At 38.2% G+C, this 72,089-nt stretch overlaps 6 protein-coding genes and 1 pseudogene across 6 annotated transcripts; 3 read left to right on the top strand and 4 right to left on the bottom strand.

The window, feature by feature from the left end:
• The first annotated feature begins 9,946 nt into the window (after positions 1-9,946).
• On the top strand, positions 9,947-19,570 carry LOC131938935 (glycine receptor subunit alpha-2-like; annotated as a pseudogene).
• Positions 19,571-25,996: 6,426 nt separating this feature from the next.
• Positions 25,997-31,221, bottom strand: LOC131938364 (alpha-amylase-like). The gene is made up of 11 exons (XM_059296382.1): positions 31,070-31,221; positions 30,258-30,391; positions 29,827-29,978; positions 29,005-29,199; positions 28,644-28,815; positions 28,373-28,512; positions 27,757-27,913; positions 27,491-27,663; positions 26,898-27,060; positions 26,411-26,564; positions 25,997-26,159 (listed from the first exon to the last, which is right to left on the bottom strand). The coding sequence occupies exons 1-11, from the start codon at positions 31,110-31,112 to the stop codon at positions 26,125-26,127; spliced, it is 1,518 nt and encodes a 505-aa protein (XP_059152365.1). The 5' UTR covers positions 31,113-31,221; the 3' UTR covers positions 25,997-26,124.
• A 5,350-nt stretch (positions 31,222-36,571) lies between these two features.
• Positions 36,572-43,466, top strand: LOC131938923 (alpha-amylase). The gene is made up of 11 exons (XM_059297161.1): positions 36,572-36,632; positions 36,884-37,095; positions 37,900-38,051; positions 38,443-38,637; positions 39,196-39,367; positions 39,865-40,004; positions 40,724-40,880; positions 41,156-41,328; positions 41,808-41,970; positions 42,607-42,760; positions 43,331-43,466. Exons 1-11 carry the CDS (start codon positions 36,572-36,574, stop codon positions 43,363-43,365), a joined length of 1,614 nt encoding a protein of 537 aa, XP_059153144.1. The 3' UTR covers positions 43,366-43,466.
• A 2,372-nt stretch (positions 43,467-45,838) lies between these two features.
• Positions 45,839-52,459, top strand: LOC131938915 (alpha-amylase). Its single transcript, XM_059297149.1, has 10 exons — positions 45,839-45,933; positions 46,924-47,068; positions 47,344-47,474; positions 47,955-48,106; positions 48,449-48,643; positions 49,927-50,098; positions 50,829-50,968; positions 51,131-51,287; positions 51,412-51,584; positions 52,255-52,459. The coding sequence occupies exons 2-10, from the start codon at positions 46,987-46,989 to the stop codon at positions 52,457-52,459; spliced, it is 1,407 nt and encodes a 468-aa protein (XP_059153132.1). The 5' UTR covers positions 45,839-45,933; positions 46,924-46,986.
• Positions 52,460-54,560: 2,101 nt separating this feature from the next.
• On the bottom strand, positions 54,561-58,079 carry LOC131938908 (perivitellin-2 67 kDa subunit). The gene is made up of 2 exons (XM_059297137.1): positions 57,834-58,079; positions 54,561-56,039 (listed from the first exon to the last, which is right to left on the bottom strand). Exons 1-2 carry the CDS (start codon positions 58,074-58,076, stop codon positions 54,561-54,563), a joined length of 1,722 nt encoding a protein of 573 aa, XP_059153120.1. The 5' UTR covers positions 58,077-58,079.
• Positions 58,080-63,923: 5,844 nt separating this feature from the next.
• Positions 63,924-64,661, bottom strand: LOC131938898 (perivitellin-2 67 kDa subunit-like). The gene has a single exon (XM_059297125.1). The coding sequence runs from the start codon at positions 64,659-64,661 to the stop codon at positions 63,924-63,926; it is 738 nt and encodes a 245-aa protein (XP_059153108.1).
• LOC131936915 (perivitellin-2 67 kDa subunit) lies at positions 64,368-68,037 on the bottom strand. The gene is made up of 3 exons (XM_059294035.1): positions 67,973-68,037; positions 66,635-66,886; positions 64,368-65,411 (listed from the first exon to the last, which is right to left on the bottom strand). The coding sequence occupies exons 2-3, from the start codon at positions 66,794-66,796 to the stop codon at positions 64,731-64,733; spliced, it is 843 nt and encodes a 280-aa protein (XP_059150018.1). The 5' UTR covers positions 66,797-66,886; positions 67,973-68,037; the 3' UTR covers positions 64,368-64,730.
• Positions 68,038-72,089: the final 4,052 nt, after the last annotated feature.

The raw sequence follows: 72,089 nt of genomic DNA, 5'->3' as shown, positions 1-72,089 counted from the left end.
TTGCTAGCCGCCCAAAAGATAGAGTTGCATATTTTTACTGCATGTGAATTTCTGGAGGGAAGATGGGGACTTCCGCTGAGATACATTTCATTCTGCGCTCAATGTTCGAGTTCTGGGGGCTCGAAAACTTGGTGAATTGTTCGAGTTTCGAGGCTTGAAAAACTCGGTGAATTATTCGTAGACGGAAAATTGTAGTTAAAGAGGTATAACAAAATATTCTGGCGGTCAGTGTGGCAGGCGGAGAAAATTTCCCTCTCATGGCGGCGGCGTATGAAGAGATGGATTTAAAAAAAATTTGCCCAGCCTTCATAACTCTTCAATTATGGTGGACAAAATAACACTTTATATATCGGGGCCAACACCCAAACTTTACCACCGACAAAAAGTTGCTCACAGAGAGAGGCACTAACACACAACTTTACAACAGACCACGAAATGACCGCTGAAAGAAACCACAATTCCCAAATTGAACCACGACAATAAAATGTTCACTTGATAAGACATGAAAACACTGACCATTTATTGCTATTACTTGTCTCGTTATCTTTATCATACCCTATAACTGTCGACTTGTGATCCCCTAACACAACGTCCTCTACTCCTGTTTCCTATGTGTGAGCCATAGTTTTACCAAAGGCGTAGCGAGGAGGGGCGGGGGGTACATATGTCCCCGGGCGCCGATCCTAGGGGGGCGCCAACATGTGTTAAAAAAATCAAAAGTTCAATTTTAGCTGCAGTTTTTTATTATAAATATAAAAAATAAATGGGGGGGGGGGGGGGGGGCGCCAAATAGACAATTTGTCCCCGGGCGCCGGGAAGGTTCGCTACGCCTCTGCGTTTTACAATCCCCTGTAGAGTCCTCTATACACCCATGTATGAGAAATTCATACAATCCCCGTGGCCTTTTGTCTTTGAGTATTAGACCCTCATAGAAAATTCACCACGACGAAATTGCCACAGTAATTAACCGCCCACTTTTCGCCTCTGGGAAATATATAGACCGTTCTTAGCTGAAATAAAAATGTAAGCCCAGACTAAACCGTGAAACTTATTTTAAAATATAATATGAACTAAAGAAAAAGCTTTCAAGAGATATTAAAAAGGAACGAGTTATTTGTAAATTGTTCTAGTCCCTGTGGATTATATGAACGATGTGGCTGGTACTAAGACTAGGGGATACCAATGGAGAATTTCCTTTAGTCAATAATAGTTGCGGCTTTTGTATTTTAAATACTAATAAGAGTAAAAGTTGTCGTTATCATGTTATATGTTGTGTAAGCGTATATATGTAATAAATGATTCTTTGATCTAAATATGTTGACCTGTCGAGTTACCTTATGAGTGGCAATTTGTTCATAAGTTTTAAAAAATCATCTCTTAAAAATGTAATATCTTACTCAAGGGTCTGAATTTGGGAAATGCCAACATATTAAATAATTGTTTATTCAGTCATTAATCCAAGAAGTGCAAGCATTCACTAGAATAGTTTTTGATTTACTTGCAATTGACAAAGAATCAAACTTTATTTTTTTTACACCGAGCCAGTGCAATCCTAGCCGGAACTGTCTGTTTGTATGATATGTGTCTATGCTCTAATCTTTGTTTAGCAATACCAAAACGGTTGATATTTTTTTCAGATGAAGGGGATTCTCACCTCAGCAACCTCTATTCTTCTGCTAGCCAACCTGAGCCAGATTCGAACCCAGAACTTTTCCAGGTAGGTCAAGAAGATCATCATAGTACAGCCTCTCCCCCCCCCCCCCCCCCACCCCGAACACTAGACAACTATACCTTTACTCCACAAACTGCCCAAATGTACAGCCCCCCCCCCCCACTAGACAATTGTACCTTTACCCCACAAACTGCCCAAATGTACAACCCCCCCCCCCCCCCTAGACAACTGTACAGTTACCCCACAAATCGGCCACTGAGTGTCCAGCAACTATCGATTACCAGACACAACAAACAAAAATAGTTTGATTGATATGGTTCACTCTAAATATGAAATAGATGACATTAGCGTGGGCACACCCACGTCATAACGCGCCGGTAATTTGATGTTTTCTTTCATTTCCTTTCTTAAATGGCAGCAAATCAGACCCAACTCAGCTTATATTTCAGCATCAAGTTTCAAAAACTTGATGTAAACCAGTGGCTTGAATAAGAAATCTTTTGTTTCAATACATTATAATATGTTTCTGACGTATAGCGGGTTTCCTCTGCGTGTTTTCATGACCTGGATTAGAGTTTCATTAATTGTCTTTAACTACGTGTCTAATGACGTATTGTTATTGTACAAATTTCTTGGCTTTTAAACTGCAATGTCGGCCTTTTGAAAATTTAAAAAAAAATGTCGTATTTTTTTCAAAATTGAAAACAAAATGCACTGCCCATGACCTGTTCTGATGATCCGTTTTTGAGCTTGAAATGGCTGGGTTTTTTCTCGAGTTCAATTATTTCATCATTTGTAATAAAAAATAATACAAGATGCACGGGTTTTTACTCCATTAGAATCTATTTTATAAAGCTTGATGCATAATATAATCAAACAAACAGCGAGAGCAAAATATTTTTCTTACTTTGACATTTAAATAACGTATGTTTATGTTTTATATTCCTAAAATATTCTGAAAAGCAACAGAAAATAATAAAATATTTAATACATTCAACACGAATAGTGATGTAGTGGTGCTTTGGTGACATGTTTACAGAATAAGATGACCAAGTTAATTATTTTTTTTTATAATTAAGATTTTATTTTTTACATGATTTTCAATGACCGGAAATAGTATTTTTACGGTATTTCCGATTTCCCTTAAAAATACTTCAACCGAACCATTTGTATCAAACTTTTTCACGTAGGTCAAGACTCGATGACCACGTAAATCTGGTAAACTCAAGTCTCTAAGACGGATCTTGATGTATTAATGTTTAACATTGTAATGGTTGTAGGTTTACTGCGGTAGAAAATAAATGGGGTAAAATATATTATCTCAAATTTTCCAATTCTCAGCACATATATTTCATCTTGTCTTGTCTTTGCAATCTCAAAAACGTTTATAAAAAGTACCACAAGTCACATCCAGTAATAGAAACACTAAAATATACAGCAATTTTATAAATTGTTCCTCGTGCAAATTAAGAAAAATGAGGCGAGTTGTACTAGATATTTCACCTTCCTTCCCTCCCTTTTCCCATCCTCTCTCCCCCATCTCTCTTCGTCTTTATTTACCACAAACTATCCTGTACACCAGCAGTGCGATAAGGTTATAGGTCAAAGGTCTGTAGTTTTAAATTATCAGTCAAACAGCTGGTAAAATTACACAGCCAAAGGATCCAAAACAGACAAAAGCATTTTTTTTACCCCATAATATAGATTTATGGGGCTATCGTTGTATGTGTAAATCGGCGCTTGTCGACATATTTTCGTTAGTCTCACTGAACTCTCGGTGTATTCCCGAGACTTTAGGCTGGGCAAGATTATAAAGCTGACATTAATGGAGGATTATTTTGCTTTAAGACGCTGGGATAAGACTAGTCTGACGTAGGTCAAAAATCATAGGTCGCGCCGACCAGAATTGGATGTCTAGGTCACGGTGTATTGGTAGTTTATGGTATAGCGCTTGGTGAAACGTCAGAACAGGACAAATCAAAATGTTTGTAATTGAGGAAACTGACCCATGTGTGGCTAGAGACGCCCAGTGTGGTGACCCGTGTGTGGCTAGAGACGTCCAGTGTGGTGACCCATGCGGCTAGAGACGTCCTGTGTGGTGACCCGTGTGGCTAGAGACGTCCAGTGTGGTGACCCGTGTGTGGCTAGAGACGTCCCGTGTGGTGACCCGTGTGTGGCTAGAGACGTCCAGTGTGGTGACCCGTGTGTTTACAGGCGTCCAGTTTGGTGACCCGTGTGGCTAGAGACGTCTAGTGTGATGACCCGTCTGTGTGTGGAGAGACGTCCAGTGTTGTGACCCGTGTGGCTAGAGACGTCCCGTGTGGCTAGAGACGTCCCGTGTGGTGACCCGTGTGTGGCTAGAGACGTCCAGTGTGGTGACCCGTGTGTTTACAGGCGTCCAGTGTGGTGACCCGTGTGTTTACAGGCGTCCAGTTTGGTGACCCGTGTGGCTAGAGACGTCCCGTGTGGTGACCCGTGTGTGGCTAGAGACGTCCAGTGTGGTGACCCGTGTGTTTACAGGCGTCCAGTGTGGTGACCCGTGTGTTTACAGGCGTCCAGTTTGGTGACCCGTGTGGCTAGAGACGTCTAGTGTGATGACCCGTCTGTGTGTGGAGAGACGTCCAGTGTTGTGACCCGTGTGGCTAGAGACGTCCCGTGTGGCTAGAGACGTCCCGTGTGGCTAGAGACGTCCAGTGTGGTGACCCGTGTGGCTAGAGACCTCCAGGGTGGTGACCCGTGTGTAGTTAGAGACGTCCAGTGTGGCTAGACTCGTCCCGTGTGGTGACCCTTGTATTTACAGACGTCCAGTGTGTTTTCTGTTTATCAACTTATGCTGGGGACGTCCAATGCCCTTTTGCCAAGTTAAAAAGTTTATTGATAGACCGGTGTAACATGCGTCTTGACGTGAATTATCCCCCTTGCTTATCTAGGGGAACACAACTCAGTATACGTTAGATAACTCGGCCACCCTGTCAGTCCAAAGGGCCTGCACTCTGTTTTCCCACTTGTTAAACTACGTATTTACTTGACCAGACAGAACTAATTTGAATGAACTTTTCTTCCCACCGAAGACTTCAATTATCCTATCTTTGATGTTTCGTCTTTCGATTTCAACGGATGAAATTGGTTCTTGCGTTTCGTTCTTTAACTTTCTTTTGTAAGGCTTTATGGTGATTAAAACTGTATCAGGTTTGGAGAGATATGACAGGTTCGGTAGCGATGGGTCATCTCGATGTCAACATCATAAGCTCAACATCATTGATGTCGAGGATGTCTCGGCTACACGGGCTTCAGTGGTAAAAAGTTCATCACCCCCTCACCCCACATACAATTACATTCACTGGTCATCAAATGAAATCCCCTCCCCCACCTCCCATCGTCTTCACGTCCCATACCCCACCTACCACATCCGATTCACTAAACAGCTAGGTACAACAATTCTGGAATAAAAATTAGTCGAGAGAGAGTCTGCAGACAGTAGTACCCACGTCAATGAATTCTGATTTCGGGCTTTATTAGGCTGAACCGTTCACGAATTCCCAGATGGGTTCACTCGGGCTGATGTCAAACTAGACAAAAGTCTAAATATAGAAACATCTCCTGCCTAGACTAATCAAATCCATTGTTACGTGAGTGCGACAGTTAAGAACAGGTACATGAAGTAAATGACTGAGTTGGGACAGGATTTTACGGCTGTGAGGAAAATTTCTTGTAGAAGATTAACTAAAGTTTCGACTCATTGTTTTATTTTCTGCATTCAACTGCTTACACTCAAGTGGCTCGGCTAAAGCATGTGTTTTAAAATATCAGCCAATTAAAATCACGTGTACTGTGCCTTAAACTCATTAAATTGTTACTGTTGCAGCATACAGATATTAAGCTATAGTAGCACTGGTGGTTTAGTGGTAGATTGCACGCTTTCTAAACTGAAAGTCTCCAGTTCGTATCCTAGCCCGTATGATGTCTTTGAGTCTTTCCAGCTAAAATGGATACCTGCATCTAGAATCAAAGACAGATAAACTCTACTTCATCTGCCATTTGGACTGTAACCGTCTGGAATGGTACTTTACATGTTTGATAATTTGAACAGCCTTTACACAATATGTTATTTATTTTACTTTAACATAAACTTTAAAGAAAGTACAGATCTTAGGGCAGAAGAAGTAGAATTCATTTATTTGGATTCGTTTTGTGAAGGAAATATACGGTCATTAAAGTTACCCTGTTGACTTGAGGTCCATGGGACAGAGTGATAGCAGTTCACCTGTTTCTTTGAGCTCATCATTTGAAGGGACACTGTGGTCAGTTTTATACCCAGCCAGCTATACTTTTCCTAACGTGTCAGGTACCCATCAGAGCTGGGTGGGCTCAAGGACGCCATACTGTCTGGAGAGCGGATCCGAACTCGAAACTTCCGGGTTAGCAGTCGTGCGCTCTAGCATCCAACCACGCTGTCCCGTAAAATAAAGAGTCTAACCTGCCAACACCGTAACTATCCACAATTACAAACATCAACAACAGTCAATAACTACGGCTACTTCCTAAGGACTCGAACCCTTTTAAAGAACTCAAGCAATTCATATAATCAGTGATATTCTCTATCATCCCATACCGCCAGAAACGTATTGAAAGAGAAATTCCAAATTTTACCCCATTTTTAATATATAAATCAAAAGTCATTTTCTGAAACGCCTTGATTAGAAGTTGTCTTTGACGAAAGCCCCCAGAGAAATTCCTCGGTTCACTAAGCACGGAAGACCAGCTTAGACACGCTTGAGTGATCTTACATTACTATCAAATCAAACTTCAGATATTTAAAGACGTTTTCCTGCACAAAGATTTTAAAACTTAAGTTCCAATTTGTTTTTAAACTGGGGTTTTCCGATTTTTAAAAATTGGGTTTTTCCAATTTGTTTTAAATTTGTCCAGCAATTCTGATGTATTAAACCTAGGTTTTCCGGGTTTAATAGGACCGTTTTTTTCTTTATTTCCTGTTTTTTTTAATCATCACCGTAAAGTAGGACATTTTCTTAATGTACCTTACCTAGTGGGGCTTTAGATAATATCGCAATCAACAAAGCTTACCCAGAATAAATTTAACTGAACACAAATTCGAATTCCGAATCTCTCTCGTGAAAATAATTGTCAATGAACACAATTTCGAATTCCGAGGCTCTATGACGAAAATATATGTCACTGAATACAAATTCAATGTTTTGAATTCCGAATCCTTCTCACGCAAATAAAAATCACTAAATGATCCTTCTTGATCTCTGTTAGGTCGTTCAACAATCAATCTTGCCGAAAGGGAGGTCACCGAGTCCCTAGCAAACGTCGAATGTTTTAAAATGCCGTCATTTCCATATTTTTGGGGTAAGAATTGCTTCCTTAAGCCAACAGGAGCAAAGTGCACCGAACTAAGGGGAGTGAACTTGAGATATCGTTGGGTTGATGATCGTAGTTCACTGGTTCTCATAGCTAGAGAAACACGCAAAGAAACAATATTTTAGTAGCGCTGCACCTCACACTATCCGTTTGGTAGAGACTACATAAAGTAAGCATACCGAATATACTGAGCACACTGTCTCACACACTACACACTCAAACTGTAACAAACACAAGAGACTAATAAGCCTAACACGTAAACACACAACACACACGCACTTAAACACTGGCAAACATAGAAACATACCTAACACATAAACACACAACACAACACACGCCCAACAAACAGTCACTTAAACACTGGCATACACAATAGACTAACACACCTAACACATAAACACACAACACGCACACTAAAACAATCAGGTACAGACTAACATATATGCCATCTAACACAATAGCACACTTAACACACTACACACACAACACAGTTACCCACCAAAACACGGACATACAATACATCCTAACACAACACATTCAAAATACTGCCAACCTAAAAGAGTAAAAAACTATCACATTAATAAAAATAAGATAACACCACCGACACACTAACTCACTCTAGAAACACGTCGCCTACTTTATAATGTGTTCTGTACCAACATCATTAGTCCTCTTATTCATAGAAATATAACCCCTTCAACATCGATCTTGTAACGAAAACACAACCAACGTACGTTTTTCAATCGATACCCCTGAAAGGTGTATGCAAATTAGTCGGATCTAGCAGCGTCGAAGTGCCAGTTAGTTTCTGTCTTGGCGCCCAAACTAATGTGACGTCAGCCAGTCTGAGATTTTGGGCGGGAGACTAGTTTCTGGTAACGTCAATCAAACGTTTCAGAAAAAAAAAAAATCAAACAGACAAGAAAAATTCATAGTTCTATATTCTGTCAAACGTTTTTTTTTTCAGAACACCCTGTAAAAATATTGATTCCCGGCTCACACAGCCTGTATGCCAGGATGACTTTGAAATTCGCTGCAACGAAAAATACACTGTGTATCTAAGGAAAGATTTAAAGTTGAAAATGCATTTAACATTGGTTTACTAAATGAGATCTTCAAATGGCTAATAAGAATTAATTTTCGCGCGTTTAATACAGGAGGTAAAAAGTTACAAAGTTTTGTTATGCTAATATGTGTATCATAATCCTAACCCCAGCCCTAATCTTAGGTTGACTATAACACTAATTTTGTCCATAGCCAGACGACCTTAACTCTGATACTAATTGCGGAATCAACAAAAAAGGGAAATAAAACTAGAATCGGATATGAAAATATTAAATGAACCAAATGCCTTAGAACCATTCGATAACAAAAATCAATCGTCTGGTATGTGATATTCAATGCAAAAAATAATTTCCAATTATTTTAATGACAAAACAAAAATAGCTTTGGATAAAAAAGCTAAAAATAATTTATTTTAATTTTTGTGTAATCATTTCCTCAAGTTTCCTAATTTTTAGTAGCAGTCAGATTTTAAAACTAATCTTTGTTTGACATTGTAAACGAGAAAAAATAATCAAATTCCGAAAACATGAAAAAAAATTGGAATTCTCACAATGGATAGCCTATAGCAAGAAATATTTATTTAAAACGATCAAGTTTACATTAGAAGTCTGGTGTCGTTAGGTAAAATGTTTCCATTTAGTGTCAATCAAGGCTCGGCTTATGTCGCTGTACTAGCTTTAACTTCTATGGTCGTATCAAAATGTTATGTTCGGCTTAGTGCATAAGTCCTTGTAACTAACGATATTCTGTGGTCAAATCACAAGGTTCGGCCTAGGACATTCATCGTTTTAACCAACTTTCATCTTTGCGAGCGATTACTGACATGTGCAGTGAACGATTTGAGTTTTGCCAATGTTAGCCCTATACAATAGCGTTAACCTTTGAAGATTTGTAATCAAATCATCACCAAGCGTCTGAATATTTTATGCTTGATCTCACGTTGGAGGCGGATTCTCATCTGCAGCATATTAGTTTCGTCCGGTTTTTTTAATGTAGTATCTTGGAACAAAATTAGAAATAGTTTATTATTTAGTTGGAACACACGTGGGGTCAAATAAATTAAAAAAGTAAAAAACAACAACAAAAAAAACACAACAGTTTCCGTCCTCGGATTCTACAGAGGTGACAGGTTCCACCGTGTATAGTAGTGGCTGTAACATTAGATAACATTAGCAGTATTGGGGGGGGGGTGATTAGAAACCAACAAGCTAATGTCCAATGTGCTGCTTGATGGCGTAATTTTAGACCCATATTAAGGTGAGCTGTTACAACAAAAATCGTTTTTGCGAAATAATACTATCCCTCAGGAATCTTCCAGAAAAATTAGACATTATGACGACTGAAAACTAGCCACTAATACTCAAATATAGTTTTCAGACATGACGTTGTTAAAATATCCCCACACTTTCACTCGCTCTGGACAGGCAACCATTTGAGACTACATGGTATTTACTTTTCTATAATACAGTGGATGGACTCAATGTCTGAAATTTTTTTTGATATGTAAACTGTAGAGAGAAACATAACTTTAACTACTCAGACTTCTTATCATTTCTTGACATTTTAACAGTGGATTGACCAAACAGTTAACATTAATTTTTGTGTACCTTTGTTTTGTTTTGTAAGTGTTTACAACTTGATTCCTTTACCTACCAGTCACCGCCCCAACTGTTTGTATTTAGCGATTTCATTATCAGTGTAGAGATCAGTTAAATGTATGTGAGGCCTTGTGTCAGAATCAGATGAACTCTACTCCCTCTGCCTCATTGACTGTCAGGTTCTATAAGGTAACTTTACTTTATTTAAAAACTGTCACCTGTTTCCTGAAGTGTCCAACATCTCGTCCACAGGACAGAGTTCGTGACCCTCCTGCTAGGAGACTACGACAGCACTGTCACGCCCCTCTTTGAACATTGTGAGTACGCGCGTCACGTGACTAATACATCAGTTGGCTGTAGTGGAGTTAAAACCAATAACATACTAGATATACTTTTAGATAGAACATCACATGATAAGAACATATTCTGCCTGTAATTGAGTTAAAACCATCAACATACTAGATCTATTTTTAGATAGAACATCACATGACAAGAACACATTCTGCCTGTAGTTGAATTGAAACCATCAACACAATAGATTCTTATTTCAATAGACCATCATCTGCCTGTAGTTGAATTTTAAACCTTCGCAAGATTATATTCTTATTTCACATCATCGCTACCTTTAACTGGGCATGCAAATAGAGGCTAGCACCAGCAACTTTAGACGACTTAATAAAAATTAACAAAACATTGACGCGAAATTGTGTTAAATAAATGATAGGCGTAATTGACGTTGTTAGTTTTACAATCACTGCCTATGTACAATTTACTTTAAGCCCAGATTTTTGCATGTATTTCTTGTCTAAGATTTGACGTGTAACTAGACCCGTTTTCCCCACAGCGCTGCCAACATTTGTCAACGTCTCACTCAAGATCAACGCGGTCAACTCCATCAACGAACAGACTATGGTCAGTGTTTTATACATTTAAAAACCCCAGTCTTTCATTTATTTAACATTTAAAAAATCATCGTTGTACCTTAAGTGCGACAGTAATCACCTAAAGCAAAATAAGTAGAGTTCGTACGTTTCTTGGCCTTGACGTATGAAAGGATAGTGTACTCAGCGCTATGCACAACCATCTTTACTTTCCTTAACGCCCATTAGAACTGGGTAGATTCAAGGACGTCATATGGACTCCAACCCCCAATTCGAACTCGAGACTTTCGGGTTCGCAGTTCAGTGCTCTATCACCCTACCACACCGTCCCATATACACGTAAAATACAGTGACTTTATTAAACTGGCTTATAATTTGTAATGTAGATTTATCACTACTTACACGATATTTCATGCATGTTATCAATTGTTTAGAGGCTACAATGCAATACTACAACCCACCCTCTCCACCCCCCCCCTCCACCACCTCAGGACTTCTCCCTAAACCTGCTAGTGACCCAGTCCTGGTACGACCCCCGGCTACGGTTCCACGACCTGATAGCCGCCACCCACCTGGAGCTGGACTCGAAGCTCATCTCCAAGTTCTGGGTGCCGGACCTGTACTTCGTCAACGAGAAGAGCTCAAAGTTCCATGATGTCACGGTGCCTAACACGCTACTGCATCTCTTCAGTGATGGGAGGGTGTTATATAAGATGAGGTGAGGGTGCTATATTAGATGAGGTGAGGGTGCTATATAAGATGAGGTGAGGGTGCTATATAAGATGAGGTAAGGGTGCTATATAAGATGAGGTGAGGGTGCTATATAAGATGAGGTGAGGGTGCTATATAAGATGAGGTGAGGGTGCTATATAAGATGAGGTGAGGGTGCTATATAAGATGAGGTGAGGGTGCTATATAAGATGAGGTGAGGGTGCTATATAAGATGAGGTGAGGGTGCTATGTAGGATGAGGTGAGGGTGCTATATAAGATGAGGTGAGGTTGTTATATATGATGAGGTGAGGGTGTTATATAGGATGAGGTGAGGTTATAATAATATACTAGATGAGGTGATGTTAAATACTAGATGAGGTGAGGTTAAATACTAGATGAGGTAAGGTTATATACTAGATGAGGTAAGGTTATATACTAGACGAGGTAAGGTTATATAGAAAAATGAGGTTATGTTATATACTAGATGAGGTGAGGTTATATGCTAGATGAGGTGAGATTATATACTAGATGAGGTGAGGTTATACACTAGATTAAGTGATGTTATATACCAGATGAGATGAGGTTATATACTAGATGAGGTGGGTTATATACTAGATGAGGTAAGGTTATAATAATGCTAGATGAAGTGAGGTTATATACAAGATGAGGTAAGGTTACATATTAGATGAAGGGAGGTTATATACTGGACGAGGTGAGATTATATACTAGATGAGGTGAGGTTATATACTACATGAAGTGAGGTTATATACTAGATGAGATCAGCTACACATTGAGAAAAATAATTTGTTGGTTGGTTCGAACTCTGGAAATGGATTAGTTTGAACTTTGGAAAACCGGTCAGTTCGAACTTAGAAGACACGAGACAGACTCGTCAGAGGTCATTTTGTACAAATAACGGGTCATTTTCAGCCTGGAGAGACGGGTCAGTTTTAATTTCGCTTTTAAAAATTTGTTGAAATCCTCAAGTAATTCAAAAGAAGTCAGTAAAGATTTTCTCCACATTGTTACTAAAACAAAGATTTTAATTTATTTATTACGAATTGGGAGTTAAAAATTTAGACGCATTGATTCGCAAACCTCACACACCGATCCATCAATAATTTTACTATAATGTACTCAAGAAATGGTTTTATGAATAATAAACAACACCCTCTCTAGTTAAATATGGACATCTATGTCGTAGTGATGATTGGGAAATATAATTCTTCATGTACAAAATTGCCGAGAAAATACTGATGTTTGATGTTTGTTATGAAGTCATCAGTATGGTTGGTATAATTTGATGTCGTTTATGACTGCAGTGAGGGTTGAGGTGTTAAGGCAACAGTTTAAGCCTTGATTGAGTAATACTAACACACGTACAACTTCAATAGGCGCACAATGGTTTTTAGTCATGTAACTCTATTGTAAATTTAAAAAAAAACATGTAAAGTACTAACAATTTTTTAAATAAAAAACGTTTTAATAGCAAGCTTTTATGTAATAATGCACTAAAAAGGAGAAAATAAATTATACTCTATTATTTAAATTTCGGACACTTCTAACTGACAGAAACGGTTCGTAGTTGGTACGTGGGTCAAGACATAAAGACAATGCATCATGACATTAAAGTTGACTTAATTGGATGTCTAATTATTTTTTTATTAATTAATTAAAATTTTGACCAAATAAGTAGGCAGTCTTATCCAACTATTCCGCACTATTCGATAGGGCGTCATCACGTTCAATAGGTGCGCAATGCTTTTTAGTCATGTAACTCTATTGTAAATAAAACATGTAAAGTACTGAAAAAAACTCATAAAAAACGTTTTAATAACAAGCTTTTATGTAATAATGCACTAAAAAGTAGAACATAAATTATACTCTACTATTTAAATAACTATAAAGAAAATCGTGGGTCTCTTCTCAAATATTAGTAAAGGTATCCAATAAGTACTAAAGTGACCCACGTTTTTGTTTATAGTTATTTAAATAGTAGTCTATAATTTATTTTCTACTTTTTAGTGCATTATTACATAAAAGCTTGTTATTAAAACTTTTTTAATGAATTTTTAAATAGTTATATTAAGCGTCCTATTATTTCTTTTCTTTATCTGAGAATTAAAATAATAAATTAATCTGCAATCACGTCCTTTCGCGAGTTAAGAGGGACTAGGGAAGTCGTCCAAGTCAAGCCCGAATTATAAAGAGTGTCTATACCTTTCTGTATATTATGTTGACTATGTAAATTTAGAAAATAAATTTCTTCGATTGCTACTTTATTATGGTGAGCTGAGTTACAGAGGATTATCTTAACATAATGCTCTATGAAGAAAGTTCCTCAGTTTTATTGATGGGTTAGCCCAAAGATTAAAAACAATTTGTTTTTCCCCAGAATTTCCTTGACTGCCACGTGCCAGATGGCGCTTCACAAATTTCCCATGGACGCTCAGATTTGCTCCCTCTACATGAAGAGCTGTGAGTTACCTCCCTGTATTGTCTTTACTCTTATATCATACGGATCCAATTCTTGAGAATAAGATGAAGTTATTAAGGGATATATATATATATATATATATATATATATATATATATATATATATATATATATATATATATATATATATATATATATATATATATTAAAAATAACTTATACGGATGTGGGGAAGGTAGAAGGCGAGCCACCAACGACCTCTTCCTAGCTCTACCTTTTAGACATATTTCACCCAGAAATTCTTCTTCTTTCTTCTTCTTCGTTCTTAATTGTGAATATGGTGGAGGATTCAGAAATGTATGTTGACATTTTTTCTACACAAACTTTCTATACAGTTTATATGAATAATAATACATAGCCTGCTATAAGCAGTACGGCGTTGATATGCTATAATCTTTTTCCCAACTCCCTCAGACCGATATAGTGAGAGAGAAACCCGAAACAAATCGGTTTACTAATTACATAATTAGGGACATCTCTAGGGATCGATAGCGCTAATTTTTTAGTCTGTCTTGCGGAATGAGCTCATTATTACTCAGGTACACTTAGGTCCACTATTGACATTAATATGAAACAATGAGTACCTCGCTTATAAAATATGAATGTGTGTATCTTTACGTGACAATACGAAGTTATTTAACTAAAGGACATATTTTTGCTGAAGTAATTCTTGAGAATAAGATGAAGTTATTAAGGGATATATATATATATATATATATATATATATATATATATATATATATATATATATATATATATATATATATTAAAAATAACTTATACGGATGTGGGGAAGGTAGAAGGCGAGCCACCAACGACCTCTTCCTAGCTCTACCTTTTAGACATATTTCACCCAGAAATTCTTCTTCTTTCTTCTTCTTCGTTCTTAATTGTGAATATGGTGGAGGATTCAGAAATGTATGTTGACATTTTTTCTACACAAACTTTCTATACAGTTTATATGAATAATAATACATAGCCTGCTATAAGCAGTACGGCGTTGATATGCTATAATCTTTTTCCCAACTCCCTCAGACCGATATAGTGAGAGAGAAACCCGAAACAAATCGGTTTACTAATTACATAATTAGGGACATCTCTAGGGATCGATAGCGCTAATTTTTTAGTCTGTCTTGCGGAATGAGCTCATTATTACTCAGGTACACTTAGGTCCACTATTGACATTAATATGAAACAATGAGTACCTCGCTTATAAAATATGAATGTGTGTATCTTTACGTGACAATACGAAGTTATTTAACTAAAGGACATATTTTTGCTGAAGTAAAGTATGATCTTTTTCGGGAAACATAAAGTGTCCACTAGGTATCAACAACATACATATTGTGGTTAATGAAACGTATCTTAAGTGTGTGACGACATTTTGTCCACTTTCAATCGGCTACACCAACCAGAGCCAACAGTAGTGTGTAAAAACGACATTTTGTCCTTTTTCAGTCGTCTACACCAACCGGAGCCTGCAGTTGTGTGTAAAAACGACATTTTGTCCACTTTCAGTCGGCTACACCAACCAGAGCCTGCAGTTTTGTGTCTGACGACATTTTGTCCACTTTCAGTCGGCTATACCAACCAGAACCAACAGTTGTGTGACTGACGTGTCTAACGACATTTTGTCCATTTTCAGTCGGCTACACCAACCAGAGCCTACAGTTGCGTGTTGTGTGTTTGACGACATTTTGTCCACTTTCAGTCGGCTATACCAACCAGAGCCTACAGTTCCAGTGGAGCAAGTACAAGCCGCTGACTAGCCAGAAAAACTTGGAGATGTCACAGTTTACCCTGGTGGGGCTGGAGCACAGGAACTGCGAGGACTATTCGGAGGAGAACGGTACGTATGCATGGCAACAACGGTGGGATACCTGGCAATTACGGTACGTATCCATGGCAACAACGGTGGTAGTAAATGGAAACAACGGTACGTATCCATGGCAATACTAGTAGCGTATCCGTATCAACAACTATAATAGGTACCGGTCGATACGATACGTATATTTACAGAGGTAGGCCTACATGTGCAATTTAATAACTGCAGATAATTATGGAAATAATGGTAAGTACTAAAGGCAACAACGTTAGGTACCCACGGCAAGTAAAGTAAATGTTAACAGAAACAGCAGTGAATGTACACCTCAACAACAGTAAGAAATCTTGGAGACTGGCATTGTCGCTTTTGCAATAAATGAGTTTACTCCTACCCAGACAATCGGCAATCTACTTGGGTATTTTATACTACAATCTGCCCCCCCCCCCTTCTTCCTCTAGTGTTCTTACTCCCCCCTCCCTCCAACGTTTTCTCTCTCCGCCCCTCAGACACATTCATCTGTCTAGCAGTGGATCTCAAACTTACCCCCCCCCTCATTTCTCCCCAGACACCTTCACCTGTCTAGCAGTGGATCTCAAACTCACCCCCCCCCCCCCATCTCTCCCCAGACACCTTCACCTGTCTAGCAGTGGATCTCAAACTCACTCCACCCCCCACCCCCATTTTCTCCCCAGACACTTTCACCTGTCTAGCAGTGGATCTCAAACTCAAACTCACCCCCCCCCCCCCCATCTCTCCCCAGACACCTTCACCTGTCTAGCAGTGGATCTCAAACTCACCCCCCCCCCCATCTCTCCCCAGACACCTTCACCTGTCTAGCAGTGGATCTCAAACTCACTCCACCCCCCACCCCCATCTCTCCCCAGACACCTTCACCTGCCTAGCAGTGGATCTCAAACTCACTCCACCCCCCACCCCCATTTTCTCCCCAGACACTTTCACCTGTCTAACAGTGGATCTCAAACTTACCCCCCCCCCATCTCTCCCCCAGACACTTTCACCTGTCTAACAGTGGATCTCAAACTCACACCCCCCCATCTCTCCCCAGACACTTTCACCTGTCTAACAGTGGATCTCAAACTCACACCCCCCCATCTCTCCCCAGACACATTCACCTGTCTAACAGTGGATCTCAAACTCACACCCCCCCATCTCTCCCCAGACACTTTCACCTGTCTAACAGTGGATCTCAAACTCACACCCCCCCATCTCTCCCCAGACACCTTCACCTGTCTAACAGTGGATCTCAAACTCACTCCACCCCCCCACCCCCATCTCTCCCCAGACACCTTCACCTGCCTAGCAGTGGATCTCAAACTCACTCCACCCCCCACCCCCATTTTCTCCCCAGACACTTTCACCTGTCTAACAGTGGATCTCAAACTTACCCCCCCCCCCATCTCTCCCCCAGACACTTTCACCTGTCTAACAGTGGATCTCAAACTCACACCCCCCATCTCTCCCCAGACACTTTCACCTGTCTAACAGTGGATCTCAAACTCACACCCCCCCATCTCTCCCCAGACACCTTCACCTGTCTAGCAGTGGATCTCAAACTCACTCCACCCCCCACCCCCATCTCTCCCCAGACACCTTCACCTGCCTAGCAGTGGATCTCAAACTCCACCGTAGCGTGGGCTTCTACATGATCCAGCTGTACATCCCAAGCTCCCTGATCGTGGTCCTCTCGTGGGTCTCCTTCTGTCTCGACGTAGCGGCGGTGCCAGCCCGGATCACCCTGGGGATCCTGACCGTCCTGACCATGACCAACATGAAGACCATAGCTGTCTCGTCCCTGCCCAAGGTGAGAACCCTCGAGACATTTCTTTATCTGAGGTTTCTGGAACCTATGCTTGTGTAAGGTACAATTATTGGTATGGTTTGTTTTGTAAGCAGCAACAGGTAATAGGGATAAGAGTGGGTGTGGGGTGGGGTGGTTTAGGCTTTTGGGTGGGTGTTAAACGACTTCGTGAGTGTATGGCGAGTTGGGATGTTCGTTTTTATTAAGGTTAGGCGTAAGTTTTTTTTTTTTTTTTTTTTTTTTTTTGAGAGGGGGGGGGGTGTAATTGGGTGCTTTTTGTTTAGTGACATATTAAGTAGGCGCTGTGAAATGTCTAGTGAATGGTGTTGTGTTAAATATGTAGGAAATATGTTCTTAAATGGTTTTTTTACTTGCTGGTTACTAGATGGGTTATAATTATAAGGTTTAACCATCATCACCTGTCGTATATGGTTAACCTGACGATATCACTTTTATACCCTGCACAAACCCAAAACATCTGGTGCAGGTAACTTAAAACCCTGCACTAAACTAGTGCCTGTATTGAAGGTGTCTTAAAACCCTGCACTAAACTAGTGCCTGTAATGTAGGTGTCTTAAAACCATACACTAACCCATTGCCTGTCTTGCAGGTGTCTTACATAAAAGCCATGGACATTTGGATGGCCGTGTGTCTGGCCTTTGTGTTCTGTTCTCTCATCGAGTTCGCAGTGGTCAACGCTTTCGCTCGAAGGATGGTCCAGGTTGACCAGGGGAGGTCAGTCTCAGCAGAAACAGAACCACTGCAGGTACATAAATCTCTCACTCGCAGTTGTGTAGTTTTATCCTGTAGTTTAGGACCATTTAACTTATGTAAAGAACTAATCCATTTCATACATTAATTTTTTAAATAAATATCTGTAAGAAACTTAAACGCTTTTGACAAGTTTTTATATTTGACCCACGAAAACAAGAATTAAATATTTATTTTATTTGTGTATGTTTACATCTGTGACTGCTGATTCAACTTTCGGAAAAAAATTTTTTACAAGCGATAGATTTTGATATCAACCCACATACAGTTTATTTAATTTCAGAAAAAAATTTAGATCTTACAAAATTAAATCCCTTATCTGTGTAAAATTTGTGCAATCTTCTTTAGAAATAAAGCTGATACTTTTTTTCATTTATCTGTAAATTAATTTTGAAATCGGTTCATTGATGTGGATTTTTTAACCTTATCTGTGACCGATAATAATCACCATTGAATCAAATGAAGTTGTAATTCTGTTTGATTTCCAATGCAATTTCCGGTTTTAAAATTCCGATGAAAAAATTCCGGTGTTAAAAATAATATACTGCAAAGTGATAAACTTTAGAGCGAAATAAGGTTTTTATACCTTTCTATTTAAATATGTTTTTGTGTCGATTGTGTAAAATTAAGATGTTATGTAATTTAAAATGACTAGTAAAATGTTTAAAAGTAAATAAATAGAGGACACATGTTTTCTATTTAGAGAACAAAAAAAAAAAAAAAAACAACAACAACGTTAATTCCATGAGGTTTATATATTCAGCTAACAGTTGAATTTTTATGGATTTAGTTCAGAAATCTAATTCAAACCTACCTAATTTTTGCAGCTTCTTCCTAATTCGTGTAGCCACATAATTACAAATAAGAGTTTTCTTTCTGGATGAATATATATATATATATATATATATATATATATATATATATATATATATATATATATATATATATATATATATATATATACTTTTTTGGGGGGGTGGGAGGGTTGGTGATGGGAGCTTTCCAATCGAAAGCTGAAGTGAAACGCATTAAATTATAGACAAAGTTGACTATCGTATGTCAAACTGAGGCGAACTAATAATTTTGTAAGCAGAATAAAAAGTCTTAAAACGTGCTGCTTTGAACTTACAAACTGATGACGTCATTCATATTTTAAAATTCTATCCCCCAGCAGTCAAATGGCGTCAAATATTCCAAGGTCAAAAGAACAAGCTCAGTATGGATACCGGATCCCAAGGGCGTAACCCGTGCCAACACAATCGATCGCTTCTCCATGGTTGTCTTCCCCTTGGCTTTTCTTTTATTTGTTGTCATTTATATCCTTGTCTATACGAGAGGGGAGTGAACTCGTGCTGTTATTGTATTTTGTTGAAAACTATTCATACTTTTAAATTATTGTGCACATACATGTATTTCGTTAAATATGTTAATCGATAAATGCATTTACTTAGTAATTGTTATATATATATATATATATATATATATATATATATATATATATATATATATATATATATATATATATATATATATATAATATATATATATATATATATATATATATATATATATACATATACTTATAATAATTACATCATGTTATACATACGTCTGTGCGTTCATCATTGCCAAAAAAGTTAATCAAATATTGTTATTTACTGTTGCTTTAAAATTAATTTAAATGCTCACATTTTTTTCTGAAAGAAGACAATGTCGAGCATACAGTTAAGCCTATTTAAACAAATATATATATATATGTATATATATATATATATATATATATATATATATATATATATATATATATATATATATATATATATATAGGTATGTGTGTGTGTGTTTCTGTGTGTGTGAGAGAGAGACATTTAAAATTGTCTACAACTATGTGTGTATGCGAGGGTAAAAATTGCTAAAATAGAGTGTGGAATTTCCAGAAACTGACTAAAGTGTCCAGGCATTTAAACTCTTTGAATGCAGCTTTTGAAAGTGTTCTCCCCTTTCTCCCCAACTCTTGTGGGCCGAATCAGTAAGAGCTCAACTTTTGTAATGGCTTTTTAAAAAAAAAATTTGGATTTTTTTTTCTCTTGTGGATGTAGAGGGGATTCAAGTTAGATTATTCTAGAGAATTCAAGGGTTAATTCGCAATACATTAAAAATAAAACACATTATAAGGCATGCACTTAGTAACTTGTCACACTTACATACGCTTACACAAGCTACATAAACACACACTCACATATATATATATATATATATATATATATATATATATATATATATATATATATATATATATATATATACTATCGTGTTTTTTCGAGGTTAGAGTGTTTCGGTGGAGGTCAGCTGACCCCACCCCCACATCCATTTCTACTAACGTGTATAGTTTACTTTGTCATATAGTTGACCACGCCTTCATACAGATTACATTTTTTGAAAGATCGGAGCTGCTCGTTCACCTTTTTACACCCTGTGCACTAAAACGTTTAAGTCATGTGATACAAGAAGGTCATGACCTTGTGTGCTCAGATGTTTATGAAAGTACGTGTGTACTTGTCGACTTTTATTGAATCTTCAATACATTTCTTTCTAAATTGTACCAGCGTGTTTTTGGTTTTATTTTAAGTAGTGCAACCACACAACCACACAACCACTAGTTCACCAAAAACCACCAGTGTACAACAACCATCACTGAACCGACAACCACAAAACCACAGTGCACCAACAACCACCAATGCACCAACAACCACAACTGCACCAACAACCACAACTACACCAACAACCACCAATGCACCGACAACCACAACTGCACCAACATTCACCAATGCACTGACAACTATCAGTGCTCTGACATTTACACATGAAGTAGATAAAAAACGACAGTAAGCAACGTATCATCAAGTCCTTGAGACAACCCACACATAAGTCACGGTCAACACACCAAAGCAACACACATATAAATAGGAAATACATTAAAAATATGGATCGGCTGCACGCTAGGAAACAAATAATGAAGCCTCTTAAACGTAATGTTACTTCTTGTTGTTGGGGGGGGGGGGGGGGGAGGTGGGGAAGGGGATTTGAAAAAATACGCCAGGCTACTATTTAAAACAATAATACAAGCAATGGTTTTTTTTTTACTTTTTTGTACTAATTAAAGAGAAAAAGGTAAAAAAAAAAAAGAAATCAAAACAAACTTCGCTATTAAGCGAAAAACCGGGAGTCTTTCATTGTTTTATGTATGGCAAAGGCCATAACTTAGAAGCCAATGATGGTAACTATTCAACCAATCTACCAGCCAATGTGAAATACTTGATTATAGTGCCCTTTGTGATGGCATAATCCATTAGAAATCTAACGTGCTTATTTTCCGAGAGATTCGGGGCTAAATTCCAAGTTTTACACAACCCTATCGATTACCCATCGATCTAGATTAACCCTGATCAGTAGAGCTTATTTCCTTTAATCCTGACGGAAACGTTTTTGGATTAACTTTTGGGCTAGGCAGACACGTAACGATTTAAAAGTTTGTATGCAGTGGCATTACGCTCAACCTCAAAGCTCACCTGATACCCATTAGACAGGTTTTTTTTTTGGCTGTATAGAGAGAGACTGGGAGCAAGGTTCTCACAATATTTCTGAGATGGCCCCTTGTCATTACAATCCTGCTGAGATGGCCCGCTTTCACTACAATCCTGCTGAGATGGCCCTTTGTTACAACAATCCTTTAGAGATGGCACTTGTTTCAACAATCCGGCTGAGATGGCCCCTTGTCATTACAATCCTTTAGAGATGGCCCCTAGTTACAACAATCCTGCTGAGATGGCCCGCTTGGCACTACAATCCTGCTGATATGGCCCGCTTGGCATTACAATCCTGCTGAGATGGCCCGCTTGGCACCACAATCCTGCTGAGATGGTCTACTTGTAATTGAAACCACTTACAGCTGGCCCGTAAGGCCTTACCAATTCTGCAGATGTTGTTTTACCAACGGCCACTTTAATGCTGCTAGACACAGAGGGAAGTTCTATCACACGATAGGACCTTGCAACTGTTCTCTAAAACCAACCATTAAACATTTCAAATTATGTTACACTAGTTTACGTCATGTTTTCGGAGTAGCGTTTGGCTCTCATAACTAATCATGTACTTATGTTACGTTTCGTTATCTTAGGTCCATTAAAATTATGGTAAAACAATGCATCCTAAGAAATGAAAAATTTTCTTGAATAAAAAAAAGATATTTCTGGAGCTAATACCCCAAGACAAATAATGTCTATACGATACGACAAAACTAAATGGCTTCCAATTGATATGTACAAAATGTAATAAAGCCACGACATTGGGAAACTGATCTCAGATTTATGTTCTGAACATAGACATATCATATTCAGTCTGGGAAAACAATTCTTATAGGATTATTTTTAGCGAAGTAATTTATCTGTTTTTATTATTTTATTTTTAAAATGTGGAACTGTTATTGCAATATATTTTACCACTCTCCATTACATCCGCCATAATACTGTTCAAATTTATTGAAGACATTCTACGTTAAAGCTGTATAAATGCCGGTTTGACTGTTTCAAAAACACTTTGGACTATGGACTAATTTAGACATTTTATTTTCAAATTAAAATTGATATTTTTTTTTACAATTTAAAGTGTGTAGAAAAAAGATATGCCTGCCTCAGTGAACATAGTCGAGTAATCTGGTAATTCAAAGGCTGTTAGGTTCGACAGTCCTGTCTTTTAACGAAGTAAACCTTGAGTCGTGTAGTCGTGTTCTAGCGTAGTGTAACGTGCGTACATATGTTTCTTTATAGATAAGCTTAGTTAGATAGGCAGCCGTGACTGAGGTGTTTTAATCTAGAACGTTCTAGATTCCATGGGCGTGAATAATGTAGGGGGTTAATATTACATCCCTAGGAAAATTGGAATGTATGACTACAATGTAAACGAATCTATAGCACTTAGAGATGTAGGCTATGTAATAAAGTTTGTTTTTTGATGAAAGGCTATAGAATGAAACGCAGAACAAAAGGAGGCTTAAATCAGATTAAATGGGCTATGCATAAAAAATGTAATTGATACTTTATGTTTACCTGAACCTTCACTTTGGTTATAAGAAAATGGAGTTTATCATTTATGGTTTTCATATCGGTTTATATTTTATCTTCGTGCTATTTTGTTTACTTGTGTTGTAGGTAAAAAGTGTAGGACTAATTATAAATTGGACATTGGATTAATTAATCATCTCTCATTAACTGTAGCACAGAGATACAGTTCGACGAAGGTATTTTTAAAAGTTTGTGCATTTTAAAATAGCTAAGGTTTCGTTTTAATAGATCGCTTATAATCTGCTGTCGTATTCACACTTTTACAATTAGAACTAGAACCATATCCAAAGATACACATTCGTATTGTAAACTACGCACAGTTTCATATAATCACTCTAGTAATACGATTAAAAAATGAGATCAATAAGTTATATACCGGACTAAAAGAAAGCTGACACGCACTTCTTGTTTATCGGCCCAGACATCGACTCTTTCAAGGCTGATGAAACTATGAACTTTTCAAAATCTATTTAACACCTACTTTTATGAGGTTCAATCCACTATCCAAGAAATGCAAAACCACCCCTCCCTCCCTTTTTCCCCCATGTACATCTATAAGTTAGATATTATCTTAATTATAGATGTACCCCATATACATCTATAAGTAAGATAATATCTTACTTATAGATGTACCCCATATACATCTATAAGTAAGATAACCCTGCGTGCACACGCACTCACATTCAACCCGCTATAAAACAGACCGTCCTCGTTTTTAACCCTTTACTGCCTTCAAATGAAAAGTTCCTACATCCCAGTGGTTCCCAAACTTTTTCGAGTGGCGACCCCCTTTTATAAAAATTAAGTGACCCGCGACCCCCATAGAATTACCACCATAGAATTAAAAAGTCGAAATTAGTGAGGAAATGGATAAACACTAAAATACGTTTTTCTAAGAACTCTTAGCACAGTACACATTGTTTATTTTTTTTTAATATGTATCCTTTTGTTTTTTTTATTACTAGGGTTTAGTCTACCAGTTGGCGACCCCCCCCCCCCCCAGAAAGTACCCTGGGGTTCGCGACCCCCAGTTTGGGAACCCATGCTTTGATGCCTTCAACCAGAAAATGCTAACAGCCCAGGGTTAATCTATTCCAGCAACAAATTAAAACAGTATTTGTCCTCAATAAAACAAAATTAACGACAGTTGCTCTTTCCTTATCTATCAGTTTAAGTCAAATAATTCTTATCTTTGAGATTGGTTAAACTAGATCACAGTGAAGCGATTAAAAAGTATGCTGCGTAATTTTCTCTACAGTCCTATTTAGTGACCGATTGTACGACACAGAAAACACAATCTGTACAAGTTAAAAGTCTAATCTAAGATGCAGCGGACAGGCCAAATTAAATGGCGTTTCGGACGAAAAAAGTTTGAGATTTGAAAAACAAAATTAATAGTGGGAAAAAGGGAACATTTTGAAGTAATGTCACATAAGGCTTAAAATAAAATAAAAAGCTTTTTCGTAAACGAAATAAATAAAAATGCCGTCTACTTTCAGTGTCCAAGAGAAAATGTTATATGACAACTTGACTGTCTTATGGGTAGAGTGGTTACTGTTCTGCTGAGCATGCCATGTAGTCGTGTGAGGTTTTCTGAGAAACAGACCTTGTAAAGTCTTGTGATAAGACAAACGGCCTCGTAGGTCTTGTCATGAAAACAGACCTTGTAAAGTCTTGTAATAAGATACAAGGCTTCTTAAGTCTTGTGATAACACAAGGCCTTAAAGTCTTGTCATAAAAACAGACCATAAAAGTCTTGTGATAAGACACAAGGCCTCGTAAGTCTTGTCATAACACAAGGCTTCTTAAGTCTTGTGATAAGACACAAGGTCTTAAAGTCTTGTCATAAAAACAGACCATAAAAGTCTTGTGATAAGACACAAGGCCTCGTAAGTCTTGTCATAACACAAGGCTTCGTAAGTCTTGTCATAAAAACAGACCATAAAAGTCTTGTCATAACACAAGCCTTGGCGAGTGTAGTCATAAGCAACTAAAGAGATTTGTGAACTAAATGAAAGCTTGTAAAAAACGTGAAAGTAGGGCGAATGGTCGAGTAGTAGCGCGCACGACCCAAAAGACTGATGTCTAATGAAAATTCTGTGCCCTTGAGTTCTAACGGTTGTCCAATTTTTTAAAAATATTATAAGCTTTTATTTGTTCAAAATATCTTTTTTTTATAGTTTGTCGCAAAACTTTTAACTAAATTTTAACCAGCTTCTAATGTAACTATTTCCTTTAAACTCTCCCGATATAATCGTCTCGCATGACAATTCAAGAATATTTCATTTTAATCAAATTAAACATTATATTAGTAATTAAAATTTAATTAAAAGATTAATGAACTTATAATAAAATAGAAGATAAAAAGATTAAGTACAAGACGACTGAGAATAGTTGGTCAGTAGAGAAGAAGCAGGCAAAAAACAAAAAGGCTTATAAAAAACTATAATAGTAAGTTTTCAGTTAGACTGAAATCTTTTACATACTTTAAACACCGACGTTTTTATTAATTAAAGGAAGAAAGTTTGTTTTGTTATTTAAAAAAAAATTGCTCTCATTATTATTTTTTATAATGAAGATTTTATTTTAATATTTGTTATATTTAGATTGAGTTTTGACAAACACAAAATAAATATCTACAAACAACGAAATTGATCAAGTACATATTTTATTCCAATACAATTAATTTACAAGTATATAATCATATCTTTATTTATTGCTGTTGAGGTGCGGAATTCGAATACACATTTCAGTGTTAAAATTGACACGAGAGTTAAGTCTAGAACCTCTTTGGTGGAGATCCAACTTTGGCACCTGTGGTAGAAATGTCAGTGATTACAATTGTAACACACACACACACACAGACACACACATACACACAGACACACACAGATACACACACACATACACACAGACACACACACAAACACACACACACATACACACAAAAACACACACAAACACACACACACATATATATATATATATATATATATATATATATATATATATATATATATATATACAGACAATGTTTGAGCACTCCTACTTCAACACAAACTTACCAACGTGTATAGCCAGCACCGGATCCTCACAATTAGAACACACCTGTATCCTAGCAGTGCCATCACCGTTGACCGTCACGGATTTACCTGTACAGCGGTCGTTTTCTATGTCACCGCTGATGACGTCACAGTAGGTGCCGCTGGGTAAGCCTGTCTGAAAACGATTAATTAATTCATTAGCTGTGTTAGTGGACGGTGCTTATTTCGAATCCGGGTTCAAGTCAGTAGAACGTCCCTGAGTCTACCCAGCTCTCATGGGTACCTAACTCACGTTAAAGTGTCCATTCGGGCATTTGTCCCATTCGGGCAAGTGTCCATTTGGTCATTTGTTGCATTCGGGCAAGTGTCCGTTCTTGCAAGTTTCCATTTGGGCATTTGTCGCATTCGGGCAAGTGTCCATTCGGGAAATCGGTCTTCGGGCAAACTGCATTAGGGCAAGTGTCTATCGTGAATTTGTCGTAGACTCGTCTATCACCTATACACTCACCTGTAGAGTCTGGTTGATATCAAAACCCTCGAGGTTGAGGGCGATGAAAGCCTTGTCTCCCCTAGAGAAAGCGATCTGATAGTCGGCACCTGACCACCAGTTGTTGACCGCTGTACCCCTGGCCATGTTGCGGAATCCCACCATGTTGTAGATCTGACGCCATCTTCAATGTTTACAAACAAAGCCAATAAGAAAGTGTTTCATTTTATCGTGAGTAAACATTTAACATCAGATGTCTAGATTTTTGTATTGACTATCTGTAGCCAATAAGTATGAAGCAGCCTACTAACAGTAAGAGGTTATAATCTTGTTTTGCTTTTTGTTTAACTATCAAGCGATAAACTCATACATCAATTGTTAAATATAGAACAGCCTAGCTACACATCTTACTAGCTACATATTTTGTATCGATGTTATTTTTATAGCTGATGTCACGAAAAATATATAATTAGTCTAGGTTCGAAACACGGCAAACTGCAAGTCTTTTTAATGTTTACACATATGTGAGATATTTCAATCAGCATGACATCAAGACATACACGATAGATATGGAGGTTGAGTGCTAATTCAATGTTTGGAACACCTGTCCTGACCTGTGCTCACAGCTCCAGCCGTTGGTGCAGACCATACCGTTCAGCTGGACACTGGCGGTGCTCATGTCGCCGTTGTGTGGGGGGCCCTCGTAGTCGTTGGCCCTGTTGTACTCGTAGCTGCTCATTAGACGGGGCATACCGTAGGGGTGGGCCAACATAAAGGCCACGGCCATCTACACGTTAGAAAATCAAAATTTGATCTGTTAGAACATGACGTGACGAAGTTAGCGTCATTTGGATTCGAACCCACTTAGTCTCAATGTTACCTTGTATGGTTTGGGCTCCCAATGAGTCAGAACACCACCGCCGCCACCATGGCCTCTCTGGTTGTCATGGTTATCGATGAAGTTAAGGACCATGTTGGAGTCCCACATTCCCCATCCGGTTCCCCAGTTGCTGAGGAACTTCATGGGGTTTTGGTGTCTGAAATTAATATTGGATATAATAACATGAGGAACTTCATGGGGTTTTGATGTCTGAAATTAATATTGGACACAGTTGAGTAAGGTTCTTTGAGAGATTTTGGTTTTTTAAAAAAATAGATATTATAAAAGATGTCCCTCGTGGGATTTTGATGTCTAAAATAAATATAGGAATTAGGTTATTTAGGGATTTTTGTTGTCTGAAATGATTATATGATACACTTAAAAGAGGGAACAGATATTTTTGTCGATTAATGATACTGGCTACAAATTAACGAAATTATTATACGATTCAAATGCTTGAAACATAATCAGGATACGAATAACAATTGGCATCAATTATTGAGAAAGAAAATTGAGTCAGAAAATTGAGAAAGAAAATTGAGAAAGAAAATTGAGAAAGACAAAAAACAAAACAGACCATCGATAACGAGAAAATGTGGATGGTGCCGTGAAGTACCTGAAGACGTTGGAGAGCTGCAGACCGTACTTGAAGTTGGTGATTCGACCCGTGGCAAAGTACTCCTCTCCCTTGATGGCCTCACCTCCCTGGTCAATCACCTCCTGGACCACGAATGGCCTTCCTCCCATTTGAACGTCCTGCAAACAGTAAGGAAAAGATAACGTGTATTTTGTTTTGTTTCTGATTCTTCAATAAACTTGTTTTTTGAGCTTGTTTTTTTTTGTTTTTTTTTTATTATTTGTTGTTGCGGTGGCTCTAAAGTACTAACCTTGACCTTGGAAAAGATGCCGACAATGTCACCTGGCCACATGTGTTTGGCAGCGTCGACCCTGAACCCGGCGACGCCAAGGTCAATCAGGTGATTCAGGTAATCAGACACTTTTGTCCTGACGTAATCTTTGCCCATCCTTAAGTCCAACAGACCTACCAATCGGCAGTTTCTGGAATAATCACACACACTAGTTACCAGACTCGCGCTTACAGCACAGTGAAGAAACGAGCAAAGCACTACACCCTACCCCCCCCCCCCCCCACACACAATTAAACGTATCAGGTAATGCCAGTTCAGCATGTGACAGTGCTGGATCTCCTGGATCTGTCACCCAAATGTCTGCTGCCTTCATACAGACCTGACTTCCTCTGGGTTGTTGTAGTTGTGGATGCTCAGGTCGCCGGAGTGACATTCGTTGCCGTCGTTGAAGTCGGATGGCCCAAACGGCACAGCAGGGAACTGCAGACTGTCCGCGTCGTAGGAGGAGCCACCGGTGCCTTGACCGCTGCCCCCAGCCCCGGTCATATGGTTGATGACGACATCGACGAATATCCTAGTGATTGATAAATAACAGTGTAATAAAATTATGAGTTACTCTAGCCGAGCACAAGAGACTGGTAGATTAGTAGGACCCCCCTCCCTCCCACTGGCCTAACTGGACTAACTGACCTGATTTAACCTTTTACATAAAGACCCAACTTACCCCACCTGGCATAATGATCCACCTGACCCCACCTGTTACATAATGACCCACCTGACCCCACCTGTTACATAACGACGACCCACCTGCCCCCACCTGACATAATGACCCACCTGACCCCACCTGTTACATAATGACCCACCTGACCCCACCTCACATATTGACCCACCTGCCCGCACCTGACATATTGACCCACCTGCCCCCACCTGACATAATGACCCACCTGACCACACCTGTTACATAACGACGACCCACCTGACCCCACCTCACATATTGACCCACCTGCCCGCACCTGACATATTGACCCACCTGCCCCCACCTGACATAATGACCCACCTGACCCCACCTGTTACATAACGACGACCCACCTGACCCCACCTCACATATTGACCCACCTGCCCGCACCTGACATATTGACCCACCTGCCCCCACCTGACATAACGACCCACCTGACCCCCATTCTGTTACGTAAAGACCCACCTGACGCCAGCATTGTTACACTTCTGCACCATGTTGCGGAACTCGTCCTCAGAGCCGCTCCTGGTCTGTATCTTGTAGCTGACCGGCTGGTACCTCTCCCACCAGGGGCGGTTGGGGTTAGTGACCACTTTGTTCTCATTGGCTGGAGAGGTCTGAAAGAAAAAAACACACCATGAAATGAGTTGAACACGACAGTAGTTTGTTTAAATATCGCTTGGTGCTTTAGAGAATTTTTGTTTACATAGACACATTTTTATATTTTTTTTTATATTTAGCGACTAATTTTTTTTTCCTTCCTAATAAATAATAGACGCTTGACAACTCACGCTTTGGGTTTATGAAACTAATTTGAAGAAAAAAATTTATCCTGGGCTAAAAATGTTTAGATGCTTGAAATGTTATCTGGACGAGAAGAGACAAAGTAGACTCACCTGGACACCACAGAAGCCGTAGGGCCCTAAGAACCGCTCACACTCGGCGGCTATGTCGTTCCATTTCCACTCAAACAGGTGAACTATGCCGTCTCTCCCGCCAATACAGTGGGGGTCGGTGTAGGCGGAGAAGCCTGGAGTGAGATACAAACACGGGTGTTACAAGCAAAGATGATACAAAGTTTATACATACAGGTGATACAAACATGGGTGATACTGGTACTTAATATATATGTTTAATGTCAGATGCACAATTACCATCTACATACAGGCAACTATTACATACATCTAAGTTACATGACATAACTCGAAACCACTATAACCACATTAGTTGAAGTTTTAAAATGTTAATTTTCTTAATTTCTTGAAGAAAATAGAATAAAAATGTATACATTATTTTTAAAAAAAACCTGTTGGGTGATTCTAACAAATATATGAAACAATAATTTAAATTTTTATAGAAATCTACACACATAAAATAACCCATAATTAAAACAACTGGCATAGATTTACACTTTGAAGATCAGCACACATACAACAACCCTCATGTAAAATAAAAGAAATAAAAAAATAAAACACCACATATATAACAAACACATAAAAATACAGGCACACATTCATGTAAAAATAAAGGACCACATATACCACACACACATAAAACAACATGCATACAGCAATCAAAACACCACATACGCGACACACACATAAAACAACAGGCACACATCCATGTAAAAATAAAACACCACATATACAAGACATAAAAAACAACAGACGCACATGCGAGAACTAACAACCAACAGATCTTGACGTACCTCCGACAAACAGCAAAGACAAACTAAAGACAGTTAAAATCATTGTTCCAGCTCCCGTGCCTGCCAGGATTGGTCTGATATAGTTCCAGAACTGCACTCGTCTAATAACCTTCTGCCTTACTAGTCCAGAGAACTCATGACACTAGATAAGGTCTCAGCATTATGTCGTTGTGTTGGTACACGCTAGTCACTGATAGCCCTTAAGCCATTATCTTATTGACTTTATATAATTGGTTTTTTGTAGCATTGATTTTTAACAAGTATTTAGAAACCTTACGTTTTAAGCAAACAATTTGTTTGCCTTTGTTTGGAAATCGCAGGTTAAACTACTGAAAGAGGTTGCAACATAAAATATACTGGAGATTATATAAGGAATGGGATAAATATCTATTTTTGGGTGAAACTTTAGACAAGAATAAATTAAGAGATAGAAAATAAAGGAAGGGGATGGGCGAAAGGTATGGTTAGTGCAAATAGGTTGTTGTTGACAAATGTTGACGGTTATTTCGTAGTTCTTTGGCTAGTCGGTTGACGGATAGGTTTGTGAGTCTGTATATAGAATGTGTGAGTCTGTACATAGGATGTGTGAGTGTTTAGATAGGTTGGTAGGTTGTTGTGTAGGTTGGTAGATGTGTGGGTAGATTGGTGTGTAGGTTGGTAGATGTGTGGGTAGATAGGTGAGTAGGTTGGAAAGATAGCTGAATAGGTCAGTAGACAGGTATATGGGTAGGAGAGTAGGTCAGAATATTTTTAAAAAGTATGTTTGTTTTATGCTTAATAACAAGCTGTTTATTTGTGTTGCACCTTTTTTTTACTTACACCTGCGATGTACAGGTGAATGACACTGTTTCCTATTGTACACATTTACCTGTAAATCCCTAACCTAAATCCTTGTTGTCTCTACCACAAGTGGTGACAGTAATTAACTTAAGGGTTGGGTGTTTGGGATTAGTTCATTAGACTTGTCTAGACCTAGACACAACAGCTGTTAGTTTAGACTGGACATGACAAGTCTCACCTAGACACAAGTATTATTTAGGATTATGCACAAAAACGTAAATGTTAGTTCATCACTACCCAAGTAAAAGTTAAGAGCTATTGATCGGCTAGAGTGCAAATATTTAATGATGGCAGTCGTATAGTACCAGTTTATCTTAGCTAACTATTTAAAAATTGCAGTATTAGACTTATTAGGACATTTAAAAAATGATCTATTCGGTACAATATACTTTTTTTTCTAGTAAATATTTTTATTAGGTTATTTTAAATATAGAAAGCCGTGTTAAATTTTTCTTAGCTCTTAAAATTTCGGCCAAAGATTATCGCCTTCACCCACCGCTCCGACCACATGCCATTTTACTAATCATATAGCGACACAAGAATCCGTGATATTTCTTTCTCTTTGAAACTGCGGATCCAGGCAAGATGTAATGCTATCAAGTAAAAGTATCTGGTCTCTCACATTGAAGTTGAGAGAATCCTAAGAATCATACAAAGAACTAGTCACACAATTTCTTAACAAAACTGGCTAGTGAAATCGTACAATTGGTTTCTATTCTAAGTGTTAATTATTTATCTACTCACCGTTCCTGGGTAAATCCTTCCTATTTACCTTGGAAATATTGCGCCCCCTCCCCCACCGTTTCTGATTTTATTGCTACACAATACGCTTTAATACAATTGATTTCTTCTTTAAGTGTTTAAAGAGTTATCTACTCACCAATCAAGTATAAATCCTTGCGATTTTTGTTGAGGAAAAAGAGCCCCCCCCCCCCATCCCCCACATACACACCTTGGACAAACAATCCAATGTAAAGTCTTCCGATTTAGTTTGCGAAAAAGCGCCCTTCCCCCCCCCCCCCCCCCCCATCGATAAAAACATGTCTGTCGCTATATCTTAAAAGTATGTTTTACAGTTCATTCAAGGAAGAAAACAGTTTAATCATTATGTGAAGGCTTGCATCCGTTAAATGTCTTAACTTTGACTGTTTTTAATTCAAAACTACAGCTTAAAATGAGCTTTTAATTTTTTTTCTACCCCTTTTGGCGCCCCCCCCCCTTCCCCATAGCTACGTTTTTGTAACCCACGTACCTCTAGAGAAGTATTTACCCATTTACTTTCACCATAGTATCTCCATACCCAAGCTAGGGGATGTGTATTCCAGTTTGTGTTGATGATAAAACACAATGTTGTAGTAGGCCTACCAAGTTGATTCACAACGCCATACCTGGACGGCACCAACTCCGATTCTGTTTATATCGTCAATTAACAATGCTGCTTGACGACGTGGTCGTATGGTAGAGCTTACGACTGCTGACCAGAAAATCTAAAGTTCGGATCCCGACTCTGCAAGATGTCTCTGATGGGTAGGCCTACCTGACTCACGTTAGTCAAATAAAGGTGGCTGGGTATAGCTATAACCACATTATCCTCCTATATGCCGGGGTTACTGAAACAGATGAACTCTACTCCATCTGCCCAAAATGTTTTGGACACGAACGGGAAAATATTATTGACAATGTTATTGTAACACGATTCAGTAAATCAGCAGCTTCTTGTTAGAAACACGCCTAGGTTATGAACACAATCCTGCGGGTAATAACAAACAAGAATAACGACGATTAGTCGTGTAATATCGCGTGGTTAATTAGCTATCGAACCTACCAAACAGTAATAAGATTCTATATAAAATACAGGATATTAAAATTTGTTATGAACAAAAGTACGTCAAGGATTTTTAAAATTTGGAATGTTATTTGAATTACTTTTGATCATTAAAATTATTTGATCTGCAAAGATACACTGCTTGATTAAATTCCGGAACTCTACTAGGAACTACTTAATGGTATATCTCGTGTATGCTACTACATAAAATGAACCTTATCCCCCCCCCCCCCCCCCCCACAAGAATGGTAATAGTCTGTGGAGCCACGGGTTTATAACCGTAAGTATTTCATTATTTTCTTTTATAACATACTAAATAGACTATTCTCCTGTAGTTTTGTAGTACGTTTGGAAAATATGATATATAATATATCAAATTTTAGTCCAAGTTTTACATATAGGCCTATGTCAACTTTATAGAGTACTGAAGGTGACATAGGCTACATCTATGAAAAATTTGATGTCGCTATAAAAAAAAAATTTAAGACCCTGGTAATAAAATCATAAATTAAGCAATAAATGTAATGAAGATGATAGGCTGTGTCTAAATGTTGTAATGAAGATGGTGGGATGTCTCAACATGTCTAAATGTTGTAATGACCAAAGCCTTTACTGTTACATCTTAAGAAAATGTACGCTTTCTTATGTGTGCATATAAATGCTTGTTATTTACACATTTATTTTTTAAATGTTTAATTAAGCAAATTAGTTTAATACGTTGTGGTGTACACAAAAACCGGAAGTTATTTGCTATTGGTTTATGTAACCGAATTAGGAGTTGGTTAACGGATGTTTTATGGCGGGGAGGGGGGGGGGGGGGGGTTATAAGGGATTAGTTAACGGATGCTTTGTATAGGTGGGGGGGGGGATCAGGAGTTGGTTAACGATGCTTTGTGTGGGTGGGTGTAGGTGATTATAACTGCCATACCAGGTCAACCAAACAATTGTCCAGAGGTTGAAGACGTTTCGTTTGAGTTGAAGACCCGCTACACAAGAAAACTTTACAACTTTTACAGTAAACAACAGGTACCTATGTGTGTCACACACGTGTTTCATACATATAACAGTCAAACTTACACATACATGGGCTGGTCAGTTACCTTACGGGAGAGAACAATAATATTTACTAATGAATCTCGGGTAGAACATTGAATTATAGCATGAAGGTTGCAGTTAGTGTATGAGCTAGGATAAGAAAAGGTTCTGGGCAAGAGTTAATACTGGATTGATGGTTAGAGTAGCGATACTTTTAAAAGTGTGCATCCATACTACGTTTATAAGTCCACCCAACTTAAGGAAAGTAAAGGCGGCTGGACAAAGTACTGACCACTTTATCCCTTCATATGCCGAGGTAAAAAAACTTGTGAACTCTACTACATCTGCCTAATAGGCGCCAGGTTTGAAAAGGGAACTTTATTTTTACAGATTATTTAAAAGTTAAGAGCTGACATTTTGTAAAATATACTAAAGAGGCACGATCGAAAAAAGTTAAACCGCTGATTACAATAAAATGTGGTTTTAGATAAACTTGACGTTGACGGTCGTTAGGGTCAAATTATGTGATTTATTATGGATCCATGACATGTGACCTTCATACAGAGTCACACTAGTGCATCAACACTCATACAAAAAGTCATGTAAGTACTTGCCAGCCATACATAAAATCACATCAGCTAATGTCAGTCAACTAGTAAAAAGACATCACAGTTATTTTTTTTCTTCCAGAATTTTCCGTGTGCCCACTTAACAGCTGTTTCCATTCTCCTTACGCAAAAACCTAAGATGGTTAATTTAATTTACACACAAATCAGTTTTACGTAAATCATAATCTAGGTTGCTCTAAATCACGTATAAAAATAGAATACTTTAGTCATGTCTTCTGTCTTATCAGTAAAGATGGTTTTTTTTAAATCGTGAAAATGTTTGCGTCGATTATTTTATAAGGTTAGGTTTACGACAGGGGACATTTAAACTTAAGTCAAAGTATTCTAGCCGGCCTTGTGTCCACATCTTTCTTAGCTAGTACTGGATTTAGGTGACGTAAGTGGTCAACTTTTTATGCTAATTAGAGTAATTTAAAGAAGAAACACAATAAAAGTGTGAAAGAAAAAAAATAATTATATGTTAGTAATTCATAGCCTCTAATTTAAAAAAAAACTATTTTAAACAAAAACAACAAGTTGGAAACAGTTTTTTTTTAAAAACTATAAAGCAATTTAATTTATTGTTTTAATGATATTTAACAAATCATGATTTATTATCTTGAGAACACCTGTACGGCTAAGATATAGAGAACACCTGTATGACTAAGATCATCACTGTATGTCTGAGATCTAGAGAGCACCTTAACCTAAGAATTACACCTTTGAACTCTAAAATCGAACGGTTCACATTCGATTTCACCCGACAGAGAATGAAAAAAAAATTATTGATTTTCTTCTTCTCCTCAAAACTAATTAGCTGTTAATTTGATGTCAAACAAGTAATTAGCTGTTACATTGATATCAAACAGACGATGGCAGACACAAGCGCCGGGGATATAATTTCTTTTGTCGTTGATCAAATACTCGTCTAAGTGGACACGAGTTTCAATAACTTTCTGCGGAAAGGAATTGCCCTAGGCTGGCGTCAAAGATATTTTATTTAGGCTATGGAATATTTGTTTAGTAAACTAGAATTAAAGTTGGAAATTAGTTTTGGGAGATTGAATGCGTATACAGAACACAACGTACAATATAAAATTATACTACAACATAAACTTTATGTAAATACAAATTGTTATTTAATTTTAAGACGACACGTTGACAATTTCAGGTTGTCCTGACACTGACAGACAAATGTTGAGTCACGTGGCGAGGTTGCTGTCACTCTTGGCAGTAGTAGCTTTGTCTAGCACAGGTAACTGTCATGTTGAGCTGTGTCAGCCTTTTATCAAAGTTTGTCTGGCACAATTTGAGCTGTTTCGGCATTTTACCAAAGTTTAATACTAATAAAATGTTGTTTCGCCCTAGCATACTACAATGTGGTGAAAATTTATAAAAGTTAGGTAAAAAGAAAAACCTTGTTTACCCCTAGCTTACTAAACTGAAGTTACAGTTAGTAAATTATAGCTGACGTAACTGAACAAATGTTTCGGTCCTATTCTGTAGTTAACTACCAGTCAGTAACTCCAGGTAGTGTAATTGTCTACTCAGAGCTGCCACTAATCACAGCATTCGATCTCTCACTAGTTGAAGGCTTTATAGACCCCCACTGTATTGGCGGGAGAGACAGCATCGTGCACCTGTTTGAGTGGAAATGGAACGACATAGCCGCTGAGTGTGAGCGGTTCTTAGGGCCCTACGGCTTCTGTGCCGTACAAGTAAGTAGACGGTTTATAAATGGCATGAGGTTATCTCGTATAAAGACACGGGACTGTGATGTTTAGCTCAAATCTTAACAGACGATGGGAACAGCTTAGATGTAAAGTGTACTGAATTCTTCAATAAACGTGAATTTTGCGCTTCTTATTTCACGTTATCTGCAGTGAAGTTATCATTGAATGTAAATATTTTTAAAACAATAATGTCTCTATCTTTAGGTTTAGACTGCTCCTTAATTTAGGTTTTGCTTAGGATGAAGTATGATTAGGATTATGGTTGGTAAGAGATCGTTCTACATATAAGGGCAAGTGTATATGTATTGGTATTGGTATGGGTAGGGTTAAAGGTTAATGTTATTGCTCGACGAATATCACTTTGCCGATGGTGTGTCTAGCAGTGGCGTAGCGGTTGGGGGGGGGGGGCGAGGGATGCGGACCGCACCGGGTGACACCATTTAGGGGGTGACACCAAGGCAAAAAATAGTAAAATATATAGAGAAAAATGATAATTCAACTTAATTTAGTGATTAATCAGAGTGTTAAAAAGTCTTTTATGAGCAAATTGGACTTTTCCCGACAAGGGTGGAGGGGGGGGGGTGCAAACCGAAAGATTGAGGGTGGGGGGAGGTGCATATTGAAAGTTTGAGGGAGGGGGAGGGTGCAAATCGAAAATTGAAAGTTTGTCCTTGAGCGCCGGGAAGGGTCGCTACGCCTCTGGGAGGTGACACAATTAAGTGCCGCACCGGGTGACACCCGACCTCGCTACGCCACTGTGTCTATGGTATTTTAACCTCTGACCCCCAGACCTCCCCTGCCAATGAGAACAGGATCGTCTACAGCCCTAACCGCCCCTGGTGGGAGAGGTACCAGCCGGTCAGCTACAAGATACAGACCAGGTCTGGGACGGAGGCCGAGTTTAGGAGCATGGTCCAGCGGTGTCAGGCAGCGGGGGTCAGGTAGGTGTCGGGGGGGGGGGGGGGGGCAGGTTGGTGTCGGGGATGGGGTGGGGGTCAGGTAGGTGTCATGGGGGGGTCTAGTATGTGTCGGGGGGAGGGTCAAGTAGGTGTCGGGTGGGGGGGGGTCAGGTAGGTATCAGTTGGGGGTGGGGGTAGGGGTCAGGTAGGTGTCGGGGGGGGGTAGGTAGGTATCGGGGGGGGGGGGGGATTCAGGTAGGTGGCAAGCTTAAACCTTACTAATTAAACACACTACAATATAAATTACAAAACCTTACTAATATACTCAGCTACACTACACATATATATTCCAAAAGCTAAGGACTATATAAACAGTCAGAATGTATGAAAGAATGTTTACATAACGTGCTAGAGAGACTCATCATTTTCCCAGAATCTACGTGGATGTGGTCCTCAATCACATGACAGGGGCCGGGGGGTCGGGCCAGGGAACAGCAGGAACTTCCTACGACGCCGGCGGTCTGCAGTTCCCTGGGGTTCCCTTCGGACCGACGGACTTCAACGACTACAGCAACTGTCCGACCTGGGACCTCAACATCCATAACTATAACAACATCGATGAGGTCAGGTGAGTGCAACACACAGGGACCTCAACATCCACAACTACAACAACATCGATGAGGTCAGGTGAGTGCAACACACAGGAACCTCAACATCCACAACTACAACAACATTGATGAGGTCAGTTGAGTGCAGAACCCAGGCCAAGCTCGTTCTGGTGAAAGCAGAGTTTGACAGTCAGAAAACCACGTGAAAATGTTGTAAAATTTATTGTTAGTTCTGGATTCGAACTAGAGACTTTCGGGGCAGCAGTACGCTCTAGCATACGACCACGGCGTCACAAATTATCTATTGTGTATAGAAAATTTTTAATAAATCATGCATCGCTACTTCCATTAAGTGCCAGCTAAAAAATTTGTTTCCTCATTACTTTTCATGGATCGTGATTTTTACATTTAATTTGAAATTAGAAAATATAATTTATCAAATTAATGTCTGAAGAGTTTTAGAAATAACCTCGTATATTTCAAGTTAAACTTTGAATCAAAGATTCAATCAAATTGTCAACGTCTGCTTTAAAACCGGATGTAGATTAATCAAGCATCCTTCCCGCCATCTTTGATAGGAACTGTCGTCTGGTGAGTCTCCTGGATCTGAAGATGGGCAAAGATTACGTCAGGCAGAAGGCCGCGGATTTCTTGAACCACCTGATTGACCTGGGTGTGGTTGGGTTCAGGGTGGACGCTGCCAAACACATGTGGCCCGGTGACCTCGTCGCTCTCTTCCAGAAGGTCAAGGTCAGGGGCAGTTTTTTTCTTCTGGATATTAAAAAACTTTATTGCTAAAAATAATCTCTTAACCGAAGTGAATATATCTTTTTAAATGTTTTTGTTTGACGTGATAGTATTTTAAATTATTTAATTAATATTTTTAATGTTACTGTCATTTCATTTAGAAATGTAAAATATTATAATTTGTATTTTTTTAAATTGCATCTTAATGAGAAAGGATGAGTTTTATATCTTACCTTTAAGGCATTTTAAATGATACAATCCAGATGTACGGCTTGTGTTTTAAGCGGTTATCATAATTATGCTGTGGGCATATCCTAACTGATACAATTTTAGAATATCCTAATTTACACGCTTCTATTTACGCTGAATTACTCTAATGTGTTCGTATTTTTTCTAAGTGCTAGTGCCGTAATGTATACACTGATGGTTATTTGATCATTTCTTAATCTGATCTATTGGTGATTGACGTGTTAACACCTTGACCTCACTTCACCTCACAGAACATTCCAGGTGGGGGCAGGCCTTTCCTCTATCAGGAAGTTATCGACCAAGGGGGGGAACCGATAAAAGCAGAGGAATATTTTTCTACAGGCAGAGTTACCAACTTTAAGTTTGGCTTGGAGTTAGCCAAGGTGTTTAGGTGAGTTAGGACGGTTGGGTTATGGTTATAGTTAGCCAAGGTGTTTAGGTCAGTTAGGGTGGTTGGCTTATGGTTATAGTTAGCCAAGGGGTTTAGGTGAGGGCGGTTGGGTTATGGTTAGAGTTAGCCAAGGTGTTTAGGTGAGTTAGGGAGGTTGTGTTATGGTTATAGTTAGCCAAGGTGTTTAGGTGAGTTAGGGCGGTTGTGTTATGGTTATAGTTAGCCAAGGTGTTTAGGTCAGTTAGGGTGGTTGGCTTATGGTTATAGTTAGCCAGGGTGTTTAGACGAGTTAGGGAGGTGTTTAGGTGAGTTAGGGAGGTTGGGTTATGGTTATAGTTGGCCAGAGTGTTTAGGTGAGTTAGGGCGGTTGGGTTATGGTTATAGTTAGCCAAGGTGTTTAGGTGAGTTAGGGCGGTTGGGTTATGGTTATAGTTAGCCAAGGTGTTTAGGTGAGTTAGGGCGGTTGGGTTATGGTTATAGTTAGCCAAGGTGTTTAGGTGAGTTAGGGCGGTTGGGTTATGGTTATAGTTAGCCAAGGTGTTTAGGTGAGTTAGGGCGGTTGGGTTATGGTTATAGTTAGCCAAGGTGTTTAGGTGAGTTAGGGAGGTTGGGTTATGGTTATAGTTAGCCAACGTGGTTAGGTGAGTTAGGGCGGTTGGGTTATGGTTAGTAAAATTAAACTAGAACAAGGCTAAACTGATGCAACGTTTTTCCTGCAGACGCCAGAACGCCATGAAGTGGTTGAGCAACTTCGGCGTGGGATGGGGCATGTGGTCATCTGAGATGGTGGTCAACTTCATCGATAACCATGACAACCAGAGAGGTCACGGGGGCGGTGGTGGCGTGCTGACCCACTGGGAGCCCAGGCCTTATAAGGTAAGGTCAGTTTGACCTAGCGTTCATGGCATAACGGAGGCGTTAGGGTTGTAGGTAGGTGGTAAAGTCCATTTAAAAAGTAAGGTTAATTTAATCTAAAGGATTAAGAGCAGATGGATCTTGGCATTGAGTTAGGGATGGGGCTATAGCCTTATAACATGTCACTGGAACATAGTTTTTGTCAGATGTAATGTGAAGAGTGGAGCTAAATTTTTATTTAAAAAAAACAGAGGAAGCTCCTGTAAGCTGCACTCACCTCTTGACCGTGTCCACAGCTGGCCACGGCCTTCATGCTCGCTCACCCCTACGGGATGTCACGTATCATGAGCAGCTTCGAGTATAACAGGGCCAACGACTACGAGGGGCCACCACATAACGGTGATATGAGCATCAAGGACGTGACGCTCAGCGGTATGATCTGTAACAACGGCTGGTCGTGTGAGCATAGGTGAGTTGTAGTGGGTACAGGTGAGTTAGTGGGCACAGGTGAGTTAGTGGGCACAGGTGAGTTGTAGAGGGCACATGTGAGTTGTAGAGGGCATGGGTGAGTTAGTGGGTACAGTTGAGTTAGTGGATACAGGTGAGTTCAAGTGGGTACAGGTGAGTTGTAGTGGGCACAGGTGAGTTGTAGTGGGAACAGGTGAGTTAGTGGGCACAGGTGAGTTGTTGTGGATACAGGTGAGTTGTAGAGGGCACGGATGAGTTAGTGGGTACAGGTGAGTTAGTGGGTACAGGTGAGTTATAGTGGATACAGGTGAGTTAGTGGTTACAGATGAGTTGTAGTGGGCTCAGGTGAGTTGTAGTGGGTACAGGCGAATCGTATTGGGTACAGGTAAGATATAGAATAGGCCAATGTAGGGGTTTTCACTATCAAATGCTATAGGCCTATTCTGTATTTTGTACAAAGAGACTGTTTTTGTTTTGAAGATGGCGTCAGATCTACAACATGGTTGCCTTCCGCAACATGGCCAGGGGTACAGCGGTCAACAACTGGTGGTCAGGTGCCGACTATCAGATCGCTTTCTCTAGGGGAGACAAGGCTTTCATCGCCCTCAACCTGGAGGGTTATGATATCAACCAGACACTGCAGGTGAGTACAGGTTAGGTGATAAGTCACACAGGTGATATGTCACACAGGTGATATGGCACACAGGTGATATGGCACACAGGTGATATGTCTCACAGGTGATACATCAGGCAGGTGATACATTCGGCAGGTGATACATCAGACAGGTGATAATTCTGAATGACGCTACATCTGATAGCACTCTATACTATTTACAATCGACTGTGTACAGGGGTCGGCGTGGTCGGGTCTGTAAAGCTAATAGTAGCTGAACCGTTAAATTCCGAGTTCGAACCCCCGGGCAGTTGGGGCTCGTTAGCTGGGGACAGCCACTCTTCTAGGAGAGACAACATCAAAATCAAACAACTGCTGCCTTGTAGTTTGTTCTTGGTCGGACAAGGGATGTGGAAGCAAATCCAAAAAGAAAAGCAGCCTGAAATTGGAGTCAACGAAATGCGCATAACCATTTGACACGTTTACTAAATTGTGTTGTAGGGAATCACTTCCAACACGAAAAAGTAAGAACGAAGAAGAAGAAGACTGTACAGCTGTTTTTGTTTACGTATTTCGCATTTCTTTGTGCCGTTTCCTGCTGTTTTTTTCCCTCTGCGCATTTTTCTCATATTCCTGTGATGTTCTTAACTCCTGCTATTTTTCCAGACCGGTTTACCATCCGGTACCTATTGTGACGTCATCAGCGGTAACTATGAAAACGGCCGGTGTACGGGCGCCTCCGTCAACGTAGGTTCTGACGGTAGAGCACACATCAATGTTTGCTCCCAGTGTGACGATCCTATGGTCGCCATACACGTTGGTGAGTTCAATGTACACGACACGATAGGGCACTGACATATTGACGCTGTCTTTAAGAGAAATATTGACACTGTCTTTAGGAGAAATATTGACACTGTCTTTAGGAGAAATATTGACACTGTCTTTAAGAGAAATATTGACACTGCCTTTAAGAGAAATGTTGACACTGTTTTTTAGGGAAATATTGACACTGTATTTAAGAGAAAGATTGACAGCCTTTAAGAGAAATATTGACACTGCCTTTAAGAGAAATATTGACACTGCGTTTAAGAGAAATATTGACACTGTCTTTAAGAGAAATATTAACACTGTCTTTAAGAGAAATATTGACACTGTCTTTAGGAGAAATATTAACACTGTCTTCAAGAGAAATATTGACACTGCCTTTAAGAGAAATATTGACACTCTCTTTAAGAGCAATATTGACACTGTCTTTAAGAGAATTATTGACGCTGTCTTTAAGATAAATATTGACACTGTTTTCAACAGAAATGTTGACTCTGTCTTTAAAAGAAATAAAGACACTGTTTTTAACTAAGTACCAAAATAAAAATCACTAAATTGTTTTCAGGTGCAAAAGTCGGATCGCCAGCACAAAGGTATTAGCACCAGACAGAATTTGCTAGAATATTTATTAAAGTATTGATTTCACAAAGGTATTAGCACCAAACAGTATTTGCTAGAATATTTATTAAAGTATTGATGTATTTAAACCTTGGATTATCTTTTCATTTTGTTTGTGATTTGTTAAATTTGTTTAATTAATGTTATCTATTGTTTTAATTTGTTGATACGGCACATTTAAGCCTTTTGGCATTAGAAAAACATCATAGCTGTGTAACGTTAACCTATCTATCAGCCAAATAGAAGGAGAACGTCCCCGGATTCTTTTTTCGGGGTCATATGCCAATGTCTTACGACCTAAGTGGATGAACACTTAACACAACGACCCACTAGGGCTCGAATTTAATGTCTAGGGAAGCTAGTGATACTATTGTAATTAACACTCATCCAATCTACATACGACCTTTTAATCAGCGAACACAGTTGTGGCAGAACACAAAGATGAACTAGATAAAATATTTAATATATAAAATATCAAAAACCCAACTTACACAATGTAGGAAAAAACACTATCACAGATTTCTACACTGTCTAAAAAACAGCTACAGGCCACACAACACTGCTGTAGTTTCTAGAATTACTTAGCGACAAGTAATATTAAACTAGAAGACTAAATCAACTGAAGAAAGCAAGGCACACACAGGTCTTAAGTACTCTCACGTTCAAATGGTCAGAGTCTATAGCCGGACAATATGGACGGCTGCCTGACTAAGGTAAAACTGCCTCGTAGACTGCCAGGTCAAGATAAACTGCCTCGTGTTGCGAGTGTGCAGTGCAATTATAGACTTCTGGGACAGGGGAGGTTATCCTCAACTCATGTCGCCATTGGTTGGGATAATCATCTGATCAGAATCATTCAATCAGATTTTAATGGAAAATTTCTATGTCTCAAACACCTTAATAAGTCAGTGGAAAAACCCCAGGTGTTACACCATCATTCCATATAAGGAATTATACAATGTCAAAAATAAAAATGACTCGACCTAAGTAGGTCACAGCTGTACCCAACAATATCCTGACTGTACCCAACAATATCCTGGCTGTACCCAACAATATCCTGATTGTACCCAACAATACCCTGACTGTACCCAACAATATCCTGATTGTACCCAACAATATCCTGGCTGTACCCAACAATATCCTGATTGTACCCAACAATACCCTGACTGTACCCAACAATATCCTGATTGTACCCAACAATATCCTGACTGTACCCAACAATATCCTGGCTGTACCCAACAATATCCTGGCTGTACCCAACAATACAAGATACAATACGGCACATGTATGCATTTTTGTTTTTCTTTTTGACACAACCTAAATACTGAATGTAATTTGCTTGAGATATTTTGTCTGAGATATAATTGTGTCCATAAAAATATCTGCCCTATCATATTTTGTCCTGTTATTTTTGTGACTGAGATCTTTGGTCTGTTAGATCACATTTCCTAAGCTAATAATGCGAGATATTTTGTCTGGAATACTTTGTCTAAGACCGTTTGTCGGTTAGATCACGTGTCCTGAGATAATTGTGTGAGATATTATATCTGGAATATTTTGTCTGAGACCATTTGTCCTGCCACCGTCAAAATTATAGATACACTTGGCTTTAGTTGACTGGCTGCAAGAAAATCTGAACATGTTACTATAGTAACCCACCCTACCCTACATTGAGAAAACCTTTATATATAGTCACATCAGTGAATCACAGCCATACGTGAAGTCACATCATTGAATGACAGTCATACATGAAGACACATCAGTCAATGACAGCCATACATGAAGTCACATCATTGAATGACAGCCATACATAAAGTCACATCAGTGAATGACAGCCATACATAAAGTCACATCAGTGAATGACAGCCATACATGAACTCACATCAGAGAATGTAAGTAATACAGAAAGTAAAATCACTGTCGGGTTCATGCGTAAAGTCACATCAGCGCATGTAAGTCACATCAGCGCATGTCACCTAGAAAACAAATACACAAAGTCAGCTTTCTTTTTCCACCTGAATATTTTTTGCTTACTTTCTTGACAGATGTTTCAATTCTTATTATTATAAAGCACAGATATTTCCATTTTTGGCCATAGAAATTAATTTTATTTCATGCATATCTTGAAGCCACGTGCCACTAAAGAATTGCTTTGTCATGTGTCTGATGGTAGGTTGGGTTTTTTTTTTTTTTAATCTTGAAAAATGTCGCGCCGATATATTTAAAAAAAAAATAAGATTAAGGTAACGACAGGGGGCATAATTTAAACTTGAGCTAGACTGTTCCATTTGGCCTTATTTCACTATCTGTGTTTTCGAAAATTCGATTAAAATGCCGTAAGTGTTCAACTTTTTATGCTAATTAGAATAATCACACATATAATAGGCAGTGTTACCTCGGGATACAAATGAACAAACAGACCACAACTTTTTTGTCGTGTGTTTTTTTCACAAACCATCATATCAGTTGATACGTTTCTTGTATCTCAAAATTTCTCGTATTTCAAAGCAAAGCATCTTTCTCTTGAAGTCTTGAATCTCGTATATCGAGGTACTACTGTCGCTATAGTTAAGATAAAATTTCTTGGAAGAAATGTTAAAATTGGTTAGAAATTTTTGAAAAATGCTTACTTTCTCTAAGATTGACTAAATTTTTTTATATTAATGCATATTTGTAAATGGAACTAGTTTATACATGAACGTATTTGAGTTTGGTCAAAGTGTCATTATATTCTATTTTGGTCGAGGTGTCAATGTATTTGAGTTTTGTCAAGGTATCCAGGTATTTGAGTTTAGTCAAGGTATTCGGGTATTTTATTGTGGTCAAGATGTTAAGGTATTTGAGTTTAGTCAATGTGTCAAGTATTCTATTTTAGTCAAGCTGTCAAGGTATTTGAATTTAGACAATGTGTCAAGTTGTGTTATCAACCACACTTTTCCTGGCCAGAATTAATTAATTAATTGCCTTATCGATGGAATTTACATTCGATATTAATCTATTTCAGACTGAAAAACAAACATCATTGATTATTTCCTTTCTCATTAAAACTAATTAGCTACCCCAATTAGAGGCGTAGCGATCCATTCCGTCGCCATGTACGAACTATCACTTTAGTGCCCACTCACCACAGTTATTCATGGAGAATGTGGAGAAGTTAGGAGTAATATGTACCAATCTCTGTTAAGTTACTGTTTTTTTCCCAGTCAAATAATTAATTTAGGAAAAAACTAAATCAGTCTGTTAGGGCAAGAAGTTCTGTGTTTAATTAGCTTTAACCTATATATAAATGACCAATGTCACTCAGAACTAGCTTTTGTTTTCTACATCATTTGGCGCCCCTTATGGTCGCCCCTCCCGTGCTCCCCTAATGGCTTTCACATATCGCCGTGTAAAATAAATATGTGTTTAGTAATTAGAATTATATTTGGAAATTATTTATGTTTCGATGGAATTAAAATATCTGACATAGCGTGTGTTAATATACATTTACAATATGTTACTTTATTTGAACCGTAATAATTTTGTAATTTACTTTTTTAGGGAACTGACAGGAAGACACGTTCAAAATTTTCCGCTTCCACTGACATTGCGTCATAACCAGATATGTATGACACTAAAGGACGAACGTTGTGTCACATAACGAGGTTGTTGTCACTCTTGACAGTAGTGGCACTGTTTGGCACAGGTAACTGTCATATTAAACTGTCTCAGCATTTTATCAACGTTTGTTTTACACAATTTAAGCTAGGGATGAAACGTGAACATACTTGCCAGTGAAAAACAACACATGGAATAATGTAACAGTATATAACTGGTATTACACGTAACAAGTTTTATTGACTTAGATATTTAGTGCTAGCTAATTGGTCCTGTAATTTAACTATCAGTCAATAACTCTACGTAGAGTAAACCTCTATACAAAGCTGACAAAACTAATGATAAAATTTGGCCTCTGTGTAGTCCTAGGCTATACAGACCCCCACTGTATTGGAGGGCGAGACAGCATCGTGCACCTGTTTGAGTGGAAATGGAACGACATAGCCGCTGAGTGTGAGCGGTTCTTAGGGCCCTACGGCTTCTGTGCGGTACAAGTAAGTAGACGGTTGGTGTGTTGACGTGCGTATATCTCGTTGTATGATGTGTGTCATCTGGCTCAGTTCAAATCCTTACATATACTGATAAAACATATAAGCCATGGAATTCTCCAACAGATGTTTTTAATTTAGTTTATTTTGGTACTTGTAAAAAAATCAATAATAAAGAATTAAACTATAAACACGGTTTAATTTTAATTTACAATGCTATTTTAATAGTGTTAAAGTAGTTTCTGATTAGAAGAACTTATGATTAGTATTTTGTTTAGATTAAGAACAAAGGCAAAATGTAACAGCAAGATAATGTATTTCAGTAATAGAATGATAAGGGTTGAAAGGTATTTGTCGGAAAATGGTAAAATTAAGTCGACATCTTTTTGTGTGCGAACATGTAGATTATGTCGGTCAACGACCTTAACTTTATCCTTGGTGTGTCGAAGTTATTTTAACATTCCTACCTCACCCTCCCACCCCCAGACCTCCCCTGCAAATGAGAACAGGGTCGTCACCAGCCCCAACCGCCCCTGGTGGGAGAGGTACCAGCCGGTCAGCTACAAGATACAGACCAGGTCTGGGACGGAGGCCGAGTTTAGGAGCATGGTCCAGCGGTGTCAGGCAGCGGGGGTCAGGTAGGTGTCGGGGGGAGGGTCAGGTAGTTCCTAAAGGGAGGGGAGAGGAAGGTCCTAGGGGGAGGGGTCAGGTAGTTGTCGGGGGGTGGGTGTCAAGTGGGTGTCAGGGTGGGGGGGGGTCAGGAATGTGTCAGGCAGCGGGGGTCAGGTACGTCTCAGGGGGGTGGGGGTCAGATGGGTGTGAGAGGGTGGGTTTCAGGTAGGTAACAGAAGGAGGGGATCATGTATCAAATCATTCAGTTAATCAATATTCTAATTGGTATTTTTAGTAATTCCATAGTTGAAAACCTCTAAGTCCCTCCTAGACGCCCTTCTGTACTGTGTGACTCAACATCTCCCCAGAGTGTATGTGGACGTGGTGCTTAACCACATGGCCAAGATAGAACCTGGATCTTCAGGCTTGGGAACAGCGGGAACCTACTACGACGCCAACAGTCTGCAGTTCCCTGGGGTTCCCTACGGACCGACGGACTTCAACGACAACTGTCAGACCTGGGACCACAACATTCACAACTACAACGATGTCAATGAGGTCAGGTGAGTGCAACACTCAGGACTGTCTCGTTCTGGTGATGGCAGGAATTATGCGTTTATTTAACCTCATTCTGGCGATAGCATGGTCTGGGTATTTATTTACCCTCAATCTGGCATAGATAACATTTCATGAGGCTCTTTCTGGCGATAGCATGTTAAGTTTGTCTTGGAGTATTAAAAAATGGAGGTTTTATATCCTTGCTTAAGTTAAAGCATACGATAATACACTGATTAAATGTGGGTCGGCCTGGTCGTGAGGGATAGCGTGTGGTTGCTAACTCCAAAAGTCCCGAGTTCAGACCCTCGGGCAGATGAGGCTCGTAAGTTGGGGACAGTTACCCACCCAGGAAAGAAAACCCTAAATTCAAATAACTGCTGCCTTGTAGTTTATTTTTGGATGGACTAAAACCCAGAAAGAGAGCAGGCTGAATTCGGAAGTGTAGGTTCATTTAGAGCACAACATGTTAACACGTAATAGTTAATTGTGTTGGGGAGATTTCCCTCAGATAAAACAAGAACGAAGAAGAAGAAGGTGATATAATTAAATCAGACTTTTTCTATTAATAGATTACCTAAGCCTAGATTTTAACAAATAATAAATATGGTATAGTTTCTTCTGACTATTGACTAGTCAATGTCAGTGTTTCTTCCAGACTTTTTTCTCTTGGGGGGCACTTGAAATTTTCGGGGGGACGGTAGACTTTCTTCGAGGGGGCGTTAAAAATATATATTTTTATATATAAATTATATAAATTTCATTTCGTTCGGGGGGACGGGGGGGTGAATTTTCCGGGGGGGGGGGGGGAGAGATGCCTGGAAGAAACTCTGGTCAATGTGTATTTAAAAAAGCGCCAACAATCACTAACCTTTTTTTTTGCTATAACAAATATATAAATATCCACTTTTAAATTCCATTTATATTAATCGTTGCCCCCCCCCTCCCCAACCTTCATATGGAAGAGACCCAGGAAAAGGACATTTGAATTACCTTGATAAAAATCAAAACTAGTTACCTAAGGTGTTGTAGCGATTCCTATATTTATACATCGCTGCTTACACTTGCTTTAGTTGCTGACATCGCACGCTATCACCAAGTTTACTAGACCGTGATTATAATTTAATTTGAAATTGGAGAAGCTCAAAACTGATCAGTTTTAATCCGCTTTGAAATAAATTAATAAATTAAATTTTTCAATTTTGAATTTTGATTGAAGTATTCACACCGCTTACGTCTGCTTAAAACCGGATGTAGATTAATTAAAAATCTCTGCCGCCATCTTGGATAGGAACTGTCGTCTGGAGAACCTTCTGGATCTGAAGATGAGCAAAGATTACGTCAGGCAGAAGGCCGCGGATTACCTGAACCACCTGATTGACCTGGGCGTGGTTGGGTTCAGGGTGGACGCTGCCAAACACATGTGGCCCGGTGACCTCGTCGCTCTCTTCGGGAAGGTCAAGGTCAGGTACATTTATTGTTCTGGAAATACAAAACGTCCTAGTTGCTAAAAATGTTAGTGTACCTGAATTAAGGGTACCATTAGTTTAAGCTCCATGTTAATTGTTTATTCATTTAATGAGAGATAAGTATATTTGTTTTTATTTATTGTGTCTTAAATAACAAATTTAACCCTAATTTAATCTATATATATAATTCTCTTCTTCGAGCCGTTAGAAAACAAGCTGCAAACGCTCTCCCTACCTCTCCCTACAGTGAGCTGTGTTCACTCTAAATGTTTACAAGCAGAGCCAACGATTTTAAACGTAGGGGGGGGGGAGGGGGGGAGGGAAGGAAGGGGGGGGGTTATGGTCCTTAACGAGCTACTTATAGTGTTTTAAAGAAATATTTTCAGTGTCAGCGTTGGTACTGTCGAATTCACAAATTATGAATTATTGAAAATTAGAAACAACTAAATAGCGGCGTATGTTATGCCGCGGGCCGGCTCGTCTGAAATATTTTTTGTAAAATAATAATATCCTGTCTAGCGTGTTGTGTTTACATATTATTAGGATTTATACATACATATTACATCCTAAACTAAAAATTGCCAATTACCTTACACTACCTTAAGCTATTCATAATAATATTGTTCTAAGTATTAATGTCATTTTGTGTTCATTGATAATTGATAGAGTGTGCCTAGAACTGATCCATTAATGATTGATAATTAATACTCTTTTCTCCTCACAGAACATCACAAATGGAGACAGGCCTTTTGTCTATCAGGAGGTTATTGACCAAGGGGGAGAAGCGATAAAAGCAGAGGAATATTTTTCCTCAGGCAGAGTTCTGAACTTTAAGTTTGGTTTGGAGTTAGCCAGAGTGTTTAGGTGAGTTAGAGCGGTGTTTAGCTAAGCTAGTATGATGGTTTACTTAAGTTAGTCAGAATTCTTAGATTAGTCTGAGAGCTTACTTAAGTTATATCGTTGGTCAGTTGTTTCATGTAAAGTTTAGCTATACAAAAGCTAAAATGATGCGGTGTTTCTCTCAAGACGCCAGAATCCCATGAAGTTCTTGAACAACTTTGGTACCGGATGGGGCATGTGGTCATCTGACATGGTGGTCAACTTCATCGATAACCATGACAACCAGAGAGGTCACGGGGGCGGTGGGGGCGTGCTGACCCACTGGGAGTCCAGGCCTTATAAGGTAATGTCAGTTTGACCTAGCTGGTCAGGGAAATGTCGGGTCTATAGGTTTAATAAGTGGCTTTTGTGTCCATAACAGTCTAAAAATATCAGAGGATGTACTCACCGTTTGACCTTGTCCTCAGCTGGCCACGGCCTTCATGCTCGCCCACCCCTACGGGATGTCGCGTATCATGAGCAGCTACGAGTACAACCGGGCGAATAATTACGAAGGACCCCCACACAATGATGACATGAGCATTAAGAACGTGACGCTCAGCGGTATGATCTGTACTAACGGCTGGTCGTGTGAGCACAGGTGAGTTGTAGAGGGCACATGTGAGTTGTAGCGGGTACAGGTGTGTTGTAGAGGGTACAGGTGAGTTGTAGAGGGTACAGGTGAGTTGTAGTTGGCACAGGTGAGTTAGTTGGCACAGGTGTGTTGTAGTGAGTACATGTGAGTTGTAGAAGGCACTAGTGAGTTGTAGAGGGCACAGGTGAGTTGTAGAGGGTACAGGTGAGTTGTAGCTGATTAGTGAACACAGAGAGACCATTGATTAATGGGACCCTGTCAATAATGAGCTGAATGCTGAGTGCAGGCTAATTATGTATACGAACTAGTTAACGGTTGGAAAAAGATAGATAAAAATTAATTAGGTGCTCAATTACCAGCGCAGGTAAGACAATGATGAACAACTTTGGGTCAATAGTAAACACAGGTTAAATTTTTACTTAGACAAAACAGGTATGTTAACGTACAGCAAGTGGTGAACTTACCCATGTATACTTAATAACACATTACAAACTTCACGTAGCTTTAAGAAACAGTAGAATTTTCATGTTTACTGTGCTAGACATTGGTTTCACTGTGTTAATGTCAGTAGGCCTACTCGGTCTAAATTTATTACATGTGAAACGTCGACAGTAATAGTGAGAAGATTGTTTCTTTGTGTTTAATTTATGTAGAACTAAGTGTTTTTGTTTTTAAGATGGCGAGAGATCTACAACATGGTTGCCTTCCGCAACATGGCCAGGGGTACAGCGGTCAACAACTGGTGGTCAGGTGCCGACTATCAGATCGCTTTCTCTAGGGGAGACAAGGCTTTCATCGCCCTCAACCTGGAGGGTTTTGATATCAACCAGACTCTACAGGTGAGTACAGGGGAAGGGATACGTCACATAGGTGATAGGTGATAGACAGGTGATAGTTTAGGCAGGTGATATATCAGATAGGTGATGTATTAGATTGGTGATTCTTTAGACAGGTGATACATAAGACAGGTGATACGTTATAAAGGTGATATATTGGACTGGTGATATATCAGACATGTTGCATATAAGACAGATGATACATTAGACAGGCGATACTGCATACTTTATCCGACAACAGTCCAGACAGTGCATGTTTGTCTGAACGCATTTTCTGAAAACCCCTATCACATAAATTTACCTTCCTACTTCTATTTGTTTCCTGTTTTCAGACCGGTCTACCAGCTGGCACCTATTGTGACGTCATCAGCGGTAATTACGAAAACGACCGTTGTACGGGCGCCTCTGTGAACGTCTGGTCAGACGGTACAGCTCACATAAACGTCTGCTCTCAGTGTGATGACCCTATGCTCGCCATACACGTTGGTGAGTAAAACGGACGCGACAGGTCCATGCATTGAAAGGTTGACACTGTCTCCAGGGAAAACATCGACTCTTTACGTTGTTTTTAACAGAGAACTGTCTTCATATTTTCCCCTTTAGTGCCCAAAACACATGCGGACGCCACAGAAATCTCTTCCCACTTGCCTGTCTCTTGTAATTAGTTTTAGCAGTGTCCCAAGCTACGATAGACCTACATTTGTCCGCTGCTTTTCTGCTGTGTGTTTTCACTTCTCAATTTACCTTCCCTGGTTTCTTTTTCCTGGAGGCGTCCAGTTAATCACCATTCTTGTGATATTACCTGGACACATTCTTAACACGCCATCATTGTTCGATTATTTCTTAAACAGCTGAAATTTTCGTATCTCCTTGTAATCTATCATTTGCGATAGTTTTGTGTTGCGCCAATAGTGCTGGTAAGTAGGTCAACAATAAGTTCTATGGCCCATGCAGGTTTTATTGAGCCGTAAAACTGGTTGGTGACCTACTTACCAGCCCTATTGATGCCCTTTATCCTCTGTAGGCACTTTGTAAAGAGTCCAATGATCTGAGCTAGCGGTCGTTAATTTTCAGCAATATCTGCTATACAATAGGACGTTAAGGACTTTACTTTTGAAAAGTCTGCATTTGGTGTTGGAGGTTTTTTTTTTATCGTTGATGCGTAAAGCCGTGCAAACGATTTTTAGACAAAGTGTTTAGTTTGATTGTTTAATTAAGTTAGTGTTTGATGAAATTTGTTTCTATAGGTAGAATCACTCAAAACATGCCCATAAATTATGTCATTTTGCTTTGTGATGCGTCGTCCTAAAACTTCAGGCATCCCCCTTACCCCTTAGCCTTTCCCTCCATTTTTAATGAAAAAGCAATTTCTTCTGAAAATATTATTTAAGACAGGTCAAGTTTTATTACTGTTTACAAAAAAAAAAATGTTCTAGAGAATACGGAAAACCCCTAAAAACTCACCAAAGCCTATCTTATCCTTAATTACTTCGTCACAAATTGTTACCTATGTCCGAGCTACCTAACCTCAATACAGGCACAGAATTTATGGACGGCCTCTGATAAATCAAACCTATACTGAAAAATTTATGAATTGTTTTATTTTCTTTTCAGGAGCCAAAATCGGATCCCCAAAGCAAAGATTTTTAACTAAATAGGCTAGAATAATTAATTAAAACATTATTTTAAAATATTCTGCAGTTTTGGTTCTGTTTTGTTTGTGGCTGGTTCGTTCAATTTTTTAAGCAATGTTTTCCTTATGAAGTGGGAAGTACAACAGTGGCAAACAGTGCAATAAGTACTCCGGCAGTACCCTGAGTGTACCTTGACAGGACCCTGAGTGTACCCCGACAGTACATTCTAAAAACTTTTTTAAAAATAAAGATTGTCATTTTAAAGAAAATCGTTATTAAAAACAAAAATAAGCATGTTATTATACTTATTGAAATACTGAATTGTTAATTTAAAAATAATAAACAAAATATATTAGTTAATATAACAATTTTATTTAGCCAAATGATTTTAAATGTATATTAGCTTTTTGTTTTGCTTCTTAAATTTTAATTTTCTGATTTTACTTTCTGGTCCCACTTGTCTTGGACACAAAAGGGAAAATATGATGTTTTACATGAATTCCAGCTTAGCTTTAGTATGAAGTTCTCAAACCCCAGCTCATCTTGCAGCCCCCAGGGCGGTTATCTGTGTAGTCGAGATAGTACTGGGTCCACTGGTTGGCCAATACGCATTGGTGTGGCGGGGCGCTTCCACCACACTGTTTAGAGTTACCATCAGCCTCCCAGTGGTAACACATCTGTACCGCTTTCATCCAGTACGGGGCGTCGTCCGGGACTTGAATCATCCAACGCATTTGACAGCCACCTGAACGACTGGTTGTGTCGTCAAAATATGGCGTGGTGTATGAGTTGATATCAGAGCAATACGTTTTACCCTTATCGCCTCCACACTGATAAATGTTGTCCTCTGCGTACCACTGAAAGCACATCTTTACTTTGCTGAGCCAAGCCGGGGGATGTGACTTAGACGAGAAGATCGCCCATTGCATCTTACATCCGCCAATCCTCCAATCAGTCCAGTCCTGGTACCAACTCGTCATCTGGTTAACGTTAGCACAGCGATCCTGAGAGCCCCAGCCACATTGAAACCAGTCAAAAGTTGCCCAATAGTGCAAACATATCTTTGTGGTATCCATAAACCATTGAGGAACAGACATGTATTCTTCAAGATCTCTAGATAAGGCATCAACGGCACTTTCACTAACGGTTTTGCTATTCTTTAAATCTTTCAGTTGACTCAAGAATGAATTTATTATAACGTTATCAGACCTTGCTCTGGCTGCATTTATAAGAGATTCCATTTCTATCAAGTAGCTTCTGAGTAAATGGTTTTCAACAGCTCTTACCATGGACGCCTTCTTCGTTTCATCTTCGATCAATTCACTGATAGGCTTCAATTTTCCAGAGAAAAGCCATGGGTCCTTTTCCACAGATTGTTGCCATTTTGATAAACCATCATAGCTGTTGAGAAGATTCGTGTCACCTCCATAATACTTGATGGTTGTCTTAGATTTCGATCGAAACATTTCGTCCACGTATGAGCTTCCAGACGAGCCTCCGGCATTCACAGCCAACATCATGTAACTTGCTTTGGCACTAGCCTCAATCTGTTCTTCAGATCTGGTCATACAATATTCTTTGTTAGTCTCAAACAGCATTCTAACGAAACCACCGAAGTTAGCTGTGTAAAAGTAGTGAGTACCGTAAGCAGCAATGAACTTATTGTAAGCAGCTGGGTTTGTTTCAAAGGTCCCTGTCAGTGATTTGTCAATGTAATGCCTAGTAAAATTATCCAGCTCCAGGTTTTTAGATGGTATTACGTCAACTCTGGTGGCTCCCGCAAATGCTGTTACATCGGACAAGTACCTTGAACTGTTGGTGATTGAACTCTGCATTTTCTTGTAGGAAAAACTGGCAGAGAACGCAAATTTTCCAAAGTTAGGTTCTAGACCAAAGTTGGCACTCATAGACTTCCTGACTTCGTTGTAGGTAGAGTATGTTTCCACCTCCGAGCTGAGCCATCCGCCGGGAACTGAAGTAATATGCCAAATCTGCACAGAGAACAGGATGAAAATAGGATGTTAGATTGACTTAAAGAAAAGGTTATATAGTTTTTAATATGGATATATATATATATATATATACTACTGAAACTGAAGATCGTTTACATGTTTGTATATTTATTTATTTATTTATTGTTGTTTTTATTTTATTTTTTTTGTCTGTTTTGTTAAAGAAGAGAATCTACATTATGTGCAGAGCTGTAAAATACGTATTTAGGTAGAGGATAATGTTCTTTTTACGAAACTGTTAATCACAAATTTATATAAAGCCGTTATTGAATTTATTTGATATATTCATTGATTAGAAAAGTTCAGAACAACAACTTTACTTGTAGCAACGTCCCATGATTTATTTACTTTTTATAACAATAATGGCGGCTTCCATCAAATATTTTTTTGCCCATTTAAAACTTTAACGCATTATAAAACTAATTTTCTGTCTGCTAAAGCTTTAACCGTACGTCCATTTGCATTTTTATTAGCTTCCAACACTATTATCAATTTTCAACACTTCTTTTAATAATTTATTTGAGTATACAATACATTTCCCTAGATCTAGAGGTCATCTGTCGGAGGAATGGAAAGTCAATCCTAGATCTAAAATCTAGAATCTAGGTCAAATCATAATTAATTAGTTAAAAATAAAATCATTAATTAAAAAACAAAACAAAAATTTAATCGAGTTTCTAAATTAAACTATGTTAGTCCTTAAATATCTGATATGAATCTTTGCTTTTGAGCTTCAATGATCATCTAATTCGAGAATACATGGGATTGGTCTATCTAGGTTCTAGACCTAGAAAAAAACTAGACTTAACTTAAGCCGTATTCTAGATCTAAATCTAGATCTATATTGTATGCTATGCCAATAATAATTTTCTATACTAAACTATTTTAGAACTTAATTATTTTATATAAATCTTTGTTTGTTTAGCTATGGAATTCGACAATATTTGATAGAATTTTATTTGAAATAATACTAGGGTCTATTCACATAAATCAAATTTTCTTACGCAGAATAAAACTTAAAAATTAAAAATCCTCTGATATAAAGATCCTAGACATCTAAGATGTTAGTTTAATAGGTTACCATCCAGGTGGCAAGGGTTCAAGACACATCTTATCAATAATCTTTTTTTTTTTCAATTTTTTTTTATGTGAATGATGAAGTTGCCTATCGGAACTTGGTGGGACACGGGGCAGGTGAAGTTGAGTTCACTTGTTTCTGTGTCCTCAGCATATGAAAGTATATTGTGGCCAGAGTAATGATCGGCCGAAATATTTTTTAACGATAAAAACATGTCTGAGACTTTGCGGGACACTGGGCAGGTAAAATAGATTTGAGTAGGTGAAGTAGAATTCACCTTCGACGTCAGCATATAAAGGGATAGTGTGGTCAGACCCATGCTCGGCCGAAATCATTTTTTTTAACGATGAAAACATGTTGTCTGAGTTTGGGGGACACTGGGCAGGTGAAATAGAGTTGGCCTGTGTTTGTGACCTCAGCATATGAAAGGATAGTGTGTTCAGACCCATGCTCAGCCGAAATCGGTGTTTTTAAAAGACAAAAACGTCTGAGGTGTGACGCCTTTTTTAATGTGGGTTCTGTTTTTTTGTGACGATAAATGACAGACGTGATGTCGTTTATGCATGACCCACAAAACTCACAGTTATCCAATAGATGACGGGTGGTCTAGTATTTTTAAAACTTGCAAGTATTTTTAATGTTTTAATAATGGTTTTTTTCTGCATTAGCCGAAGTTAGACACTTAGACACCATACCTGGTCTGGCATCTCGTACACTTTGCCTGCTGGATTCTTCCACTGCTTGCCCTGGTCACACGTCAGTGGAAAAACTGGACTCAAGATCCCATCATTGCCCACAACTTGCAGAGGTAAAAGGTCAAGTTTCGTGATGTCAACACCCCTGACTATTTTAGACATCCCGGGGTGTAGGTTGGTGCATGGCTTGGCGGCTTCTAATGTAGTCACCAACGCTATTAACAGCAATACGTTTCGATACATCGTTGCCTCCTGTAAAACATAAACGTAAGCGGCTATTCTACTAACAGTGAAATCGTGGGAGCAAAGGTCATCTCCATGCAACAAAGTAAATGTGTTATATAATGATTTTAACAAACACTGTTTATATATATATATATATATATATATATATATATATATATATATATATATATATATATATATATATATATATATATATATATATATATATATATATATATATATATATATATTTACATATATATGTTTTATTCTCACTGTAATTGTTTAGACAAAATACTCTTTAACATCTACCACCGACTGCACAAACGAGTGCTTAAATATACTCGGTAGTTCAAGACGTTCTTTGTTTTTTAAATCTTTAGCCTGCACTTGTGTTTCAAACGGTATCCTCAAGGAAGTAGCCTAGCCTTTTCTATTTCGCTTTGCACTTAGTAGCAGCGTAAGTATTTTTATAATGCACTACTTGGGTTAACACAGAGGTTCCCAAACTTTTTCAGGTGACGACCTCATTTTTTTTATTTTTCAAGTTACGAAACTAGAGAATAGAGTTCGTGTTTATGTCGTTTATCATCATTTGTTTTTTTTTTCATTTCAGCCCAGGGAAGTAAAAAAGATTCATTTATTTCACCCATGATATCTAACACATTGAATAGTTTTTCCCACCCCCCCCCCCCCCCCCACACACAGACCCTTTGATAATATTTCTTTTCTTCCCCAAAAGTTTAATTTAATTGCTATAAATCTATATGCTAATGCTATCATCCATGCCTTGTTGCTGAAATATACAAAAATATCATATTTGTTTTGCACATCACGAAAAACGTTATCAATTTTTAAATTCATGAATGCGAACAACTTTGGGACAGTGCATGATGTGGCTTCTCTATTCCATTGTTAGTCAGGTTTGTAAATCTATATTTCTGCACTTTAAAGAAAACTCTTCGCGACCCCAGTTACTCAACTCATGCACTAAATAAACCATAATTACCCGGACGTTAGTTTACCCTCCCCACATCACTGAGGCGTCATTAGTTTAATTCCGTGAATGCGTTTGTTGTCTATAACTTCTAGGAAATACTAAAAGGATTCAACGATAACAATGCGAAGTTTAAACGGTACATTAATCTGGTGTACAGCGGGAGTGGTCATTGAATATTTATTACTCACTATCTTTATCTCCAGTTAAGGGAAAATTAAAGCCGTCACTAGACTGATAATCTAATATATAATGTTGAATTCTGTATGTATGTGACCCCGGACAACGGCCGGACAGACCCGTGATTACAAGGAAATAGAGGGAAAAAATAGACTTTATCGCCATAGTGTGATATATCTAAAGCGCTCATCATATAAATTAATGATATACAAAGTTAATATTGAAGGTGTTGTAAAACAAATTTTATTTTCAAAACTTATAGTGTTAATTGACGGTATGTGCATTTAACAAAATTAAAGAAAATGTATCATTCTTCACAAAAATTCTAATTACTTTTAGTCATTTATCACTCATTACGTCCCATGATAAACTAGGAAAACACAATTACTTCCCTTTAAAAAACATTACATTGGGTGAAAAATATACTTTTTTACTTTCTCGTATATACGAAGTAGGCCTATAGAGAAAGTATTGTAATCCTGCAGAAAAAAAATCGAGATTTTTACAAATCTCGACGTTTTACACCTCACTGATACGGAAAAACCTAATTTTGCAATCGTGTTCGTATGTCTGTGTGTGTGTGTGTGTGTGTGTCTGTGTGTAAACACGATTAATTGAGTACCGTTACAGCTAGGTTGATGAAATTTCATATATAAGTATTTTATCGAAATCGTAGATCCGTATCAACTTTTGAGCAATTTCCGATAACCGGAAGTGGTACTTTTTCTACTTTGAATTTTTCAAATGCCTATAACTTGAGTACTATTTCAGATAGATAAATGAAATTTCACATGTAAGTAAAAGATCTAATTCTCTACCTTCTGTCAAATTTTGAGTAATTTCCGTTGACCGGAAGTACTACTTTACGCTATTTCCGATTTCTCAAAAAATGCACGTAAATTTATAAAGTACTAATAATATCCCGCACTATTATGCACATTTTATTAGGCGTTCACTTAGTGTGCAATTCTTTTTTTTACGAGATTCCATTCTATTATAAACAGTTTAAGTAATTAAAAATGGATTATAAATATTGTTTATGTCCTGAGTTGCCATCCCTCGTAGTTTTATATTAGAATATCCGAGAAAGTTTAGGGGAGATCACTCCCGGTTTATATTACTTGGTTTTGGTGTTAAGAAAAAAATTAATACCATAACTAGCGTGGATTGATCAAGTGAAATGTGGTAAGTAAAACACGGATATTTTAAATACTACCTTTTATTATTTTATACACTGAACGTCTTGTTTACTATTTTTTTAAAATTAATACAGCTTAGGAGCCAGCTCCTCATTGTCCTATATGATTACTTCTATCTCACCGTTTGCGGCTACGCTTGGGGTATTACAATCGTATGCCGGCAGCCCGGCAACGGGAGGGTTTGATTTGGCGCCCTGGGCTATCATGTAAGCCTTATGGTGCATAATTCTGTTTTAAACAGTGCGATAGACTAAGAATAAGAAAGGTTGTTATAGTCTTTAACTGAATCGAATCCGGGCGCCCTCCAGCGCCTATTTGCGCCCCGGGTCTTCCCGTGTTCGCTATGGCACCTACGTTCGTTTAAGTGAGTGCAAAAGACTATGAATAAGCTGGGGTAATATAGTAGTTTACTACGTTGAATCAAGCGGTTCCGCCAACGCCCCAGCATGGTGAGATTTGGCGCCCCGGGCTAGATTGTGAGCACTCTGCGTTTATGATTGCGTTTGTGTTTTCTGTTTTTTTTAGAGGGGGGGTGCGTTTGGATTTGGGTTTGTTTTCGTTTGCTTTTTGTTTCCGTTTGTGTGAGTGTTTTCTTTGTTTGTGCTTGTGCATGTGTTTGTGGTTGTGGTTGGGCTTATGTTTGTGTTTTCGTTTGAGTTTGTATTTGTGCTTGCGTTTGTGTTATTTTTGCTTAAAACACAGATATACTCTCTCTCTCTCTCTCTCTCTCTCTCTCTCTCTCTCTCTCTCTCTCTCTCTCTCTCTCTCTCAAAAGTACTCTAGCCGGTTAGTGGGATGCCTCGCTCAGCGGAACAGGAATTTACTTGGCTAATAAAAAGCAGAAACTAAAAAAGACTCCGGACCTGTTCTATTATATTATTGTCGCTGAATCGGGTACCATTATTAATTTACCCCTAGACATACGACGGCATTATTGGCTAGTGCCCGAGTCAGCGCAGGAGATTATTCGACCGGCGACAAGCCATCTGGATTGCAACTTAATAGTTCGGTCTGCAATACTGTGTGGTTCAGGCTTCATTAAAATGAACATTTGTTTTACATTCACGTTTTAACAAATTAAACACTATTTAAAATAACTTTCTACTGTATAATCCATTAAAGTAAAGCAGGATAATAATGCATTTAACATTAAGTGTCCAAGAAAGTCGAGGTCAGTAGATGAGAACTGGATAGTTCACCAAACCTCCTTTTATTTATTTACTTTCAAATTTTAGCACCGTTCATAAAACAATTGAGGAATGTATTTCAAACAATATTTTCAAAATCATAAAATTATTTTAAAGCAATTGTAGAGTTTTTGTTTACAGTTCGATTTAACTATTGATGGTATTTTGAGAAGATAATTTTAGAAATACGGAACAAGTGAACTATATATTACCGGAACAGTGCATTTTGATTTAGGAAGAAAAAAAAATGCATGTTTTTTGTTTATGCTTTACTTTTATTTAGTCGAAAGTTTTAAAATTGTAATTTAATTTATTTTTTTCAAAGTTATGTTTCTGATCTACGCAATTTCCATCTTAGCTTTAGTATGAAGTTCTCAAACCCCAGCACACACTGACGTAGTGGGGCGCTTCCACCACACTGTTGAGAGTTTTGGAAATGAAGCGATGACAACTATTTTTACAAGCTTTTATTTAACTCATTTCCTCTGTCGTCAGTCTGTCTAGACGGAAACGCAGGAGTGAAAATTCGGACAGTTCTACTTGACCGATACGATTCAAAGTTAGCACGTGGGTCAAGACATGAAGACAATGCAATCTGAAACTAAATTTGACTTAATTGGATGCCTAATTAATTTTTTATGAATTAATTAATATTTGGACCGAATTAGTAGGCATGTCTAGCCAACCACACCACACGCGTCATCACCTTCAATAGCTGCGCCATCACGTAATGGCTGCGTTCAAAAACCATTGCGCGCCTACTGAACGTGATGTTCAGTAGGCGCGCAATGGTTTTTAGTCATGTAACTCTATTGTAAATAAAACATGTATAAAGTACTAAAAAAAAAATTAATAAAAAACGTTTTAATAACAAGCTTTTGTGTAATGATGCACTAAAAAGTAGAAAATAAATTATAGACTACTATTTAAATAACTATAAAGAAAAGCGTGGGTGTCTTCCTTAACATTAGTAAAGGTATCCAATAGATACTAAAGTGACCCACGCTTTTCTTTATAGTTATTTAAATAGTAGTCTATAATTTATTTTCTACTTTTTAGTGCATCATTACATAAAAGCTTGTTATTAAAACGTTTTTTATTAATTTTTTTTACAAGCTTTTATTTAACTCACTTCCTCTGTCGTCAGTCTGTCTAGACGGAAACGCAGGAGTGAAAATTCGGACACTTCTACTTGACCGACACGATTCACAGTTGGCACGTGGGTCAAGACATGAAGACAATGCAATCTGAAACTAAATTTGACTTAATTGGATGCCTAATTAATTTTTTATGAATTAATTAAAATTTGGACCGAATTAGTAGGCATGTCTAGCCAACCACACCACACGCGTCATCACCTTCAATAGCTGTGCCATCACGTAATGGCTGCGTTCAAAAACCATTGCGCGCCTACTGAACGTGATGTTCAGTAGGGGCGCAATGGTTTTTAGTCATGTAACTCTATTGTAAATAAAACATGTAAAGTACTGAAAAAAAAATTAATAAAAACGTTTTAATAACAAGCTTTTATGTAATGATGCACTAAAAAGTAGAAAATAAATTATAGACTACTATTTAAATAACTATAAAGAAAAGCGTGGGTGTCTTCCTTAACATTAGTAAAGGTATCCAATAGATACTAAAGTGACCCACGCTTTTCTTTATAGTTATTTAAATAGTAGTCTATAATTTATTTTCTACTTTTTAGTGCATCATTACATAAAAGCTTGTTATTAAAACGTTTTTTATGAATTTTTTTACTTAGCACTGTATGTTCCTAGCTGCATTAGATCAACGTTTGTTACATCAAAGTTTTAACAGTTAAACTTTATTAGGTTCTTAAAAATGTCAACGGTATAGTCAATTAACTTACAACAGGATAATAAAGCATCTAACGTTGAGTGACCGTAAAAGTCAAGGCCAGTAGCTGGGAACCGGTCAGTATATCCCACCTTCTTTTGTTTATGCTGACACTGTCGAAGGTAGATTTTGGCACCCGTTCATCAAACAACGGAGGAATGTAATGAAATTATGTTTCAAACAATACATAAAAAATACTATTCATTTGAAGTAATTGTAGAGATCAGTGTTGCATTTCGATATAATTATTGATGGTATTTTAAGAAATGTTTTCGGAAATACGTATCAGTAAACTATATATCACTGGCATACTGCAATTTGAATTAAGAAGAAAAAATGCATTTGTTTAGTTTATGCTATACTTTTATTTGATCGAAAGTTTTAAAATGGTTGTTTCGTTATTTTTTTTAATTTTTATTTTTCTGACTTTTTCATTTTATCCTCAGTATGAAGTTTTCAAACCCCAGCTCATCATGCAGCCTCCAGGGCGGTCATCGGTGTCGTCGAGATAGTACTGGGTCCACTGATTGGCCAACACACACTGGCGTGGTGGGGCGCTTCCACCACACTGTTTAGAGTTACCATTAGCCTCCCAGTGGTAACACATCTGTACCGCTTTCATCCAGTAAGGAGCGTCGTCAGGGACTTGAATCATCCACCGCATTTGACAACCACCTGAGCGGCTACCTGTGTCGTCAAAGTATGCATGGGTGTATGAGTTGATATCAGAGCAATAGGTTGTACCCTTATGTCCTCCACACTCATTAATGTTATTCTCAGCGTACCACTGAAAGCACATCTTTACTTTGCTTAGCCATGCCGGTGGGTGTGACTTAGACGAGAAGATCGCCCATTGCATCTTACAGCCACCCCACCTATTATCTGTCCAGTCCTGGTACCAGCGGGTCATCTGGTTGACGTTAGCACACAGGTCTTGAGGAGTGACGCCTCCCCCGCCACACTGATACCAGTCGAAGGTTCCCCACCAGTGCAAACATATCTTGATGTTGTCCACAAACCATTGAGGGACAGACACGTATTCTTCAAGATCCTTAGTCAAGGCATCAATGGCACTTTCGCTAATGGTTTTGCTGTTCTTTAAATTTCTGAGTCGGCTCAAGAATGAGTTAATTATAGCATTATCAGACCTTGCTCTCGCTGCATTGATAAGAGATTCCATTTCTTCTAGATAACTTCTGATTAAATGGTTTTTAACAGCTCTTACCATGGACGCCTTCTTTGTTGGGTCTTAGATTAAGTCGCTGATGGGCTTCAATTTGCCAGAGAAAAGCCATGGGTCTTTTTCCACAGTGGGTTGCCATTTTGAGAAACCATCTTGGCTGTTTAGGAGGTTCGTGTCACCTCCATAGTACTTGATGGTTGTCTTAGAGTTCGATCGAAACATTTCGTCCACGTATGAACTTCCAGAGGAGCCTCCGGCATTCACAGCTAACATCATGTAACTTGCTTTGGCACTAGCCTCAATCTGTTCTTCAGATCTGGCCATAAAGTATTCTTTGGTTGTCTCAAATAGCATTCTAACGAAACCACCGAAGTTAGCTGTGTAAAAGTAGTGAGTACCGTAAGCAGCAATGAACTTATTGTAAGCAGCTTGGTTTGTTTCAAAAGTCCCTGTCAGTGATTTGTCAATGTAAATCTTGGCAAAGTTATCCAGCTCCAGGTTTTTAGATGGTATCACGTCAACTCTGGTTGCTCCTGCAAATGCTGTAACATCGGACAAGTACCTTGAACTGTTTGTGATTGAGCTCTGCATCTTCTTGTAGGAAAAACTGGCAGAGAATGCAAATTTTCCAGCGTTTGCTTCTAAACCAACATTGGCACTCATGGACTTCCTGACTTCGTTGTAGGACGTGTAGGTGTCAACCTCTGAAGATAGCCATCCACCCGGACCTGAAGTAATATGCCAGATCTGCACAGAGATAAGGATAAATATTTGGATTTAGATAGCCTTAGCTATGGTGAGGTTTTAATATGGATATAATTTGTAAGTGTTTACAAGCTTTTATTTAACTCAATGTCTCTGTCAGTCTGTCTAGATCAAAACGCCCGAGTGAAATTTTGGGCACTTCTAACTGATAGATTCAGTTCACAGTTGACACGAGATCAAGACATGAAGACAGTGCAAGCTGACATTAAATTTAACTTAATTGGTTGCCTAATTAATTATTTATGAATTAATTAATATTTCGACCATATTAGTAGGCAGTCTTATCCTACTATTACACACTATTATACACGCGTCATCACTTTCATTAGGTGCGCAATGGTTTTTGGTCATATAACTCTATTGTTATTAAAAATGTAGTACTGAAAAAATTTATAAAAAACGTTTTAATAACAAGCTTTTATGTAATAATGCACTAAAAAGAAGAAAATAAATTATACACTTCTATTTAAATAACTATAAAGAAAAGGAAATTTCCATATTTTAAAACTTAGGTGGCTAATATTTTATACTTTATATTTTATATTTTATCTTATATATATATATATATATATATATATATATATATATATATATATATATATATATATATATATATATATATATATATATATATATATATATATATATATATTATTTGATATTTCCTCAATTTTTGGAATAACTTAATAAAAGTTGATCGTTTACAAGAATTGTACATATTAAACATAGATATCAAATTTCAGGCGCGTAGTTTTGTAAATCTTTTTAAAATCATGCACGAGTTGTCAAATAATTTGAGAAAAACGCAAAAAAAACGAAGAAAAAAACTCTCTGATAGCTTTAAACTACATTATCTCATAGGAAGTTTATTAATTCACTAAAACTATTATTATTTTCAAAATAGTACTAATCAAAGATTAAAATCAAGCTTCACCTCAATAAAGTACTAAAAAATGTATTAAAAAATGGATAATTAGTAAAAAAAAAGGCTATTAATTTATGAAAATTAAACATTTTAAATTAGATAAAGTAACACGTAACCATGTTTTTTTAAAAAACACAATTACGTCACTCCTAATCAACAATCTAAAAAATTGCTAGAAAATGTCAACAGAAGTTTCATTCAATTAAATAAACAAAAAACTAAAAATTGTTTTTATTTATTTCTGATCAATTGGCATGACGCCTATCCATGAACACCATACCTGGTCAGGCATTTCGTACACTTTGCCTGCTGGATTCTTCCACTGCTTGCCCTGGTCACACGTCAGTGGAAAAACTGGACTCAAGATCCCATCATTGCCCACAACTTGCAGAGGTAAAAGGTCAAGTTTCGTGATGTCAACACCCCTGACTATTTTAGACATCCCGGGGTGTAGGTTGGTGCATGGCTTGGCGGCTTCTTATGTAGCCACTACTGCTATAAACAGCAAGAACTTCCAGTCCATTGCAGCCTCCTGCAAAATAAATTAATATACTGACATTCTCCTACACAGTTATGCATATATATATATATATATATATATATATATATATATATATATATATATATATATATATATATATATATATATATATATACTAGCGTACCCGTCCCCGCGCGTTGCCACGGGAATAGAAGAAAGAAAGTCCGACGAAATATATAACACGGGTTTCATCCATGCTTTACCAATCCTATATCCTTAGACGCGTTACCTTGTTTTCTAAAAGTGAGGTATCTAAATGTAAACAATGCCTGCGCTTGGATCATAAATATCGGAACACGGGTTTATCTACACTACCGCATGAAAACCTTGAGTGTACATTAATCATTCACCGAAATAATGAGGTAGAACAGACTTCGGTGACCGCCCACTTTTCAGGGACGTAGAGGGGCGCTCTCAGAAGCCGCCCCCCCCCCTCCCCGATTACACTAACGCAAAGGCGCCGCGTACGGCCCCTGGCTCCATAAAACTAACAGGTGCCATCGTGCCTAATAGCATCCTGCTAACGATGAAGCAGATTGCGTCATGAGCTAAAGTTACACAAATGAACAGGATTTTTTCTTTAACACGTAAACAAATTATTTGACTGTGTGACTGATGCAATATGTTAGCGTTACTAATGGGCTATTATTAGATGCTCGATGTCAGTTTCTGATTGGATTGTCTAAAAATAGATGCTAATTGCATCATCCGCGTGACGAAACTGTTTGGATTGTTTTACGGACAAAAAGAAATATCCCTCTTCGTTAGCCTTTAGGCTACAATGGAGTTAAACGAAGAGATCAATAGCTACTTACGATGGAGGGTTTCAAATAATATAAATACATACATGTACATTTATTTTATTAATAAGTCGGTAACATTTCGATATGATTGGGATTTATTTATCACAGAATGTTTTTAACTATACATAATTATATATATATATATATATATATATATATATATATATATATATATATATATATATATATATATATATATATATATATATATATATATATATATATATATTTAATGTATTGCGAGGATTTACTTATTACTTAAAGAAATACGTACCGAGTGTATCATGAAGTAAAAAGAGAATACTGCTTGAAAACAATTTATTGCAAGCTATTTCTGCTGGTCTGATGAAGCATTGTGCTTTTATAGAGGAGCATTCCCTTAGTAATTGACCTTAATTTAGAAAAGTTATCGCTAATTATGATTCTTTTCAGCCTGTTTTGTGTAAAACTATACGTCTTAATTGTTATTGTGCAATTTGTTACATAATCGTTATTTCGTCATTTAACGATGGTCCAAGGGCATGGTAAAAACAAAATACAAATAGGTGTACTTTGTACATTTTTATTGATACTAGATAGATGGCCCGTTTAGGGGCAATACAACGGGCGCTGGTCTGGAAGTGTTGTCTTATTCTCTAAACAAAAATCAAAACCAAAATCACCACCTCAACGTAAAATTTTTCTGAAACGAAAAATGCCATTGAAAATGGATTTATATCCAGATTCGGCATTTTAAACGGATCCGGGAATTTAACTTCAAACAAAACACCTAATAACCCCAATCTTAATCCTGATACTAACGCTTAAGATATATATATATATATATATATATATATATATATATATATATATATATATATATATATATATATATATACATATATATATATATATATATATATATACATATATATATATATATATATATATATATATATATATATATATATATATATATATATATATACTAGCTGCATCCCGTGCTCCGCCACGGTAAATCTTTTTTAAATGTACCAACTTGGGAACAGAACAAAACTAAACACAACACAAACGAACGCAAAAAAACAAACAAACGAAAAAACAAACATAACACTCATAACATAAACACAATTTAAATGCAATCATAAAGGCATATTGCTCACAGTCTAGCCCGTAGCGCCAAATCGCGCCCTTTCCGAGCGCCGCCGAACGCGTCTGACACAGTGAATGACTATAAAACAGAGGCGCAGCGACCCTTCCCCCCCCCCCCCTCAAACTTACGATTTGTATCCCCTCTCCTCAAAATTTCAATTTCCACCCCACCCCCTTAAACTTTCGATTTTCACCCCCCCCCCCCCCCCCCCCCCGTTCAGACTTTCAATTTGCACAACTTTTGATTTGAAATTCCCCCAGCTCAAACTGTTGATTTGCACCGCCCTCAAACTTTCGATTTCCACCCCCCCCCCGCAATTTTTTTCTAACCCACTTTGGCGCCCCCTTAGGTCGGCAACTGGGGACATATTTCCCCCCCCCCTCTCTACGCCTCTCCTATAAAACCCCCAGCAGTATTTAAAATATCCGTGTTTTACCTACCATATTATATCACTTTATCAATTCACGCATTTTTTTCCCCAGTACTTTAAATTTTAAAAAATTACAATAGAGTTTATAACTAAAACCATTGCGCACCCAATGATCGTGATGACGCGTCTATAATAGTGCTTAATAGTTGATTAAAAATTATAAGTAGTAAACATTACATTCAGTGAATAAAAAAATAAAAGATAGCCTTTTATCAAACAATGCTAATTATAATATTCCAACAATAGTGTACTCTTACACGTCTGCATAATTTGCATTCACATTTTGCTAATTATATTATTCCAGCAATTATTCCGTCTTGCAGATTCTGCATTCACATTTTTAGCGTGAGTTCAATTTATTTTTAAAATACCTCCCTTGGCAAAATTACTAAACAGTTTAATTAGATTTTTCTAAACTACAGTTATTATGTTATTAAAATGTATCCACTTTTTCTAGGAATATGAACGAAAACGATATTTGACATTGATTTTTTAAATATGTTTTAGCAATGTGCGTGTATTTAATATTCTCTTTACGTTATGCAAAATTGTACAAACAGTGGAAATTATAAAATACATATATGGCATTATATAAACAAACCCAACTCTTTTACTTATAGTAAGACACTGCGGTGCACTGAAAAGCACAGCATGGTGCGATGTTTACTTTTATAGTTCCAAAACCTATAGCGATGACAGAAGGAAGGACTGACACACTACTTGCCCGCTTATATTATACGAGAAAAATGGCCCGTTGAGGAAGGATATAACGGGCGCTAGGCTGATAGTGCTGTCTCTTTTCTCTAAACTAAAACCACCCCACCCACCCCCCCCCCCACACACACACCACCCCCCCCCCCCCCCCCACCCCATCCCCACCCCCCAAAAAACATGTCTCGTTGAGGAAGGATACAACGGCGCTAGGCTGATAGTGCTGTCTCTTTTCTCTAAACTAAAACCACAACACACCCCCCCCCCCACCCCCACCCCCCAAAAAACATGTCTACCGTCCCATTCAACGAAATATAATTATATACTTTTTCCAGTGTCCGCCCCCTCCCCGAAAGTACCCCCACCCCTCTCCGGGGAGGAAAAAGTCTGAAAGAAACACTGGTGTCGCGCTTAGCCACTACCCGAAGAACTGCATTAAAGAAATTGCAAGAAAACCACTTTTTAGATTAGACACATTAATTAGGCGGTAATTTTATTATAGAGTATCGATGAAGAAATTTCTTTTGAGTTGGGAATGGGGGCTCAGATGTTCTTAAGCGGGGATGGGGCTTCGCCCCTACCCGAAGAATTGTGTGCAAGAAACTCTTCACAGCAAACCATTTAGATTAGACAAAATTGCCTTTTTATTCAATGTTTACTCGAGAATCAATGACGTCATATTACTGTGTGCACTCTCCGGCTTGAGATTATTTTCTACTCTACAGGAAGAATTGTGTGCAAGAAACTCTTCACAGCAAACCATTTAGATTAGACAAAATTGCCTTTTTATTCAATGTTTACTCGAGAATCAATGACGTCATATTACTGTGTGCACTCTCCGGCTTGAGATTATTTTCTACTCTATGCTAAATGTGACCGCGTCATACTTCGTTTTTCGAATTACTATGAATGTTTTTAATTTCCTTGTGTTTTCTCTAGATCGTTCTTGTCAGATACATAGATAGATAGATACACAGATAGATAGATAGATACACAGACAGCGAAACTATTATTATAGACGAGAAAAATGGCCCGTTGAGGGAGGATACAACGGGCGCTAGGTTGATAGTGCTGTCTATTTTCTCGGTACTTTAATTTATACAAAATATAGTCATAGGCATATCCCTAAAACATGCACCTAATCTCAATGACAAAAGTCGCATTAAGAGTTTCTATCAGGCAACTCTACTTGGGAGGAGGGGGCTTCGCCCCCCTCACCCCCCCCCCCACACACACACACTCCAAAACATGTCTACCGTCCCATTCAACGAAATATAATTATATACTTTTTACAGTGTCCGCCCCCTCCCAGAAAATTCTACCCCCGCACCCGAAAATTTCAAGTACCCCCACCCCTCTCCGGGGAGGAAAAAGTGTGAAAGAAACACTGGTCGCATTTGTAGATCATACAAACTAAAGGAAGAACCGGGGCGGGGCTTCGCCCCTGCCGGAAGAGATGCTTGGGAAAAAAAACTGCACGCTAAACGCTTTTTAGATTAGAAAAAGTTCCCCCCTCCGGGGAGGAAAAAGTCTGAAAGAAACACTGGTGTCGCGATTAGCCACTACGCGAAGAATTGCATTAAAGAAATTGCAAGAAAACCACTTTTTAGATTAGACACATTAATTAGGCGGAAATTTTATTATAGAGTATCGATGGAGAAATTTCTTTTGAGTTGGGGAGGGGGGGGGCTCAGACGTTCTTACGCGGGGGTGGGGCTTCGCCCCTACCCGAAGAACTGTATGAAAGAAACTCTTCACGCAAACCACTTAGATTAGACAAAATTGCCTTTTTATTCAATGTTTACTCGCGAATCAATGACGTCATATTACTGTGTGCACTCTCAGGCTTGATATTATGTCCTACTATATGACGTCATACTTCGTTTCCGTCTGACTGTGCATGTTTTTAATTTTGCTTGTGTTTTCTCTAGAGCGTTCTTGTCAGATACATAGATACACAGACAGATAGATAGATAGATACACAGACAGCGAAACTATTATTATAAATATATATATATATATATACACATATATATATATATATATATATATATATATATATATATATATATATATATATATATATATATATATTACTTTTTCGGTATTTGTTTTGTA

The sequence above is a fragment of the Physella acuta genome, unplaced genomic scaffold, assembly GCF_028476545.2.
Source record: "Physella acuta isolate Inbredline_101_S28 unplaced genomic scaffold, ASM2847654v3 ptg000017l, whole genome shotgun sequence".
NCBI lineage: Eukaryota > Metazoa > Mollusca > Gastropoda > Physidae > Physella > Physella acuta.
The sequence above is the reverse complement of the archived record's forward strand: the minus strand, read 5'-3'. Positions and strand labels throughout refer to the sequence as shown.

Excerpts from the sequence above, each read along its gene's own strand:
- LOC131938364 (XM_059296382.1), bottom strand. The coding sequence starts at position 31,112 with ATGATTTTAACTGTCTTTAGTTTGTCTTTGCTGTTTGTCGGAG. Across the intron at positions 27,061-27,490 it reads GGCTGGAGCTGTGAGCACAG|ATGGCGTCAGATCTACAACA; the intron begins GTCAGGACAGGT and ends TAAACATTGAAG. Across the intron at positions 26,160-26,410 it reads GGTGCTGGCTATACACGTTG|GTGCCAAAGTTGGATCTCCA; the intron begins GTAAGTTTGTGT and ends TTTCTACCACAG.
- LOC131938923 (XM_059297161.1), top strand. The coding sequence starts at position 36,572 with ATGTTGAGTCACGTGGCGAGGTTGCTGTCACTCTTGGCAGTAGTAGCT. Across the intron at positions 36,633-36,883 it reads AGTAGCTTTGTCTAGCACAG|TTAACTACCAGTCAGTAACT; the intron begins GTAACTGTCATG and ends CCTATTCTGTAG. Across the intron at positions 39,368-39,864 it reads CTCTCTTCCAGAAGGTCAAG|AACATTCCAGGTGGGGGCAG; the intron begins GTCAGGGGCAGT and ends TTCACCTCACAG.
- LOC131938915 (XM_059297149.1), top strand. The coding sequence starts at position 46,987 with ATGTATGACACTAAAGGACGAACGTTGTGTCACATAACGAGGTTGTTG. Across the intron at positions 47,475-47,954 it reads ACGGCTTCTGTGCGGTACAA|ACCTCCCCTGCAAATGAGAA; the intron begins GTAAGTAGACGG and ends TCCCACCCCCAG. Across the intron at positions 51,585-52,254 it reads GGCTGGTCGTGTGAGCACAG|ATGGCGAGAGATCTACAACA; the intron begins GTGAGTTGTAGA and ends TTTGTTTTTAAG.
- LOC131938908 (XM_059297137.1), bottom strand. The coding sequence starts at position 58,076 with ATGTATCGAAACGTATTGCTGTTAATAGCGTTGGTGACTACATTAGAA. Across the intron at positions 56,040-57,833 it reads TGTACGAGATGCCAGACCAG|ATTTGGCATATTACTTCAGT; the intron begins GTATGGTGTCTA and ends TTCTCTGTGCAG.
- LOC131938898 (XM_059297125.1), bottom strand. The coding sequence starts at position 64,661 with ATGGAATCTCTTATCAATGCAGCGAGAGCAAGGTCTGATAATGCTATA.
- LOC131936915 (XM_059294035.1), bottom strand. The coding sequence starts at position 66,796 with ATGTCTAAAATAGTCAGGGGTGTTGACATCACGAAACTTGACCTTTTA. Across the intron at positions 65,412-66,634 it reads TGTACGAAATGCCTGACCAG|ATCTGGCATATTACTTCAGG; the intron begins GTATGGTGTTCA and ends ATCTCTGTGCAG.